The sequence below is a fragment of the Triturus cristatus genome, chromosome 3_1 (assembly GCF_964204655.1).
Source record: "Triturus cristatus chromosome 3_1, aTriCri1.1, whole genome shotgun sequence".
In the NCBI taxonomy this organism is placed as follows: Eukaryota; Metazoa; Chordata; class Amphibia; order Caudata; family Salamandridae; genus Triturus; species Triturus cristatus.
This window is the reverse complement of record NC_140583.1, coordinates 93,735,661-93,807,749: the sequence shown is the minus strand read 5'-3', so window position 1 is coordinate 93,807,749 and position 72,089 is coordinate 93,735,661.

Sequence of the window (72,089 nt, the reverse complement as noted above, 5' to 3'; positions counted from 1 at the left end):
GACGGTGTCTGGGACTCAAGGCCAAGCTGATGGACGATGGAACTGGACAGCGCTCGATGGAAAATTACTGAAAGACGACCCGGCTGAAGAGGAGGTGCAAGAGGGCGTGTTCTGGGATTTGGGGTTCTGTATTAGGGAAAGCGCCCCGAGGGTGGAGGCAGAACAGAGCAGCCCAGAGCAGAGAAGAGCTAGGCGAGGAGCTAGAGGGGGCAATTTTAGATCAAGCTCTCTAAGTGAAGACTTCTTAGGAAGTTTCACTCTGACACCTTTTTCTCGATCTGAGGGTCTCAGGGATTGCTAAGTAGGGGTGTCATCCAGCACAGAGTAGGGACAGAGATGGTATGGTCCAGTGTCCCTAATATCGACATTGGCTTGGTAGTTTTCTACCTCATGCTTTTAGAAATTGTGCTTTTAGTTATTTTTAGTCGTATGCGGATTCTTCGTACAGTAGCCTTTGTGTTAGTGCCTATGTACTTGTTGTGCCTCGTATTGAGGAGTTTGTATCTTCAAATTTTTATGCTGATAATAAAAGCCAGAGAGCCAAGAGATTAAGTCTCGAGTCCTTGATTATGATTAATTGCGGACAGCATTTTCCGATAATTGTGTTTATTCCCTCCACGCTATTGGGCAAGTAAAAAGTTCCATCCGACCAGAGTGGGTTCTTGTAGATAATTGACGGATACTAAAATGGGCCGGAGCAGTTGGTAGCAGAGACGGATGGTTTCTTCCGATAGCGAGGGACGATTAGATTAGATAAGGATAAGTGATCCTTGAGGCCCATAGAGGATAAGTGATGGTGAATCATTATATGGTGAGCGGGAGACAACGGCGGCAGATGAGCATCGACGGCGAGTAGCAGTGCGGCAGGAAGCAGCAGTTCCAGGAGTGAGTATGAACAAAACGAGATGTTGTAGATTGCGGTGTTGAGTTGTTGTATGATGTCTTGCGGAGTTGGTGTGTATGTTGAGTGATTGTGAGATCAGGCTGTGAGCGCGCGCGGCCCGGGAGTTGTGGTGTAGAAGACACCTGAGATAAGATTTTGTTGACCACCCAAAGGAGATCGTGAGGTACCATCGATCACCTGGACCGAGATAGGGGGAGCGAACGTGTGTGTGTATGGCAACTTAATGCTGGTCGTGGGTTGTTGTGTGTGGATCGGAGTGTTAGTAACCTATCAGGGCGATCTGTCTGGCCGGACGGGGGCAGACAGTCGCCTATCGAGGTCAACAAGGTCGAGAGACTGTGGACGAACAGTCAGAGGCTGTGGACGGACAGCCAGAGAAGTAACTTAATCGGTTATTTCAGTGTATGAATGGGACGAGAGTAGGCGTGAAACGTGTCTGGAGAAGGGAACTGCTGCGAACGAAGGAAGGTGACGTCAGAGAGTGTCGCGCTGTGATAGGCCGGTTTGTGTGAGTCGCACTGTTATTAGAGGATTTAAGAGCAAGAAGTAAACAGAGCGCGAGATCCAACTTGCTCGTCATGAAGTGTCTTAAGGTTTTACGAGAATTGTGTAGAGGCGACAAGCATGTGGTCACTCGGAAGGGAGAAGAAGCCCCTCCCGAGGATACCCCAGCACATTACATGGCAAAGAATGTGGGATTACATACCATAGTTTGGATCGAGAATTGGCATAAGATTACACAAGGCGAAGGGGAATTAGCTTTCCCGAGGTATGGCTCCTTTAGGTTAGCGGTGCTGTATCAGTTGAAGTCTGTGATGGCGTCCTTAAGACCTTTGCCAAGGCCAACACAGTTCGAAGCATTACATGCGTGGATTAGAGCAGCGCATGATAAAGAAAAGGGAAGGAGTCAGGAAAGGATGAGAAAATCGATCAGGGCATTCCAGGATGCCAAGTGGGATGCAGCGGAGAAAAGATGGAGAGTGCAGGCAATAGAGGAAGAGAAACTGTATCCCTTATTAATAGACTCAACGGGGATAAGGCATGTGAAGGCACAGGATGAAGAAAGTGACTCTGATGACGGAGTATTGGAAAGATTGTTGGATGAGAGGCCACCTCCTTACAATCCAGAAGAAGCAGATGATAGGTGGGGTGAGAGAGGGGAAACTAGAAGGGTAACCATTCAACCCGAGACTCGAGTAGAAGGGTTGGTCTCGTTTGGAACAGAGATTCCACGGAGTCAGTCTGAGGCTAGTGGGAGGATTGAGAGAGAGATGAGGTTACCGGATGCATTGAGGGTACCGGTCACCATTGGACCGATTGTGTCGATTTATAGTCCGGAATCGGAGGAAAGGGAGAGGTCCGAACGGGTAGCTGAAAGAATGAGGAGAGAAAGCGAGGAAAGTGGGTTGGAGGGCGCAATGGCCCGACCTCCAAGCCCTGTACAATGGAGTACACCATTGGTAGCGATGTCAGATACATCTAGGGGCGAAGAGGAACAGAGACCAGTGAGGCCGAGAAATCTGATGGAGTCGAGATCAGATTTAAGGTCGTGGGTACCATCAGAGAGGCATCAGAACCTAAATGCGGTCCAATCGGAGAGAGATCGGGCTAATTTTATGAGTCATTCTGCTCTTATAGATGCACCAGAAGAGAGTAGAGAGAAGGAACCGGAATGTGAATATGATGAGAGACGTGGAGCAAGTTGTCAGGTGTTGAGAGGAGCCTTGAAAGCAGGGATGATAGACATAGTGAGGCTCAAGGCGGAGGTAGATGAAATAATATATGGAAGTCTACCTCTTGAGAGAATAGTAACATACAACCCGGATGAGTTGTTCTTTGTAGCGAAAGATGTGACTCGTAAAGTACGAATTGCACATGAGAAATTGAGGGGATTGGCGAAGGAATATGATGTGGATTTATCCAAGACTAGGGCGTTGCAAGGAAGTCATAGGATGCATTATACCGAGCGGGAGCTGGAGGAGAAAAGGGTTGTTGGATTAAGGTCACATGCCAGAGAACTGATCTTAGCCATGCGAGTATGGCTGATGCTTGATAAATGGGAGGAGAGATGGTCTAATAAAAAGACCTCTAAGGGAGCGGAAGGAGGAACTCCGGGTGAAGGGTTGCTACTGGCAAAGACCTTCCCTTTGAGGGAAGTGGCGAATGGAGGATATGTGCATGTACCATGGAGCAGGTGTGATTTGGCATCATTTACGAATGATTTTCCCAGGCTCAGGGAGAAGCCTGCAGAGTGGTACAAGCAAGTTGAGCGCTTTGTTAAGATTTCGAAGGTATTATGGATCGATCTGAATACCTTATTTGATATTGTGGTTCCGGGAGATTTGTGGAACGCATGTAAGGTTGCCGTTGATTGGCCGGACTATGAGCCTGATATGAACTCGGTTACGAATGGTCCGTCGCCAGTGGTGATGAGGCTGTATGATAAAGTAATTACTTGGTTGAAGTCGAAGGTTTCACCCCAAGACATTGATTGGGTGAAAATAGACAGGACAGTGCAGGAACCAAAGGAGACAGTACATGAGTTTTATGAGAGACTCGGCTTTTAAGCAGTATAGTGGCCTAGATGAGCTGGAAACGAAAGATATGGGACAGTTTATTTCTAAGTTCGTGCTGGGTTTGAAGCCAGAGGTTAGTCTCATGATACAGCAGCATTTGATCTGTTGGCAGAATAAGCCCGTGGATGAAATCTTGCGGTACGCCAGGTACTGCACGGATGAGATTGAGTCGAAGCATAAGAAGATGAAAGATAATTTGTTGCTTATACAGATGCAAGCTGCTCAGGGACCGCCGAATGGGGGTCCAGTGGTAAGGAGACAGGGAAATTATCAGGTAGGAAATCAGAACGTGCAGGGTCAGGGAAGGCCAAGGCCCATAGACCCTAGGACAGGCATGGATGTAGCGATACTGAAAAAGACGACTGCTTGTCACCAGTGTCACCAGGTGGGACACTGGAGACGCGAGTGTCCCTTGAACCCCTGGAACCAGCAACAAATGGAGGGAGGAATAGCTCAGGTCCCTGGGGCGGAACAGGTACAGACGGTGACTACACCGAGAATGATGCAAGGGGGGACAGGCATCCCGCAGGTGCAGGCTCCCCAGCCACCCAGGATACAGAACATACAGCAGGGAGCTCGAACTTATTTGCAGATGCCCATGTTTGAAATAAGTGAGGAAAAGGATACAGATTTGCTGGCCCGGTTGAGTTTAAGCCAAGATGATGACTGCATACTTAGGGCCATCTTAGAGGTAGATCAGAGAGGACCCTTTGTGGAAGCAGAGCTTGACGGACACCCTACTACCTTTTTGGTCGATACGGGGGCTACTAGGTCGACTATAAGATCAGCAGTAGTTCCGGGTGTAGCCCTTTCTGGGGAAAGTATACAGGTTGTTGGGGTGGCAAATAAGAGGCTAGTTAGCCCTTTGACAGAACCGATTCCAGTCAGGATAGGAAATTTTAGGGATCGGCACCAGTTCGTGGTGTGCGATTCTAGTCCTGTTTGTTTATTGGGGAGAGACTTGTTGTGCAAGCTCAATTGCACCATTTACTGTACCCCGAAAGGAGTAAAGGTACAGACAAGGGATGATGACGCAACCTTTAAGGTTGCAAATCAGCGGGTGTGCGTGGAAATGTACCCAGCTTTGACCGTGGAGGAGCTTCCACTTGATTTGAGGGACTCAGTGTCCATCGATGTGTGGGACCTAAGTGGAGAGGAGATTGGCTTAGTCAGGGGAGTGGATCCAGTGAAGATACAGGTCAAGCCAAACGCGGAATTCCCGAGAACCCCTCAGTATAAATTATCCCCTGAAACGATTGCAGGGATTAAACCTGTGATTGAGTCCATGATTAAGCAGGGAATACTGGTGGAAATCATGGGTAGTCCATGCAATTCGCCCATTATGGGACTGCAGAAACCAAGTGGGAAGTTCAGGATAGTGCACGATTTGCGAAAAATAAACAATATAGTTGTTCCATGTTGTCCAGTGGTACCGAATCCGTCTGTGATCCTGTTTCAGATCCCATGTGAAGCTGAATGGTTCACAGTGATTGACTTGTGTCAAGCATTTTTTTCGATTCCCCTACATGAAGAGAGCAGATTTCTTTTTGCATTTAGACTAAAGAACCGTGTATTAACGTGGTGTCGTATCCCACAGGGGTATACAGAGAGCCCATCGATCTTCAATCAACTTTTGAAGAAAAACCTCGAAAGTCTTGTGTTGCCACAAAACTCTGTTTTAGTGCAATACATTGATGATCTGCTTGTTGCGTCGGAAACCGAAGACGCTTGCAGAACTGATACAATTGCGTTGTTGAATTTCCTAGGAGAAAACGGTCACAAGGTGTCCCCAAACAAGCTGCAATACTGCTTACCTGAGGTACAGTATTTGGGGCACAGAATTGAGAAGGGTAAAAGAAAGGTGTCTCCAGATCGCATTGATGCGATTCTGAGAATGCCAGTTCCCTCGACGCGAGGGAAGTCAGAATGTTTTTGGGAATGGTGGTTTATTGCCGCCAGTGGATCCCAAACTTTTCCTTTGAAGCAAAGCCTTTACAGCGGCTGACGTGAAAGGACGTAAGTGATCCGGTACCATGGGACGACGACTGTTTGAAATCATTTCTGAGGCTGAGAGAAGCCTTATGTAGCGCTCCTGCGTTGGGAATGCCGGATTACAACAAGGCATTTGCGTTATTCTGCTGCAAAAGAGAAGGTTTTGCATTAGCAGTGTTAACCCAGAATCATGGAGGTGTCCGTAGACCAGTTGCCTATTTCTCAGCTACCCTAGATCCGGTAGCTTCTGCGTTGCCCGGATGTCTCAGATCCGTTGCGGCAACAGGTGTCAGCCTCGAGAGATGTGAGAGCATTGTGATGGGTCATCCTCTTACTGTGCATGTGCCACATTCTGTTGAACTGTTGATGACTAGGACTAAAACACAGCACCTCACGAATAATGGGCTGACTCGTTATGAGCAAGTTATCCTTGCAGCCGATAATGCGATATTGAAGAGGTGTGCTGTTTTAAATCCTGCTACATTGTTACCTGTCCCAAATGTAGATGATAATGAAGATTGTGAGGACCATGATTGTCTCGATGTGACTGAACTATGCACCAAACCGAGACCAGACATTGTCGATGAACCGCTCCCAGTTTCGGATGAGATTTTCTTTGTGGACGGTTCATGTTTAAGAGACAGTGTCGGTCGATTGAGAGCAGCGTTTGCTGTATGTACCATCACAGGGGTGGTTGAAGCCGCTTGTTTAGAAGGAGTACACTCCGCGCAGGTGGCTGAGCTTATTGCTTTGACTCGTGCCTGTGTGGCAGCTGATATGATCCGTGTAACGATTTACACGGACAGCCAATATGGGTTTGGTGTGGTTCATGACTTCGGACAGCTGTGGTCCCAGAGAGGGTTTATGACGTCTTCAGGTTCACCCATTAGAAATGGTGACTATGTGCGAAAATTGCTTGAAGCATTGCAAGGTCCTGATGAAATTGCCGTTGTTAAATGTGCTGCACACACGAAGGGAAATGATTTTGTTTCATTGGGTAACAATTATGCTGACGAAGTAGCCCGGTTTTGTGCAGAGCAGGGATGTAATTACACGGAGAACCACATTGTGGAAACTGAGGAGGAAACGGTGTATGATCAGATGTTAGCAATGGCAGACTCATGGGAGGAACTGAAGCAGCTTCAGGAAGGGGTCTCGGATCAGGAGCGAGACAGTTGGATACGATCTGGATGTGAGAAAGGAGATGTGGATATATGGGTTTCGAGTGATGGACGAGCGGTATTGCCGGAATGTTTGTTGAGTCCCATGGCGAGGTTGATACATGGTGCTGTACATCTTGGTAGAGACGCAATGATGAGAGTGTTTCGTCAGACTTGGTACAACCCGAAGTTTCGGGCAGTGGCCGAAACCGTGTGCCAGAGGTGTGTCACTTGTCAACAGATGAATGTAGGAAAGAGGACAGCTGTGACATTGAGTCACAAAGGGAGGTCAGGTGGACCTTTCAATAGGATGCAGCTGGATTTCGTTGAAATGCCGAAGTGTAATGGGTTGAGGTACATATTAGTGATAGTATGTGTCTTTTCCAGGTGGGTGGAGGCGTACCCTACACGCAGATGTGACACACTCACGGTAGCAAAACTATTATTGAGAGAACTCATTCCGAGGTACGGTTTCCCGACCTCTTTTGAATCAGATAGAGGAACTCATTTCCACAGTGAGGTCATGAAGTTGCTTTGTACCGCCCTAAATATAGATCAGAGGTTATATTGTAGCTATAGACCAGAAGCTTCAGGGATAGTGGAGCAGGTGAATGGAACTCTGAAGGCTCGGATGGCGAAAGTGTGTTCGTCGACGTCCCTGAAATGGCCTGACGCATTACCTTTGGTCCTCATGAGCCTCCGAAGTGTGCCTGATAGAAGGACTGGATTGTCACCCCATGAGATCCTCATGGGGAGGGCGATGCGGTTGCCTGCAATACCTGCCACTGCTCTGATAAATATCACTGATGATATGATCCTGGACTATTGTAAAGGCCTTGCTGACGTGGTCCGTTCTGTGTCTCAGCAGGTGCAGACAGCAACGGTTCCAGCTGCGAGTGACCTGTGCCACGACTTATGCCCAGGAGACTGGGTCCTGGTCCGCAAGCACGTGAGGAAGAGTTGCCTGGATGCTAGGTGGCGAGGACCGTTTCAAGTGATCCTCATCACGAACACAGCAGTAAAGTGTGGAGGTTTACCGAACTGGGTGCATGCTTCCCATACCCGTAGAGTTCCAGCACCCTTGGAAGATACAGCCCCTCTCCAGAACGAAAACCCAGCTGAGGTGGCAGAGCCATCTGAGAGGGTAAGTCAAGCTGTGAGGGTTGCTGAAGCAGCTGGTGGTGCACTGACTCAAGCTGAAGGAGAACGTGAGAGAAGCACCGAACCAGAAACAGGGGAAGAAATAAGAGGTGCAGTGGGCAGTACAGAATCGAGTTCTGCCGAGGAAGAGGAGGCCAGTGCACAGGGTATTGAGGGGAAGACCGGAGGGGCCACAGAAGCAGAAAGGGTTTGGCCCGCAAGACAGAAACGGGTAAACCTCAGGTTGGCGCCGAGCACAGATCTTGCACCAGTTTCGGAGGAACCAGAAGCAGAATCGAGTGACGAGGAGCATCCTCAAGGTATCTTGAGAAGGTCAAAGAGAACTAGAGTGCCAAGTCGGAAGTACGCTTCACCAGAGTGAGCATATCCAGTGACTGATGCCAGGCTTAACGAGCACGGGAAGATTGAGGTCAATGACATTGGTCAGCAGTGCTCCGTTTCCGAGAGTGGAAGTGTTGCTGAGAATTCCGGGATTGGAGATCGATGGAATCCTGACCATCAACATCCCGAATCCACCATTTCTAAGCCTCATTCGTGGTATGATTTTGGACACTTTGGATTTCCCGACGTTCACAGTTGTGCCAGCTCCACAAGAACTGACCATTCTTAAGCTCGAGATATTGCAGGGGGTCCTAGAACTGTTGGGACCAGCAGTTATTCTGGACTGATTCAAGAGTGTTGTAAAGCAGGGAAAAAGAAGATAACCTAGGCCCGAGTGGAAGAAGAATAAAATTAGGGACCTTCCGTTGTAGAATGAAGAAAAGTCAGGGAGGGTTTCCAAAGTTCGCAAAAGAGACATTAATGAGAAAGAGACTTACCATTCCAGAGACTGTATTGAACATTGAGTATATTCCGAAGATGGCAGATCCTGCAAACACACATCGTAGGGCTAGATTGATAATAGGCACATTGGTAGGAGTTGTGATAGCCACTATATTTGCAGTAGTGATAAGTTCGTACATGGTGGCCCACTGGCAGGAGGGGGAGGTTCAGGGAGCACCTACACCTATTACCCCAGGACAGAGAGGTGTCAGTATCAGAGATCAGAGAACATCAAAGTTAAGGGAGGATCATAGACTCCATATGGATTTGTCGAAGGGTGATTTTAAACTCAATGCTTATGCGAAGTTGTTGTACGAGTATGTTGATGTGATGGATGTGAAGGATTGCTATGTGTGTATGCAGTTGCCTGCTTCAGTAGATGAAGGTATCAAGTATCATCATCTCCCATTGACATATGGGATTTCCTGTAGTTTATTGCTCAGTTTATTTTACGACAGGAGGCAGTTCGAGTATTTCTTTTCAAATTTTGATACGGTACTTCCTGAAGTTCCAGCAATCAAGCATTTGAATAAGTATGACTATTATAAGAAAGAGGACAGACTCCTGAAGTATTTTAGACCTACTGTGAAGTTGGATACTGCGCATGCTCACAGGCATAACCTGACATGTGCATTGTCTGAGACGGAGAAGAAATTCATTGATCAGGTAGAGGACAGATATAGAAAGTTGACCCAGACACGAGACACCGGAGATAGTCCAGTAGATTGGACTGAGGAGGAGAAATCTCACAAGTCCAAGGGAAGCTATGGACCAATCGCATTAGATGAAGTGCAGAAAGGGAATTTGTGTATTGGACGTCCTCAATCAGCTACTGAGAGGGTTGCAGTAGGACATAGCACCTGTTCTCAGACCTTCACTATGGAGGCTTCTGTTAAGGACTTTATGCAAGGTCCAGTAGAAGTGATTCCGACAGTGTATTATGTATGTGGGAAGAATGCTTATGTCAGATTGCCTGCAAATTGGTATGGCATATGTTATTTGGCCATCATATTCACGAAGATTTATCACACAGAGGACTTGGAGTTGTTAGAGACGAGACAACATTCTAGGAGACGTAGGACTGTAAAGGCAGGTGCAGTGATTGGTGATCTATATGGAGCAATGATACCTAGTATGGGTGTGGTGTTGAATGACGTGAAGATCAGAAGGTTGGCGACTGTAGTTGATGAGCTGTCTATGAATACGGCGAGGTCTTTGTTGTTGGTGACGGGAGAGATGTTGTCGATACGGAATATGGTTATGCAGAATCGCCTTGCGTTAGACGTATTATTAGCTAAGGAGGGCGGGGTCTGTAAATTATTGAAGGTTCAAGAATGCTGCACATATATTCCAGACAATACGAGGGAGTTGGGGAAGTACATAAACAACATCACAACTATTCACAAGGAAATTATGGATTTGACGGAGGAGAATGTGTGGGAAAAGATTGGACAAGGATTTGGAAGAGTGGGAACCTGGTTTGCGAATTTGGGAAGGGGATTTCTTGGATCGGTGTTGAAGCCAATTATCATTGCTGTAGTTTGTGTGATTTGTTTGTGGGGATGCGTGAAAGCTTGGAAGTGGTATCAAGGAGGCAAGGTTGAAAGAGCTCTTAGAGCAAATGAGAAAAGGATGGCGAAATTTCAGGATCAACAATATGAGAGTCTTAAGAGAATGGAGGGAGTTCGACATGGCAGAGCCATGACCAGTACGGTTTAAATCAGTTCTAAAGAAGGGAGATTGTAATGGTGTGATGACAGATGTCATCAAAGGGGGGAACTGATATAGCGCTTAAAAGTTTGAAAATTGTAGGGGTGCGTTATATTCACTGTTAGTCAGCACCCGCATATAATCAAATGTACTCAGGTATTTTGTGTGCGAAATGTACTAAGAGATGTATAAGCTGTATCGATTTAATGTAGAAGTATTAGCAATGTACCATGATATTATGAATGTGTTTAGAGAAATGCATAGAGTTTAGTTTATATGAACGTAATGTGAAGTTAATGTGTAGCCTAGAATACGTGCATGTAGACTGTTTAAACATACATGAAAGGGAAGACGTAAATGTCAATAGCCTGATTTAGGCATGCTTGTGTAACCGAAGTAGTGGTCAGAATTCACATATATCGTTGAGGCGAAAGGCCTGTTATTTTCTTATGTTAGCCGAGGGCAATAGGCCAAAAGGATTTATTCCAGTAGAGGTTTTAGGCTGTAGTAAATTGCAAAGTTAAAAGATGTGAAGAATGTCTGCATTGCATGATCTCACTCCAGGTGCAAGGACAGTTGCTCGTTAGTAGAGAAGTTCTTTGTTCACGAATTGACTTATGTAGTTAAAGCCAGACATGGGAGTGCATTGGAATGTGCCAATCGTAAGTCCTAGTGCGGACGGTGTCTGGGACTCAAGGCCAAGCTGATGGACGATGGAACTGGACAGCGCTCGATGGAAAATTACTGAAAGACGACCCGGCTGAAGAGGAGGTGCAAGAGGGCGTGTTCTGGGATTTGGGGTTCTGTATTAGGGAAAGTGCCCCGAGGGTGGAGGCAGAACAGAGCAGCCCAGAGCAGAGAAGAGCTAGGCGAGGAGCTAGAGGGGGCAATTTTAGATCAAGCTCTCTAAGTGAAGACTTCTTAGGAAGTTTCACTCTGACACCTTTTTCTCGATCTGAGGGTCTCAAGGGATTGCTAAGTAGGGATGTCATCCAGTACAGAGTAGGGACAGAGATGGTATGGTCCAGTGTGCCTAATATCGACATTGGCTTGGTAGTTTTCTACCTCATTCTTTTAGAAATTGTGCTTTTAGTTATTTTTAGTCGTATGCGGATTCTTCGTAGAGTAGCCTTTGTGTTAGTGCCTATGTACTTGTTGTGCCTCGTATTGAGGAGTTTGTATCTTCAAATTTTTATGCTGATAATAAAAGCCAGAGAGCCAAGAGATTAAGTCTCGAGTCCTTGATTATGACAAATTGCGGACAGCATTTTCCGATAATTGTGTTTATTCCCTCCACGCTATTGGGCAAGTAAAAAGTTCCATCCGACCAGAGTGGGTTCTTGTAGATAATTGACGGATACTAAAATGGGCCGGAGCATATGTAATGTAATGTAGGGCCATTTATGGAGCACAACTCTTCCCAAACAATGTTTTGGCATTAGAGGAACGAAGGAAAATGGAAATCTAAGGGCAGACAAAGGGAGAGAAGAGCCAGGTTTTTGAGGACTTTCCTAAAAGCAGAAGATGATTGAGGATTCAGACCTGCTCAGAGAGGGCGTCTCTAGTTTTCACAGAGGAAGTGCACCCCCGCTCTATAAAACTGTGAGACTGCGAGTAGCTGTGCTCCAGAAGATAGTAGGATGTGTGAGAGACTAGTACTGTTAAAGGTTTTCCTTAAGTAAAAACAGCCTTTCTGAAGGTAATGCGCAGAGACTAAACAAGCATTTACAATCAATGTTCTCGGCATTGGTAAAGTTAGAGCTATTGGCATTGCTCATGACATTATTTTTGTTTTTAAAACATTTAAAGAAACGGCATTGTTATTTACAATGTCAATAGCTTAATCACTCTCAAATGCGAGACCTATTGCATTTGCACCCACACACAGGACCACCTACACACACACTGATTAAGCTATTGACATTGTAAATAACAATGCCGTTTCTTTACATGTTTGAAAAATAAAAACATAAACAAAAATGTCATGAGCAATGCCAAAAGCTCTAACTTTAACAATGCCGAGACCGTTGCATTGTAAATGATTGTTTTAAGAACCCACTGTGCCTTGAGGGCAAGCCCCTCCTCCTCTCCTCCAGCGGTATTCTGCGCCTAAGAGTCCTTCCCCAGTAAAAGCCAAGAAACGGCTTCTCCATAATGAGGGACTCTGGATCTTCTTCAGGATCGGAAAACGATTGTACGGTATTATGTGATTTGAGTACAGATTTTAGAGTATTAGGGTTGAATAATAATTACAAAAACAAGCTAGTATGTTCAATCACTTTAGGTAGTATGCTCATAGAAATTGTGACTGATATTCAGGGTCATCATTTACCATTATTAATAGATCAGTTTGGGTTGGCATATATCAGGAAACCCTAAGAAAGCTAGGGGCAGCATGGCAGACGTCTCTTAGTGGCGCTCCATCGCATGTCCCCGTAATTCGTAATAATTATCCTGCATTGCCGAGTGCTTGCAGCCTGAAACAACAAGCGAAGTACCAGCAGCAACCCCAGAGGACCGAAGTTGCTGCGGGACCTGGAGAGCAAATTACCCGAGTCACCTCGAGGTGCAGGCATTCAACGCTGACTCTACAGCCTCGAACGGCCGAATGTAAAGCTATCGGCTGGGCCTGCCGATTCCGGACCCGGACTGCGGAGCTTGTCGGATCCGCACTGAAGAGCACTAGGGGACAGTGCGGGGACGTGCTGGTCCCGAGTCATGTAATAACCCGGGCGGATTGGCCATTGCACTCGGAGGCTGTGGTGGAAGTACGCGGTTCGTCGCAAAATGGCAGACGAGCCATGGCTGTGATTGTCGACATAGGACGGCTTGACACGGCCGTAATCTTTGGTTATTTGCCTATGTGGGATCTCCGCAGGAGCACAAAGCGGGATATTGTGTAAAACAAGCCCAGGGCACCGGAAGACACCACCGCCTTTCTCCGAGGCAGAGCAGAAATGCCTCGGAGAAACGCAGCGTCGTTTTCGGATTCGGGGGCGTGTTTTGCTGTTATCTCCTCCTTGAGACTTCTTGCAAAAAACACGCCCCCCGATCCGAAAAGGACGGGGCCTAATCGGAGTGACTGACCTCTTCTCCAGTGGCTGGCCAGCATTCAAGAGGCCAGCCAATGGAGAACAGGGGAGAAGAGGGGCGGGTTCAAGCCCCTCTTCTCCAAGTCATTAAATCTCGCGAGCGAGACTGCGCAAGCGCAGCCTTCGCTAGCCGAGACCTAAAAATAGGAACAGGAAGCCGATGTATCCAGGCCAATGCAGAAGTGGCCGAAGGTCTAATAGGCCGTTGCAGAGGTATTCAAACTGCAGAGTTTTGTATCACCTGAAACCAATGAAGAATATAGACATAGAATCCCAGCAAAAAGAGAATTACAGTGGTAGATGACGTATAATGCACATGTTCAAAAAGAAAAGAAAGAACCTTGCACAGAGGTTTCATGAGTCAAACACAGGTGGAAGACACACTCTTGACCTGAGCCACAGGAGAGGGCTTATGATCGATACAAAAACCTAAGTTCCAGAGGAAGATGCAGTATTAGGTTTTTTGTCTAGATCTGGTTGTGGTGGAAGCAAAGGCTCACAACTGGGATTCAAGGAGAGGTGGAGCAGGAGACAAAATCTCATGTCTTGTCTGCGTTAAGTGACTTTTGGCCCATCCAGTCTGCCCCGGTGGTCCGGCACTTCTAAAATGTTGCCTTGACATCAGAGTCTAGGATTTGGGTTTCGTCTGTGTAGCTCTTAAAAGTTCTAGCAGATGTGTGAATCATTAGTGCCAAAGTCTGAACAAAGATATTAAAGAGACTGTGTGTAAGGGAAGAGGCCAGAGGAATCCCAGTGGCAATAGCTTTGAACTTACATGAACAAGGGGCAAGGTGCACCAACTGATCGGGAAATGGTATTAACAATACAGATTAAACCATGTGTGCCATTACAAGGCAAGTGGAACAATGCTTGCCTTAACCGCGCATGTGCCCTAATCACGTCTATGCATGGCCGAGGCAGTCAGCACTCTCTAGTTGCAGAGCAGATGGGTGGTGTGAGGAACAGGAGGATCGGGACAAAAAGGGCTGAGTAGGGCTGGGGACGGGTTTTAAGGTGCAGGGTGGTGTAGGTTTTAGAGCTGGGGGCTGGTTTTAGGGCTCAGGACGGGGTGCTGGGTTTGTGGTAGTTTTTAGGGTTTTAGGGCTGGGGCCGGGTTTTGGTGCTTGGGGTTGGGGGAAGGGGCGGGTTGCAGGGCTAGGGGCTAGTTTTATGCTTCAGTGTGTGAATCTGGGGTCGGGTCGTTTTTTGCACTGGGGGATGGGTTTTACGGCTCAAGGTGGGGACTCGGGGTAGATTTTAGGACTGAAGCGGGATGGATTGCAGGGCTGGGGGTCAGGCTTTAGGGCTTCGGGAGGGCTGGATATGATCTTTATCACACGTTTGCGTTTACCAATCATGCTTTTACCTCACAATTCGTTGTAAAGGCATGCGTGTTAAAGGCATGCGCGGTTAAGAGGTGGCCGTTGTTGAGACCTCATTGTCTAGTCATGCATTGTTAAGGCATCCATTGTTCTGTCATGCAACCTGACTGATCTGTTGCAGATCCAACAAAGTCTCAGTTATGGACCTCAATTTCAGTATACACTGTCCAACGCTGCAGAAAGGTCCAATGGGACCGATACGTCGCCCATGTGGTACTGCGCCCAGCCTACTGTTTAGCAATTCATTTGTTTATCTAGAACAACATTCGTAAAACTCCACCAGTCGTATTACAGCGTTCTCCAAAAATAACTGCTGGAAACCTGCAAGTCAAAAGAGCATAGAGATGGAGAGAGTTCCACTTGCATCATCCGCCCTAAGGCGTCATCTAGGAAGACACTGGTAGGTGGAATGTTGACACCAAAATATTAACAGTGTGATCACATTTTAGCATTGCAAACAGTAATAAGAAATAGACACATTCAGCAATTGATTCTGTAGGGGTGTTCTTATCAAGCTTTTATTTGGTATTTATTATGATACATTCATTTTATTGACCTCTGTGGCAGGTAAGCAGGGACAGCAAAAGTGTGTTTCACCCCTCGTGGCTAGAAGGCCGGGAGCTTTTTCAAGGCGGGAATGTGTGTATGTAACACTGAATGAAAGATATTTAGTGGATAGGCAATAACAAAATCAGCATATTTTCTCAGGACGTTTGTGATTTGTTGGAGGATGGCACTCTGATGCACCACAGCACCTCTGAGAAGATGGATGGATGAATGGATGGATGATCGACACTTACACCAGTCTTTATATAAATCAGTCGATCTTTAGTCACAAACACAAATGATTTCTTTGCACTTTCAACTTCCTGTTATGTTGACTTGATCACATGCATAAATACAGTACAGACACACATGCACACACACACCAACACACACTAAGGAACAGGAAGGGAACAATGATTAGCATTTGTATACTGCAAGTGAAAGTACTTTTGCCTGCCAGGAACTCCGCACGTCCGACAGATAACCTTAAAGCAAAAGTTGAAACGAACGAGAGATAGTAAAAAAATACACATGCATGACTGCATTTTATTAATGCAAGGATATTAGAAGGAAATGGGGCGATCTCTACTCCTATCTAGGGCAATAAGAATGAGAATTCATGTATGGCATTTTTAATGGCTGCTACAATCTTTTAATTGAGCTCTGCATTTGTTAACTATGAGATACAAGTACTAAAGAAGCAATGGGTGGAGACAAATGATTATACCAGACTGAGACACTCTCGGTATATAAATTAGCATATGAAAAAATGCAAATGAATACATATGAAATATGTGAAAACTATCCTTTGAATGGACACCTGATGGACGCTACAGAGGTTGTGAAGTCCTTCTTTTACATCTCAGAAATTACTACTGAGACAGTCAAAGAATGGCTCTAAGTTTGCCTTGCAATCTGCGCTAAACCCGTAAATCGCAGTATCAGGCATTCTCATAAGACGCACCCTTTTCTGCTGCATACATGATGTTATATACATAATGTTAGAAATGGGGGTCTCCAGTTGGCAATGGCAGGCGCCAATGTCCAAATAGGAACCCTTCTTCCTAAGTCAGGGCAAGCTGGCTAACCCCTTTGACAACCCCTGCTCAACCCTGTGGTAATGTAGCACGAGCAGTTAGGCCTATCTCAGAGGCAGTGTGTGACGCATTTATGACCATGTACAATAAGGCAGCAACAACACCACAAAATGACACAACTCAGGTAGGTATAGAAAAATAATATCTTTATCTAACAGTTTAACTTGAAATTCTCAAAGCGTTTCAACAACTACAATTCACGTCAACACGTAGGGACTCCAAAAGGCAATGACGTATTCACCACAACGTGACACTGACTAAGTTCAAGGCCAGGGCATACGCGACCCGTTGCAGATAGGTGAAAGGGGACACAGCACGCAGCTTCTCGAAGAAGCGGAGACGATGACAGGCAGACTCTCAGCGACCACAAGTCCGGGCTGCAGAGGTCCATAGCTTGCACCCACAATGATTCAGGCACCCAGGAAAAGGTGGGCTCTCAACGGCAGCAGCACGCGGCTCCAGCGGCCCGGGCTGGTAGTGGCGATGACTCTCGTCGTGCAGCTCCGTGGTGGGCTCACAGCGGCAGCAGCTCTCTCTTAGCTGCGGCGGCCCACGAGACGATAGCAACAATCCTCAACAAGGGTGAACAAGGTGCGGGAGCACTGCGGCAGCAGCTCTCTCATAGCTGTGGCGGCCCACAGGACAAATCACAATCGTGCAAAAGTTGACAAGGGTGTGGGCACTCAGCGGCAGCAGCTATCTCTTACTTGCGGCAGCCCACAGGACAACTCATGATGGTGCAAAGTGGCAAATGGTGCGGGCACTCAGCGGCAGCAGCTCTGTCTTAGCTGTGGCAGCCCACAGGACGACTCACGATGGTGCAAAGTGGCAAAGGGTGCGGGCACTCAGCGGCAGCAGCTCTCTTTTAGCTGTGGCAGCCCACAGGACGACTCACGATTTTGCAAAGTGGCAAAGGGTGCGGGCACTCAGCGGCAGCAGCTCTCTCTTAGCTGTGGCAGCCCACAGGACTACTTGTGATTTTTCAAAGTGGCAAAAGGTGCGAGCACACAGCGACAACAGCACTCTCTTAGCTACGGCAGCCCACAGGACAAATCACGATGGTGCAAAAGTTGACAAGGGTGCGGGCATTCAGCGGCAGCAGCTCTCTCTTAGTTGCAGCGGCCCACAGGATAACTCACGATGGTGCAAAGTGGCAAAGGGTGCGGGTACTCAGCGGCAGCAGCTCTCTCTTAGCTGCGGCGGCCCACAGGACGACTCACGATGTTGCAAAGTGGCAAAGGGTGCGGGCACTCAGCGGCAGCAGCTCTCTCTTAGCTGTGGCAGCCCACAGGACGACTCACGATTTTGCAAAGTGGCAAAGGGTGCGGGCACTCAGCGGCAGCAGCTCTCTCTTAGCTGTGGCAGCCCACAGGACTACTTGTGATTTTTCAAAGTGGCAAAAGGTGCGGGCACACAGCGACAACAGCACTCTCTTAGCTACGGCAGCCCACAGAACGAACCACGATGATGCAAACATTGACAAGGGTGCGGGCACTCAGCTGCGGCAGCTCTCTCTCTTAGGTGCAGCGGCACACACGGATCCAGCGAAAGGTTCAAGGGTTCGGATTCAGGCGGGCTCTCAGAGGCAGCAACTCTCTCTTAGCTGCAGCGACCCACACGGACCCAGCAAAAGGTTCAAGGGGTCAGATGCAGGCGGGCTCTCAGTGGCGGCAGCTCTCTCTTTGCTGCAGCGGCCCAAACAGATCCAGCGAAAGGTTCAAGGGGTCAGATTCAGGCGGAACCTCAGCGGCGGCAGCTCTCTCTTAACTGCAGCTACCCGCACAGGGTCAGCGAAAGTTTCAAAGGTGCCCAGTTCTGATTCGCAAAGGGGAAGGATTTGTAGGCAATGGCAGTGGGTTGCAAAGTATCACCTGTCTAAAAATATATTATTCAGCAGGTTGTTCTTTGACCCACTAGCGATTTCTTATTTTGAAAATAGAAGTTCATTCCAAAATAAAACCAGTGGCGGAAGAGCGGTGCTCTACTGCATAAAAAAGGAAAAATAAAATGACAATAACATATAGTTACTGTCATTTTATATTCTTCCTATTGCATGCAGTCAGTGGCGGGGCGGTCGGGCTGGGCAGAGCAGGGGAGGGGAGGAGTGATTTGCACTCCCAAAGTGTGCATGAACTGTTTTGCTGGCACTCTTAGGTTCGAGTCTGAGCACAGATCCACAGCGCTGAGGACAATCACAACGCTGCATTGCAGCATTTTGATTGGCTCATGGGAGCCTGTGTGCCGGGTGCTTCCACTGCTAGCCTGACTACAGAAAGGAAGAGGACGCCGGGGAGGCGGCAGCGGGCCGGCAACTCTAAGGCCCGTCCGGTAGCAGCCACTACTGAATAAAACACTGATTGCAAATAGTTGGTTTTAGTTTGCAACTGCTTTTTGTGACCAGGGGGCATATGTATCAAGCCCTTTTCCTGTTCGCAAACGGGCCGATTCTCAGAATCGGCCCGTTTGCGAACGGGAAAAGGCATTTCGGGATGTATCATCCCAAAAGGGCATCGCAAATTAGAGAATCGCAAATTTGCGATTCACTATTTTGCGATTGCATTTAAGGAATTGCAAATTGCGCTTCCTTAAATGCGATGTAACAAGCACCCAAGTTATGCGATTTCTCCTTAAGAAATCGCAAATTACCACCAACTTCAAGTTGGTGGTAATTTGCGATTTCTTTGAAAGATGCACTTTTTGACATTTTTCAAAGTGCCATGTGGCGCACATGTGCGCCACATGCGCTCACATGCTCATTTCAGGGGTGCATCAGGGTGTCCTTATGACACCCTTGCACCATTGAAATTATTCTCAATTTGCGATTCTCTAATTGCGAATCGCTAATTGAGAATGTCTTCCCATTCATTCCTATGGGCCTCCTGGCCCATAGGAATGAATGGGAAGGTATTAAGGAATGCCAAGGAATCGCTAACAATTAGCGAATTTTTACTTACATCTCGTTTGCGATTCCCAAATAGCGATTCTCAAAAAATCGCTATTTGAGAATCGCAAATAGAGAATTTGATACATATGCCCCCAGGGGGCATATGTATCAAATTCTCTATTTGCGATTCTCAAATAGCGATTTTTTGAGAATCGCTATTTGGGAATCGCAAACGAGATGTAAGTAAAAATTCGCAAAAAAAATACCAAAAAGTGCATCTTTCAAAGAAATCGCAAATTACCACCAACTTGAAGTTGGTGGTAATTTGCGATTTTTTAAGGAGAAATCGCATAACTTGGGTGCTTGTTACATCGCATTTAAGGAATCGCACTTTGCAATTCCTTAAATGCAATCGCAAAATAGAGAATCGCAAATTTGCGATTCTCTAATTTGCGATGCCCTTTTGGGATGATACATCCCAATAGGCCTTTTCCCGTTCGCAAACGGGCCGATTCTGAGAATCGGCCCGTTTGCGAACGGGAAAAGGGCTTGATACATATGCCCCCAGGACGTTAGTAAATCTGGCCCATGGTAATTAATAAAAAATTTGACTTCCTCCTGTTTAGCTTTTTTAGCTCTCAGCAAGCTGTCATAGTATATATATATATATATATATATATATATATATATATATATATATATATATATATATATATATATATGTCTGCGATTTTGTGGAATGAAACTTATTTCTTATTAACATTATATTGGTTTACAACATTACATGGCATACATGTGATACCCTTTTATGTGAATGGTTACATTTATGTTTGCAGCAAATATCCTACTGTTTTGGAATTTTCAAAAACATACATTTTGCAATATTTATGCATTCACACATATAAAAAGTGTAGTTTTCTGATTGGGAAAATATAATATATGAGTGTATTTGAAATTGATATTATTTTCTCCAGTCGCAATATACTGTGGAATGTCATTTCTCGTAGACAGCACACATTTTTGGTGCTGAGTGCTCCCTCTGTTTTCCCACCTGGAAAGCTGTTCTATGCTGTCCCTAACAAAATTAATAGTACAGCAATTATTAATGGATGGGGGGGCAAGTAATTTGTGAATAATCACAGCATTGCCATATTTATTTTTTCGCCACCTTTTACAGATATCCCAGTCCTGCTCTGGCCACAGCCAATCATAGTAAGGAGATTTACTCACATCATCCATCATCTTCTGTAAAATGTAAAAATGGTGTTAATATCCCTGGCAGATGTGTAGGAAGAAGGGTATTTGTCTGCAGCAGAATCAAATTTCGACAGGCGCAATTCTAATGGCAATTACGGAAATCAGCATCTATGGTTTTACAGCCCTTCGTTGTTGAAGATAAATGACTTTTTTGAATTTGCAAATGTTTCTATAGGTATGTCTGACAAGCTGCAGTAGGTACGGGTGTGCAGGTTACTCCCGAAAAACCTTCATGAATTCTGATACATGACCCTGGGGAGGGACTTCTGTATGCATACATGTACATAGCGTTTATCTCTGCATGTAGGAACACCTAACGATACGTGTAATTAAACATTTGTGTTATGTTTCATAGGAAAAATGCTTTCTCTATGGAGAATCCACTTCTCATAGACCCCAACCCGTTTTGGGGACTTTCCCATTTGCACCTTGGAAAAAGATTTACTCTTGTCTTTGACACAAATACATTTATATGGATTTCCAGTTTGGGATAATATCTTGCAGTATGAAAAATCAGTTTATGTGTGAGATATGCAGTCTCGTAAAAAGATCCGTTGGCACAGAATATCTGTTGATGTTTTAGGAACATTAAGGCTTTTATAGTTGTCCATCTAAATAACATGAATTAAATTCAGTTCTTATCAAACCAGTGGCTAATGTACAAGCCCTATCACCTCCACCGCATCGCTTGTGACATTCCAGTGGCTCAAGGGGTTCAGCCATATCTACAAGACCATGTAAAGACACCGAGGGCAGATTTACAAGAAAGTGACGCATCTGTAGAGATGGCTCACTTTCCCTGCGCCAGCCTGAGACACCCTTGCGCCACCATGGATGCGCCGTATTTATAATATGGCGCACCATGGTGCAAGGATTGACAGATGAGTCAGAAATTCTGACGCATCTGTTGGTGCAAAAGTCACACATTGCAGGAGTCGTGTCGCAAGCACGACACCACTCCAGCAATGCATGTTGAGGCCTATTCTGACTATACTCCTTGCGCCTGCCTCAAGCAGGCGTAAGGTTATGACGCAGTGGTGTCCTAGAAGTGACACAGTGAAATCTTGTAAATTTCACTGTGTCCCTTCTATGAGGCTTTTTTGCGTTGTAAAGCCCACCGTGAATACATTATACCTGACGCAGGTATAATGTGAACCAGGGCTTTACAGCGTGACGCATCTCCGTACATGCGTCACGTTGTAAATGGGCAGCATTATCACGCCGCGACTGCGTCACAAAAAGTGACGCAACGGCGGCACAAAAATGACGCAAGGGGCTTGTCAATCTGCCACGCTGTGTGGCTTTTCATGGCCGTGTAGATATGGAATAAGGCAAAGCACCGTAAGTCGCTGCCTTCCCTCACTCTGCGTCAACAAGGCGTTCCATGGGTGTTGCTGTGGGTGTTCCCACACAACACCCATGGACTTTGACACTGCCTCAGATATACAACATCTCGTAAACCTGGGGCAGCGCCTAAACCTTGTGCCTCCATAGAGTAAATGTAAATATTGTAGACTTGTAAAGCACACAGCTGCCCCAGCAACGGGGCATCCCGGCGCTATAGACCGCTGGGGAACCCGTCCTGGCTATCCCTCTGAGATGGTCCCTTTCTGGGTATCTCCAAGGTGAAACCAGACATCCCCGGCAGGCCGTTGTAGAGATGAGGCAAGCTTAATGCCCAGAGTTGCCGAGTGTGTCCCTGGTTAGAGTAGGTACCGAGGCGAGAATTATCGAGTCCGTTTTGACCCTGGTCCACGACCCTGCCGCCTTGGGAATTGAACCCTGGTCCCTGGCCGATTCTCTGCTTACGGGTCTGCCGCCTCTAACCAGTGAGCCACACCTCTCTACAGAGCAGGCGTAACAAGGAGAAATGTTTACATTTTACCTCGTTTGTTTCTCTTTCCACGTGTGCTGCATTCTGCAACACACACGGAACGAGATAAACGCCTCTCGTGATTGTTTATGTGCAGGAAGATGCCCCTCCGATGAGAGTTTTCCCTCATCCTCATTTGTCATTTTGTTTCATTTCTCATTTTCAGTTCCATTGTTTACGTTGCCCTTTTCCATATGTGCTATTTAGAAGCCAGAATATTTTAAAATGTGTCCAATGTAAAATGATCTTTTTGTCTCAATATTTAAGCACTCTGTATTTGATATTTCACTTGTAGCTGGTAATGAGTCTATAGAATATTAAAGTATTTTACAGGTTTTAACAGCGGATCCATCATGGCATAGAAAATAGAAAAAAATAATTGTATTGTGGTGAGCAATCCGTGGGAAGTTCTGATTTAAGGTCATGTATTTGTTTTTAAAGTACATTTTTATAAATATATAAAAAAAATAGCAATACTCAATTTTTAATAAATGCACTGGTACCAACATAAAAATCTTAAATACAGGCTAGAATCCAGTCTCCTCTCATAATCTAGCTACAAATCAGGGCAGATCTGCTAGTTCATGATCCAGTAATTTTACTGAAGCGGTGCGCTTTTTCTTGTTCTTCTGGCAAACCCAGTAACGCTGCTCCTGATATACCGTGTAATTACCGTTAATAAGCGTACAGTTCATGATGCATTGCAGCATCTTGGCCAGGAGTGTTCCCAGTTTCCTTGTAAAGTCCAAATCAATTTGTGTTCATAAAAATAAAGTCAGTGGCATAGAATGAATAGCTTCACTTCATCGTTTTTAGCTTTTGATGATATACATCTCCAGATCTTAGTGAGGAATTACCTTATCTTTGCAATGTATCAGAATGGTGCAGAATTTGCCTAGAATAATTAGAGCTTTTAACTAATATATTCTGTAAGTTTTTTTTTTTCTTTGCAAAGTACAACGTTTTAGTATGTGATTCGTTAAGGGTAGCCTATGAATCTTGTGGGTTTATGAGAGGCTTGAGCCGCAAAAGCGTCCCTTTTTTGATGCTCCGGTGTCGCAAGTCTCTCAATCATATCTATGAGGCGACACAAAGTCACTCTGCAAGGCTTGGCATCGCGTCATAGACAAAGCAGCGCAAGTTGCTGCATTGCCTTACTCTGCGTCAAGGAGGCGTTCGTTACATGGGCGTTGCTGTGGGTGTTCCCACCCAACACTCATGAATTTTGATGCTGCCCCAGATTTACTAAATCACATAAACCTTGGGCAGCACACAAAAAATATGTCACCCCAGAGCATGCGTAATGAGGCAAAATATTTTTATTTCACCTCATTTTTTAATCTTTCTATGTGCATTCTGCAGCACACATAGAAAGAGTAGATCACATCTTGAGTTGTTTTTGTGCAGGACCCCTTCCTGAATCAAAAAGCAATCCTGCCTGAAAAGCGAGACTACGCTGGTGCTAGGATGCAAATTGGGCATTCCTGCTTTTTCACATTGGTCTAGGGCAGCGCAGAAAAAAGACTTATAAGACTGATGAGATAGTGCAATAATTAAGCAGGCATGGTATGGCACTGTTAGGAAGCAATGTTTTTCCAAATAATAATGTCATAAATCGAAACAAAGGAAATGTGAAGGAAATGTGGCCAAAAGAGATGAAGGCACTTTGGCATAAAAACAGTGGGTAATTGAAACAACTGACAAATGTCACCCAATGTTTACACACATTTCCTACTACGCTGTATCAATACTTAAATGAAGCATCTAATTCATTCTGATGTGTGATGTTCTGTTGTCTTTGGTAAGCGTGTTTGTGCTCCTGCTTTCAAGTCACACTTTGTGAATGCCAAGAGAGTTGTTATCCAATTTTACTTCCCACAGTAGTCTTTCTTAATAACAACTAAATGATCCATCTCCTGTGTTTAAGGTAAGGTAAAGGTATTACTCTCATGTCAGCGTTTGGAAGCGTATTTTCCCTCAGAAAACAGATCAATGGAGTGTAAGTATATTGGTGTTATGGGCCCCACCAATTAATGTATTTGAGTGAATTGGAATGCCGAGGTAGTTGGTCTGTGCCGAAGGGGGAATTTGATGTACCGCGCTGTGACACACCCATCCTGGGTTCCGTCCTCCGGCCCACAGTTGGCAAAGCACACGGGACAGGGTCTTGCAGGCCAGGGACGCCTCCCTTTTATTGCCAAGTGCAGCAGCTCTGACCTGGCTCCCAGGCCCCGCTGGGCCCTAAGGCTGGCACTCCTACACTAGACTCCGTCCTGTGGCCAGCTGCACTACCAAGGGCCCAGGACAGAGGTCCATCAGGCTTCTCCCCTGCTTGCCCACATTCCGAAGTTGTAACCCGGGCCCCAGCAGGTCCTGGGGTGGGGGCTCCCCATCCTGGGCCGACTGTGTGGCAAAGTGCCTAGGATGGGTCCCACAGGCCCAGGAAGGACTCCCTCATGTCCCCAGGTACAGAGTCTCTAACCAGACCCCGATCAGTCCCTCCTGTCCTAGGCTCCATCCTTCATCCTCCCACACAGCCCATTGGCCCAGGACAAGGGTAAATCAGGCCCTGGGCGCCTGCCTCATGCAGTTTTGTCAAAGAACTCTAGTTGGCCCTTTGGGCCTCAGGGTGGGTGCTCCCAAACTGGGCTCCATCCTCCAGCCTCCTACACCAACAAGGGCCCAGGATAGAGGTCCATTGGTCCTAGGGTGGCTTCTCCTGCTTGGCCGAGCTTTGACGGGGTCCCAGAGGGTCCTGGTGTCGGACCCTATCCTGGGCTCCTACCTCGGGCCCACCCTGTGGCATAGTGCCCAAGACAATGTCTTGTGGGTCCAAGAATACCTTCCATGCCTTGCCAGGTCCTCTTGCTCCATCCAGGCCCTGCGGCATGCACTCCCGCCATGGGCTCTGTCCTCTGGCCTGCCCCACCGACAACGACCTGCAACAGGGTTGCATCAGGCCTGGGAAGGCTTCCCCTGCTTGGCTGGGTTCTGAAACCCTGACAGGGGCCCCTGTGGGTCCTGGGGTGAGGATCCCCAGTCCAAGGGTCCATCCTCTGGCCTGTCATGTGGCACAGTGCCAAGGATGGTGTCTTGCGGGCCTGGAAATGCCCCCTCTGTGCAGCCAGATCCAGGAGCTTTGACTGGGGCCCAGAAGCCATCGCGGCGGGTGCTCTTGCCCTGGCTTCAACTGCCGACTTGTAGCAGCACCAAGGACCCGAGACTGCATTCCATCAGGCCCGGGGAGGCCTCCCCCACTTTGCCATTGTGTTTAGGTGCCTGCGGGCCCCAGGTCAGAGCCCTCCTTGGTCCTGGGGTGAGGACCCCCAGTCCAAGTGTCCATCCTCTGTCCTGTCGTGTGGCAAAACACCAAGGACGGTGTCTTGCGGGCCTGGGAAGACTGCCTCTGTGCAGCCAGATCCAAGAGCGTTGACTGGGGCCCAGCAGCCACCGTGGCAGGTGCTCTTGCCTTGGCTCCAACTGCCGGCCTGTAGCACCACCAAGGACCCAGGACTGTGTTCCATCGGGTCCGGGGAGGCCTCTCCCACTCTGCCGTTGTGTTAAGTTGCCTGCAGGCCCCAGGTCAGAGCTCCCTTTAAGCCCTCCCTTGCAGCTCTATGCCTGAGGGCCAGCTGTGGTTCTGAGCACCCGAGCCGCAGAGTCCCCTTCCCTGTCAAGGACAAGTGAAGCCCTTTCATTAAAGCACAGTGCAACCCGATCGCCGTCCATTGAGCCCGGTGATTTGTACACACTGAGCCCATCGGGCATCTGGCTGCGCACCATGTTTTCCAAAGGGGCGTCCACGTGACCGTGCTGTCCCGGAAGTCCAGATGAGGGCTCAATTGCTTCCTCGAGCCCAGGCAAAGATCCAGGAGGTGTCCTCTGTCACTCGATGCGCATGATTGCAAGAAAGGGAGGTAGCCTTCCTCCCGACTATTAGGGATAGGGCAATCTGGATTCCCTTGCGGTCCTGTGCTTCCCAGCTGGGTGTGGCCAAAAATAGGCAGGGATGCAAAGCCTGCCCAGGGAGGGTCTGGCTAGCTGTAGGAAGGTAGGATCCTTCTGGCTGGTTACCCCCACTTTTGCTTGGTGCTAAGCTGTTTTTGACTAGTCTGATTGGGACCCTGCTAATCAGGACCCCAGCCTCTGCTTTCTCCATTAAATTGTTATGTTCAGTACTTGGGTACATCCCAGATTGGACACTGGGGTACCCTTATCAGTACCTAGTATATGGTACTAAGGTACCCAGGGCATAGGTACCCCAGAGGACCCCCATGACTGGAGCATGTATTATGCCACCCAAGGGAGACCATTCACACTGTAACTACAGAAGGAGAGCACAGGGTATGGGGCACTAATGACCGCAACTATCCATTGGTTGGGTTGTAATCAATTTACTTCTCTGGGTGCCAGGGACCTGAGGCTCAAAACCCTTAAGCCTCCTACGGGAAACCCCACAACATAACAAGACAAAATGGTCCAGCACTCCACGCAATAACAAAAAACAAGTCAAAGTTAACAAAATTTTAGATCCATTCAGCAGGTCTTGTATCACTTTTCTTTATTCAAAAATCTTCTTTTAAAAGGAAACGTTTGTAGCCAACGCGTTTCGTCCCTAAGGACTTCTTCAGGGCTACAAATAAGTATATATGAAAATGTATTATATTTACAATAATATTTACAAATATATATACAATTTAAAAACAATTTTTATAATACAGCTTTTCTATTTACAATTTATTATTTATCAACATTCCAATGTGACACATTGATTTCGACCCACCTAATACAAGATATCAGATATCAATTTGCGACCTGCTCAAAAAACATTTGTAAATAACATGTGATTTAACAATCTACATGAAAATTATCATACTTTCTCACAATTTATATAACATTAAAAACATGAGCTTTTATAGTTTCATTATTAACCAAATCAAGTGTGACACATTTATCAGTCCATGATATTTTATATTTCTTGTTGACACTATGTCAGTCAGAAACATATGGCAAAACCATTAAATCCATTTTAAATTTCGATATTGGTAAGAACGTATAGGGTACATCTTTATCATCACGGGAATATTTCTTCAATGCTATAGCAAATAGTGAGATTGAATAAGAAAAACAAATCATCTTCAGAGAGGATATACTACCCAAACACAACTGCAAAATTGACACTTATCCAGTGTATTGTCAGCATATTCTGACCTACATCCATTTTGATTTCAATGTTAATAAGAATGGATAGGGTACATGTTTATCATCACAGAATGTCTCATCAACGCTATACCCAACAATAAGACTGTAACATGAAAAACAAGTATCTTTCAGAGTGAATGTGCTACCCCAAACATAACTGCACAATTGACGCTTACCCAATATATTGTCAAAGGATCCGTTTCTATTTTCATCAGTGTGGTACTGGGAATAAGTCACTCCCACCCAAGGCAGCCTCCTATATAGCCAAAGCTGAAAAAGAGGGTGCATTTAATTAGCATTAAAGTCCTGATATCGGTGATGGTTTAATTACATTTATTTTACCAAGATAAGCGTACCTCAATTGCCCCAAAAGGATTATTTTAATCCAAATTTCGAAATCCCGTTTTACCTAGGATCCAATATCGGTCATCTATTTCTGGCGGAAATACGGCGGTTAGCCTGTCACAATCTATAAGTAGATTCGAACAATAAACAACTTTTAGTTTTTTGCTAAGCGATTAATACCTAGACTTTATAAAGAGTTCTAAAGGTAATAAAAGTTATGTTACTCGTTAATGTGTCATATTTAAATGGGGACATTAAAACCCTAACAACTAACAGAAATGTCCGAACAGAAAACCATCCACCTTAATATATAGTGGTGCAATATATATACCTTTTCACAGCTTTATCAAATATAATAAACTGAGATATATTACCTACCCACTTATATCAGAGAGGAGCCCTGATACAATATGCCAAGCTTATATATATGGCATTTGACATGTCCCATTACACCAAAAACTGCTTCTCCCCAACTAATCCCCTATCCAGATTGTAAGGTCAGAAAAAATAATACGTTTTAAAAAGACTCCCAACTGGGTTAAGTAGTCTACTTCCCTTCGACTTACTTTTCAACAGCATCAGTTTGCGCCCATCGTGTTGCGTCCGTCCTGCAGTTCCTTCCCGGTATTGAACTGTCAAAAATCTGGCATTTAAATAGCCCGCGTAAGTACACATCTGATGTCAATTTCGGGCAAAAGAAGGTTTGTATGTCGTAAACTTGGCCGCCATCTTGAAGGGGACCGGAAGTTCAGGTTAGTTGCCGTGAAATAACGAAGGGATACTCAATTGTGCTCCCAATTGGGGATCGATTCAACCACAATATGAGCTGATAGATCTTATGGCTGACAAAGTAAGTAAAGGGATTAAAAGACTAAGAATATTACGAAATGAAAAACACTTATATATTAATAGCGACCCAGTATGTATCAGGAATTGGCCGTCTTAGACTTCCGGAATATGTCACCACCCATATGAGTGCACACCTGTGTCAGTGGTTAGGCAGAACACAATAAAATTATTGTGACCATAAATGCCACCATGAAGGGAACCGGAAGTCCGGATCAGTGGCAACAGAGTAACGAATGAGTACCAAATCAAGCTTACAATAAGTGGTCCATTTCGATTCATTATCAATTGATTACAATAATTTAATATGCGAGATTAAGTCACAATAAAAAGTACTACAGAAATAAGTATTTTAAATATTTAAAGCAACCTAATACGTTTCTCGAATTTGCGATCGCCATCTTAAAGTTCTCGGATACGTTGTGCCCACATTTAAAAAGGATTCGCTGGTCTGTACTTTAAGGTGTATAATTGCAGTAAGCACCTGACAAAATAAATCAAATTTCATATTACATGACTCGAGCTTCCTTCCTATGTTATGGATATTCCCGACATACCAAGTGAACCTTTTAATCACACCATTTTTTGAGTGTTGATAGGCCAAAAAGAAATACATGCCTCATTTGTACTTGTGAGAAATGTATGGCTTCATATTCAAAATGATCCCTCCACATATACATATACAATGTAAACATCAGATGTCCACACTATCAAATTTGTTAAGGGTAACACATTATTCAGGCACATTCTATTTACATTGAGTTTTACAGCAATATAATGTGTTAATACTAGTGGACATTTCACAAGAAGTGATACATTTCATTATTAATGTTCGGGCCCAAGGTGATTGTTCTGAGGCGACATATCCAACTGGCTTCTGTCTGCCTCGACATTTTAACCCTGTCACCATCTCTTTCTGGAACCTTCACATGATCAATCGCATGGAACCAGATTTTTGGTTTATCTGGATGCATTTAATGAATATGAGTTGAAACCGGATATCTGTCATCCTTATTTTTCACAGCCCTTACTGCTCTTGTATCCGAGTTTTAAGACTTCGGATGCTACTACCTACGTAGATTTTGTTGCAGACACACCCGATAACATATACGGTAAACGTCGTGTTATAATTCATAAAGGTGTTTACTTTAAATTCTCTTTCTGTATTGTACTTGAACTCAGATTTTGTATGTAATCCAAATTGGCAGACAGTGAATGATCCACATACAAAAAACCAAACTGGTTTATTCGGTAGCCACGAGGTCAGACCCTTTTTCTGATCTTTTACGTAGCTGGGACAAAGCATATTTTTCAATGTTTTACCTCTCTTGTACACCACCTTAGGCTTATTAGAGATTGTACCAACCGGTAACTGTGCTGATGTCAATAAATGCCAATTTCTTCGTAAGATGTTATAAATGTGGTGACTATAGGCATTTGATTGGGTTATGAAGACCACGTTCTCATTTTCCATCTTCTTTACATTCTTAGGTTTATGTGTTAACGTACTTTGTCTGGTCACTTTCCTAAATCTCGTCTCTGAATTTTGTAGGCATTTGTTTGAATAGCCTCTGTGCTGAAAGTTCTTTTTTATGGTCTCTAAATTATCATGAAAAGTGTGTTCCTGGCTGCAGTTTCATCTAGCACGAACCATCTCGCCATAAGGTATGGCATTTATGGTTGTACTAGGGTGTGCGCTTTCAGCGTGAAGTACACTGTTGCACGAAGTCTGCTTCTTGAAAATATCACTATGGATCTTATTATCAGAAATATAAAGTCTAAGGTCAAAAAAGTAAATACTTTCTCTTGAGTATCATGGCTAGTTTCAAGTTGAACCTATTCATGTTACGATAGACTTGATAGGCCAACAGTTCTTCCTCTCCTCCATTCCAAATAAGTATGACATCATTTATGTATCTTGCATAGAAGATAATGTTGTTACTCCATCTCATTGAACCAGGTCCCCAGGCATGCTCCATCTCATACAAACCCATGAAAAGGTTTGCATAAGAGGGAGCAAACCTGGATCCCATGGCTGCTCCCTGTTTCTGCAAGAACCAAGTCCCGTTATGTAGAAAAACATTCATTGTAAGTATCATGCGTGCCATTTCCAAAATCATCATAGTGTGTTCCAAATGTTTTGCATTTCGCTTATATAGGAAATGCTTCAGGGCTTCCAAACCCAGTTCTGTGTCAATGCACATATAGAAACTTTCCATGCCCATTGTAACGAACATAAGCTCCCTGCAGTCCCATTCAAAATCTTCAAGCTTGCAAAGCACATCCCTACTGTCTTTGAGATATGCGGGCAGTTTTCGTACCAGAGGCTGTAAAAGCTATCAACATACTCTGATAGGCGTTCAGTTGGACTCCCATTATCGGAAATGATCGGCCTTCCTGGTGGGAATGCTCCCCCTTTATGTATTTTGGGGAGTATATATATGCAGGGGAGTCTGCTGTCATAGGCCTGCAAATAATGGTATTTGTGATCTGAAATAAGACCTCACTCATGCTAGTCCTGTAGTCGGGCATTGATAATTCTCTCAATGTTAGTAATAGGTGGTTCTTTTAATCCCTCATAACAGATGTTGTCTTTTAGTTGTCTGTCTATCTCCCCTAAATAGTCTTTAAGATACATAAGGACTATGTTTCCCCCTTATCTGCTTCGCCTATTACTAGCTGGGGATCCTCTTGTAGGGTTTTTAGAAGGGACATATCTTCCTCAGAGAGATTATACTGATGTTTACAGTAAGAATTTTATCCGTGTTTATCCTCTAACTGACACAGTTGTTGTGTAACCCTGTAACTACAGACCTGCCATTGTAGCCAGTTTAAGCTGGTGCTTGCACCACTTATGAAAGATATAGGTTTCCTATATCTAGGGTCACTGCACTTAAAACCTATAAGACACCCCTATTGTAAGGCCTTTGCAATTCTGAAGGCAGGGTGCTTGGTTCTAAATATGAGGGTGCCCCTGCATGAGCATTCTCCCGGGTTGTAAGTAAAGCAGCCATATACTATATAGAGGGGCACCGAGTAATTACACGATGACCATTTCAAATTTGGCTGCAACGAATCTTATCAAGTTTGGTATCAAACATGTTGGAATCATACCCCCATACCATAAACGGTGTGGGAGGTATGATTCCAAGCTGGAAGAGCCCTCCATTAGGCTTTCAGTGCACACAATACCAGTCTTCTGGACCCGGACAGCACAACATGGCTGCTGCCGACCAGAGACATGATTCTGCCCTCCTGCTGCTGAGCCAAGCTTGAGCAGGGAAAGGCAGAGCAATAGGTATCCACCTCCAAGACAGGATCTAGTGTATTGGGGCCGAGAGGGTGCACTTGTCAGTGCCACTGAGTCTGCATGATGGGCACATTTGGTATCCCCATGCATAGTCCAGTTCAAACCAGCTCTGGGTGCCATTGCCTCCCACTCTGGTGAGAAACTGGACAAAGGACATGAGAGAAACCTCCCCCTGTCCAAACCCTCCCCTGAATCATCCAAAACCTTTCCTTAGGGTACTTAAGGGCTTACCTGAGGGTGGATTCCTAGATTCAGTTCAGATACAACTTCTACTTCTACCAACTGGGCACTCTAGACTTCGCTGGACTTCGTTTGGGCTCGACTTTGTCCCCCTTTCGGTCTGCTACATCGTCTGTGCATCATACAGAAACCTCCAAGGGCCTGTGGGCATCCAAGACACCTAAAGGAATCTCCCTCAAAGTGAAGGAGTCACTTCCTTGCATTCGCAGGCACCACAACTAAGCTGACCTTTCTGCTGATCCTAAGTTCCTACGGACTTGAAAATGTTCTGCAACACAGGTGGCAGTTCTCCACATCTCTCAAGGCATGTCCTGCACTCACACTAAGTTTGAGGCCAGTATCCCTCGTGGGAGCTGTAGGAACCGAACCCCTGTGCACCACGTCAACTTGCTGTTGCAAAGGCTTGTTGACTTCCTTCCACCAAGATTTTCGAGCTTCAAGTAGCCCCAACCTCAAACATCTCCAATGTCCAAAGTATTTGATCACATCGCATCATTTACACCGTGGCCTGCATCTTTTGGGGAGCTGCTCAAGGTCCTCTTGCAACTCCAGTGCCCTCCATTTCTGACAATTGGATGGTTTGGAGAGGTCCTCGGATTGGCCCTGCTGTGGTCAGCTACAGCACTGGTGGAGCTCTGAGAAGATGATCATACTTGACTATCTAGAGGAAGTTAAAGTCGTAACAAGGCTTTCACAGGTGAACCTGTGGAAGGTACACTTACTGGCTACATCCTCTCTTGGGGAGAGGATGTAGCCTTACGGCCAGAGCGGTCGACCTCGAAGCTGGGAAACCAGGTTCGGGTCTCTGCAACAACGCTAAAACATCCTGTGATTCCAGGCAAATCACTTAGTTTCCCAGTACCTAACAAAAATGAATGTGTCTTTCTGGCGCTCATGTAAAGCACTCTGATACCCAATTTCTGGGGTCTAGTTCTCGCTATATAAAACTCAAAATTCAAATTCAAATAATCTTTATTCGGTTATTAAAAAATAGCCATAAAAGATACATATTATACAATTGGGCCTTCAGCTAATACAAAGTATTTCATACATTAATAAATAGTTCAAACTCATAATAATACAAACATTTTAAAAACTAATCATCGATGTCTACAATTAAGTAAAAAACCTAGACAATAGTGCTCCATGTATTTCTGGTTTTCAGTTCTTTCATTTCTTCTACTTGTAATTAAGGAGCCTAATTAATCCTCTAACCTTGTCTTTCTCAGTTTAACTGCCAGACGCAAAAAATGCACCATGCTGAATAATGTAAAAGGGTCAGATGCAAGCTTAAGGAATAAAAGGGCCACTTTAGCCTGTCCTATATTAGCACGTTTAAGGATTGTTTTTAGAAACAGTGAACGTGGGTAAGCAAAGAAGGGACAAATTAAAACAAAATGGAGGGTGTCTTGCGGAGATCTGAGATCGCAACCGCAACATCCCGTTAAACTCACGTCATGTACAAAACCAGCTGGAACAGACAAGATATGATGCAACAAATCCAATCTAAATCTGGACATAAGGAATCTATCATGTCTATTATACATGTTAGCAAGGTAGTATTCCATGCCCGGGTTGACTTTAATAAGCTGGTATGACCTTACTGTGCTTTTAGTCCCTTCTGTTGCCTCTCTTGGCCCAATACTGCCTGCAATCTTTCTTTATGATGTCCTTGTCTCTTCTGGCCAACGTGCTTGGTTCGTTAAAAAAACAATTCCATGGCCCAGACTAGTTAGTACATCCCTTCCATATTTTAGCCATGATATTCGAGACCATTTGTATCCTTTCAAGCAGTCCTCTAAGATCAATCTACTCAAACTTGCCTCGGGGTTGGTCCAAATTTTTATCCAACAAAGGATTGGGTTAGAGGCAGCTTTATCGGAGAGATAATCTATACCCAACTCCTCGTGTGCAATAAACGAGGAGATGCATGTTGGCACTTGCAAAAGCCTTTTTAAGAATTTGTCCTCTTCCCGTTGAATGCTCCCCATATCTGAGAAACCCCAGACCTCACTCCCATATAGTGTCTTAGAGCAACATACCGAACTATATAGTTGAGCGATTTCATGCGGAGACCAGCGACCCAATCTCGTCGCGTAATTCATGAGGGACCCCGCAGCACTAGGATGTTGGCTACATTTGAGGTTTACTAAGGGCTTAAAATTGAGATCTTGGTCAAAAACAGTCCCCAAATAATTAAAAGTTTTTACTTTTTCCAGCATGTGGGATCCTATAGAAAAACTATAGTTCTTGGTTGGCTTTTTGCCCACTTCCATGATATATGATTTGGATAAGTTGGGCACTAGGTCCAAGTCCGCCATGAACCCAACAAATCCATTAATAAGTGCCTGCAGGCTCCTTCCTGTACGAGCCAGGAGGACTGCATCATCTGCATAGAGGAGGACTGGTATACTTCTCTTCCCTATGCTGAGGCAGTCTGCCTCCAGTGCTCCCAACGCCTTATCTAGCCCATTTATATAGAGAGTGAACAGGAATGGCGCTAGGATGCAGCCTTGCCGCACCCCTCCACGGCATGGAAAATCGTCTGTGAGGTCACCGTCGTCGGTGAATCTCACCTGTGCCGTGGTGTCGAGGTGAAGTGTCTGCAAGAGTTGTATCAGTCCCAATTCAACGCCCATCTCTGCCAGCATCTCCCACAGCTTTCTTCTGTTGACACAGTCGAAAGCCGCTGAGAGGTCGATAAATGCTAGATACACAGTACCTTCCCTGGCCAGAGTATGAGGGGGTCATTGCGTTTGGTGATCCATCCGCGACTATATCCATTGTGTGTGATAATGCCGATTTGCCCAAAATTGTGCCTAAAGCCATGCCCTCTCTGGAGTGCTCTGTATGCCATCCTTTTATCGAGGGACAGGTGTCCCATTTACCTCCTTCCCACTTTAGATAGGGGCACGGGTGGGTATTAAAATCCCCCATCAGGATTAGCTGTGTGCTTAAATCCCCTGTGTCACTTAACTTAGTTAATCTATCGTCTAGCTCCGCCAAATTTGACATCGATTGTCCTACATTATAAAAATTTATAAAAATTACCTTAAGGCCCTTTGCAATGTATCTTATGCCCTGGAGACAGTCGGAGTCCCACCCCAGGTCTTGCCAACTACCTGGCAGCGTTAGTGCCGCGTACATAATGAGGCCACCTTTTGCTCGACCCATAGGTGATTTACGGGCGGGTACAAAAAACAACTTATATCCCTCCAGAAACAGCCCACTACAATCTATTTCCCACGTTTCCTGTAGGCAAATAATTTTATACTCTTTGATAAAAACTTGCCATTCAGGGTTGATGACTTTGGTTGCAAGTCCCGCGGTGTTCCAGGATAACAGCTTCAACTCTGAGCCTGTCTGGTCCCGGCCGCTGCTTCCTCCCCCAGTCCTCCTTCGTAGAGGATTTATCTCTGGGCAAATTACCTTTAGGGGTATGTCTTCCACCACCCTCACTTGCCCTTTAAGTGTGCCAGTTTTTGGGTGCTGAGCATTTTCTCCTATTTTACATACAGTTACCTGGTTCCCTTGGGTATCACTTGATCTCTCACCTTCCCTCCTCACTAGACTCCCCAGTCAATCCTGTTCATCCAGGGCGGAGTAATTATAGAGGGTTGCAAATCTATTTGGGGCCAAGCAAATATTATCAGTTCTGTTTTTCTTGACTATTCTTGGCCATTGCAAAGTCTGCCCGGGGTCTAGGGTACTGTCCCTGTAAAAGTAATAAAGGGGAAGCATCCTTATGCATGACCCTCTTTCACTCTCCCCATGACGATTGTCTAGGAGTTCTTTAACTGACCCCGGGTGCCTAAAATTTACAATAATGCAATCTCCTGCAAATTTTTTCTCTCCTCCCCCAATCCAGGCTACCCATCTGGCAATAAGTTTTTGCTCGTGCTGGAATCTCTTTACTGGTATGTTGTTGTTAATCCAGTGCGCAGCCTTATTGATCAAAGTACTGTCCGATTCCTCAGTGTCCTTATTAACACCTGGTACCCCTACCAGCACTACCGAATAGGGACAGGAGGCCGGGGGTAAGTCTAGTGTCTGAAGTCCTGGGGTGCCCTGGATACTATCCGTACGGTCTGTCCTAAAGGATCTCTTGAGCTCCATTTGCGCCGTGAAGGGGTCTCTGGCCATATGTCGGGTGACAGGGTAGTCCAGATACTCCCTACTCGGGTCCTTATCACTAGGTTTGTCTTTTTTCGGGGGAATGTCTCTACGCTCGCTTTGTTCTAACTCTGTGTTATTTATTGCCGAGTTACTACAGTCAATCACTATGCGGCCCTCCTCTCTCACCTGGGATGGATCTTTAATGAGTTGTGCCCTGTTTGTGGTCACAAGGCTACTTATAAGCCCCTCCAGATTAGATATTTTCGCCATTGTTGGCCCTAACAGTTGATGGAGAAGTTGTTCCATTTTATTTTCTAATGCTGCTATAATTTCTTTAGTCCCATTCAACCCTTTTTCATGGCAACAATTAGGACAAGCTATATTCTCAGGGTTCTTACTAGTGCCTTTAGTGGGCTTGGTCGTCCCCTTCCGACTAGGTTTGCTGACTCGGGTGGGACACTGTGAACCACCCATCACTGAAGGCCCCGCTGTAGCTTGTTGTCTTTTAGAGCGTGTTACAACCTCTCCACCCGAACTCTGCGTGGAACTAGATTCTCCTGTTACTAGCTGATTACTAGGCCCCTCCCTTATGACTTCCCCCTGTGCAGCTCTTTGTTGCGTAATAGTCCGGATGCTCTCCATGCCAGAAGACCTCAAAACGGCACCTTGGTTACCGTTAGATGATCCTGTCAGGCTTACACTCATGGTATCCCCCTACGGGCTAGGATCACTATTTAGCGGTGTATCTATGGCGTCTGCCTGAATATGGCAGGCCGGTGAGGGTTCAATTGGGCCTTCCCGTCTGCCGTGTGTAAGGCAGTCGGCTATATTACCCAAAGGAGATCGTTTCTTTACCAATTGGGAGTCCAGGGAAAGTCTATGCTCAGCCAGTTGTATCTTATGTACTAGGAGCGATTCGGCTCTTGTAATGAAGGCATCAAGGGTCCCTTTGACCCCTCCTTCCGCCCTCGGCTTGGCAGTCTTATTTTTCACCATGTTTAAGTAACGCACCAACAGTTATTCCAAATCCCTCTGTATGTGGTCTTAATAGCTTTTGGTCTAGCACTAGTGTGTCACATTAACAATAAAACAGTGGCAGCGTATGTACTCACTGGCTGGCGTTGTCAGATCAAATAACTGAGGAATGTTCAAGTGTCTGGGTCACTGGAGCATTGGACATAACAATAGGTCTCCTCGTTGACAGCGTCCGGTGTAGTACCTCAGATAATCACCTTGCAGCAAGCCAGTGACGGACAGTGTGTCAATGCCTATCCGATGGGCAACAGCAGGATGGAAGATGTACGGGACGTGGCCAGGCCTGGCCTCCCTTGGCCCCTGACGGCCACAGACGGCCCGCCCTTTGCCCGGGCTTAGCCCGGCACATGCCCGCACGCGTCCCGCGTAGCGGGCCTTGCGCTGATTATATGCGCCTCCTGGCGCCGTTGGTACTTGTGTGCTGTGCCCCGCCGCAAGTGCTGCCGGGATTCGTAGTCCCGTTGTGCAGCGACGCGGTAGCTGGCTGGCAATGACTCTTGGCGGTGGCGGCACAACCTTCTGCTCGGTGCAGTCTCCTGGCGATGGCAGCTTTAAGGTGAGCTCGGTTCCCCCCGCTCCGCCGGCCTTGCGCTGATTATATGCGCCTCCTGGCGCCGTTGGTACTTGCGTGCTGTGCGCCGCCGCAAGTGCTGCCGGGATTCGTAGTCCCGTTGTGCGGCGACGCGGTAGCTGGCTGGCAATGACTCTTGGCGGTGGCGGCACAACCTTCTGCTCGGTGCAGTCTCCTGGCGATGGCAGCGTTAAGGTGAGCTCGGTTCCCCCCGCTCCGCCGGCCTTGCGCTGATTATATGCGCCTCCTGGCGCCGTTGGTACTTGCGTGCTGTGCGCCGCCGCAAGTGGTGCAGGGATTCGTAGTCCCGTTGTGCGGCGACGCGGTAGCTGGCTGGCAATGACTCTTGGCGGTGGCGGCACAACCTTCTGCTCGGTGCAGTCTCCTGGCGATGGCAGCGTTAAGGTGAGCTCGGTTCCGGTTATAAAACTAAAAAAAAAAAAAAACTGACAGCGCCTGCCCGAAACTCTTGGCCGCTTCCCAGAGAGTAAACGCCCGTAGGTACAGGGCCCTCACATAAGCCTTGTGATACATCACCTCTCCTTCAAATGCATCATATGTGACTAGCAATTGTCACAAGTCACGTAAGCCTTAGAAAAAGTCACCTTTCCTTCAATTAAGTCACGCTTGACCAGCACTTATGTGATACTTCCCATTACAACGATCTGTGCATAGTAGTTTAAGCAGTGACCTTTTTTTATAACCTCCATCTCACAGGCTATTATTTTGACCTACTGCTAACGTTTGGCATTCCATACAGTTGATGGGTCTCGTGGCCTGGTCACAATAACACACTGACAACTGATATTTCTGGAATTAAAATTGTATTTAGTGGCTTAGTGGTGTGTTGCTTGGTGGACAAATGTCAGATATGGGGTCATGTGAAAAATTGTTGGACAATATGTTTTTGTCACCGTATTGCTGCAGAAAGTTCGTGGAAGTTCCTGCCATCAGTTTCTGCATCATCCTCATCATCCTCAATTTGGTCCCGGGGTTGTTCTTCACCATTACACGATACATTGGTGCTCACATATATGTTGTGTAGTATGGCACACACTAGGATCATCTTACAAACCAAAAGTGGTGAGTATAACAACCAGCCCCCAGATAGGTCCTAACACCTAAACCTGCCCTTGAGCAAGCCAAAGCTTAGCTCTAGTATGTTGCGTGTTCGGCTGTGCGCATGATAGTAGGCCTTTTCAGAGTCTCTCTGGGGGTATCCATATGAGTCATCAACTATGACTTTAGGCCATATCTTTGATCAGCTGTAAGTGATGAGAAGGACAATGTCAATACAATGGCCCGTCCTTTACATTACATTACATATTGTGTGTGTTCTGTGTGCTGACTTTGTCTTACATATTACTTCTGTCATACAAACAAGGGTTGATGATACCATGAACATGCCGAAGAACAGTGTTACACCAATTCTGCCAACGTGACGCTCTGACAATTTCAAAACATAGGTATGCACCGTATTTACAGGACTACAGTGTACCTCTTTGTTTTCCATGGTATTGGTGCTAAAAAGCAACCTAGCACCAGCACATGCATCCTGCCACCATGTACAAGGCTTCCTAACAGACCATTGTAGTGGCCTGTGGCGCCAGTACACAACCCCCATGTTAGCACTTCCCATCACACAGTGATGCTACACTGCATGTTCTGGCATTATTCTTACCTCTGTTTCCTTGCACCTTTCTAGGCCAGTCATGGTGGCGCTGCCTTGTGTGACTTGGAGGTTATGTGTAAACATGTGTTGTGGTGCATGTATGATGCATGGCCCTCAATCTCATGGCCCAATTTGCGTTGCTGTACAAAGAGTTGGCTTGGATGTCAAGTGATTCTATTTTATAAATAGCCCCCAATGGTACACAATAGCCTGGACATTTATTGAGTGAGTGTGTTTCCTTTTGCGGTAGAGATAGGCAGTTACAGCGGGAGGAACCAGTTGCACATGTGTGCAGTCCATAGCCAAAGGACATGCGGGAAGCCTGCAATGGCCTAAAAGCCGTGTTTGATCTCCAGCTGCAGCTGCTGGGTGTTTAGGAAGTGGAGATACTGTGGTGTAAGGTGAAATATGGCATTCAGGACAGATGGTAGGAAGGCAGCGCATGATGACTGAGATATGCCTGCGACTCATCCTGCTGTGGTCTGGAATGAGCCTAAGGCCAACACGTGTAATACATCCTGGAGTTTAGCCCAAAGTGGAGTGTTGTTGACCCTGGCAATTGGCACTTGAAACTGTGGTGAAATCTGTTGCAACAATTGCACAATGGACTCCCTGAGGCCAGTGTGGTTGGTCCTCCGACGGTCAATGTGCTCCCTTCTCCTGTGCTGCTTTTGCGGTGGTGAAGGTGGGGGAGGTTGTGGTGGGTGGACTGGTGGGGGTTGTGGTATTCTCCATTCAACTCCAAGCTGCAAGATGAGGAGTTCCATGTGGTCAGTTTGGGTTTGTTGGTGGACTGTTCTGTCAGCCTTCTCTGTTACTGCAACAGCAGATGCGTCATTTCCTACGCCTATGTGATGCGCAGGGATTCTGATATATTTGGAAAAGTGTGCCACATATTCCAAGTCTTAGTCATTTTACAAAATCCTTATAAATATCCCTGCGTCGGATTTGTTGCAAGACTTATGCATGAATGCCTACCTTCCATACATTAATACTTACTTGGTGCAGCAGGTTCTGGCGCATTTCTATTATGACACATTTTTGTCATACATTATGCTTCTCCCTGGATGCGTCACTTTGTAAATATGCAAAAATAACAGTTGATAGACAGAATGAAGAACAATGTCATACATTCACCCCAGTACAGAGATCTGGCCCTAAATCCATCGTTTTTTTGCTCACCATGCCGTTCCAGTTTGAACCCAGCCATATGCAAATCAGTCTTGACCCTGTGCCTCATGGGAACATTTCAGCCCGAACTGCCAAGCCATGTCCTCCCTGGATTCAAGCTCTCCTGGCTGAAGAGGGGTGAAACCCTGAAACCGGTCCTAGGATGCTTGTTTCCGGTCCAGGGAGGACCTGGCTTGGCAGTTCGGGCTGGACTGTTCTCATGAGGCACAGGGTCAAGACTAATTTGCATATGGCCAGTTCTAAACTGGGGTGGCATGGTGAGCAAAAGAAAGATGGATTTAACCCAGATCTCTTGACTGGGGAGAGCATGTTTTGATTTGTTCTGCATTCCGTCCATCAATTTTGTGTCTTTTGATTTCTCGCCCTGAGTGCCCCGGGTATGCCTAGACGTAGGTCCCGGGCTCACTGTGCCACTGGACTCAAGCTATCCTGGCTGAAGAGGGGTGCAACCCCGAAACCGGTCCTAGGATACTTGTTTTCGGTCCAGTGAAGACCTGAATTTGGCAGTTCGTGCTGGACTGCTCTCATGAGGCACAGGGTCAAGACTGATTTGCATATGGCCAGGTCTAAACTGGGGTGGCATGGTGAGCAAAAGAAAGATGGATTTAACCCAGATCTCTTGACTGGGGAGAGAATGTTTTGATTTGTTCTGCATTCTGTCAATCAATTTTGTGTCTTTTGATTTTTCGCCCTAAGTGCCCCGGGTATGCCTAGACGTAGGTCCCGGGCTCACTGTGCCACTGGATTCAAGCTATCCTGGCTGAAGAGGTGTGAAACCCCGAAACTGGTCCTAGGATGCTTGTTTTCAGTCCAGTGAGGACCTGGCTTGGCAGTTCGGGCTGGACTGTTCTCATGAGGCACAGGGTCAAGACTGATTTGCATATGGCCAGGTCTAAACAGGGGTGGCATGGTGAGCAAAAGAAAGATGGATTTAACCCAGATCTCTTGACTGGGGAGAGAATGTTTTGATTTGTTCTGCATTCCGTCCATCAATTTTGTGTCTTTTGATTTCTCGCCCTGAGTGCCCCGGGTATGCCTAGACGTAGGTCCCGGGCTCACTGTGCCACTGGATTCAAGCTATCCTGGCTGAAGAGGGGTGAAACCCCGAAACCGGTCCTAGGATGCTTGTTTTCGGTCCAGTGAGGACCTGGCTTGGCAGTTCAGGCTGGACTGTTCTCATGAGGCACAGGTTCAAGACTCATTTGCATATGGCCAGGTCCAAACTGGGGTGGCATGGTGAGCAAAAGAAAGATGGATTTAACCCAGTTCTCTTGACTGGGGAGAGAATGTTTTGATTTGTTCTGCATTCCGTCCATCAATTTCGTGTCTTTTGATTTTTTGCCCTAAGTGCCCGGGTATGCCTAGACGTAGGTCCTGGGCTCACTGTGCCACTGGACTCAAGCTATCCTGGCTGAAGAGGGGTGAAACCCCAAAACTGGTCCTAGGATGCTTGTTTTCGGTCCAGTGAGGACCTGGCTTGGCAGTTCGGGCTGGACTGTTCTCATGCGGCACAGGGTCAAGACTGATTTGCATATGGCCAGGTCTAAACTGGGGTGGCATGGTGAGCAAAAGAAAGATGGATTTAACCCAGATCTCTTGACTGGGGAGAGAATGTTTTGATTTGTTCTGCATTCCGTCCATCAATTTTGTGTCTTTTGATTTCTCGCCCTAAGTGCCCCAGGTATGCCTAGATGTAGGTCCCGGGCTCACTGTGCCACTGGAATCAAGCTATCCTGGCTGAAGAGGGGTGAAACCCCGAAACCGGTCCTAGGATGCTTGTTTCCGGTCCAGGGAGGACCTGGCTTGGCAGTTCGGGCTGGACTGGTCCCATGAGTCACAGGGTCAAGACTGATTTGCATATGGCCAGGTCTAAACTGGGGTGGCATGGTGAGCAAAAGAATGATGGATTTAACCCAGATCTCTTGACTGGGGAGAGAATGTTTTGGTTTGTTCTGCATTCCGTCCATCAATTTTGTGTCTTTTGATTTCTCACAACTTGTAAATATGGCGCAAAAAAGCCGCTGGTGTGCCACAAAAAGTGACATACCAGCTTCTCAAGGGGCTTGTACAAATACCCCCCAATTTCTAACAATATGGATTCATATCTATAAAATCTGTGTGTTGTTTATTGTACTCTAGATATGGTTTTGCATCTGTAACATCGATTTCTTGTTAATTCTACTCTAGATATGGTTTCACACCTATAAAATCTGCCTTATTCATTGTTCATTAGATATGCTTTCACATCTGTAACACTGGTGTCTTGTTAATTGTACTCTAGATATGGTTTCACATCTATCAAATCTGTGTTTTGTTTATTGTACTCTAGATATGGTTTCACATCTATAAACTCTGTCTTATTCATTGTACTTTAGATATGGTTTCACATCTGTAGCACTGGTGTCTTGTTAATTGTACTCTAGATATGGTTTCACATCTATAAAATCTGTCTTATTCATTGTACTTTAGATATGGTTTCACATCTGTAACATTGGTGTCTTGTTAATTGTACTCTAGATATGGTTTCACATCTATCAAATCTGTGTGTTGTTTATTGTACTCTAGATATTGTCTCACATCTATAAAATCTGTCGTATTCATTGTACATTAGATATGGTTTAACTTTTATGAAATGTTTATCTTGTTTATTGTACACTCGATATGGTTTCACATCTGTCACACTGGTGTGTTGTTAATTGTACTCTAGATATGGTTTCACATCTATAAAATCTGTCTTATTCATTGTACTTTAGATATGGTTTCACATCTGCAACATTGGTGTCTTGTTAATTGTACTCTAGATATGGTTTCACATCTATAAAATCTGTGTGTTGTTTATTGTACTCTAGATATTGTTTCACATCTATAAAATCTGTCGTATTCATTGTACATTAGATATGGTTTAACTTTTATGAAATGTTTATCTTGTTTATTGTACACTCGATGTGGTTTCACATCTGTCACACTGGTGTGTTGTTAATTGTACTATAGATATAGTTTCACATCTATACAATCTGTGTCTTGTTAATTGTGCTCTAGAGTTGGCTTCGCTTCTATAAAGTCAGTTTCTTGCTGACTGTACACTGGATGTATACATTGCCGTAGCTTTAATATCTGCATCTTGTTGGTTGTGCTTTATATCACTTCCCTAATATCAGTGTGCTGTTGATTGTAGAACAGATAATACACCAAAGCTGTTATAAATGTGTCTTGACGGCGGTAATCTAGCTACTGATTCATGTCTATAAAATCAGTGTCCTCTTAACTGCACTCTAGATACAGCATCACAGCTGTCAAACCAGCATCCTGATGATTGTCTCTATATATTTTATCATAGCTGTAATTCCTGTGTCTTGCAAAATGGATTCTAGATGCTCCAAGTGCGGCAATCATCTCAGCCCCCTGCCTATGCTTAAATCCCCTTCTGGACCTGTGCTGCCGCTTCTAAACCTGAAGACACACGTGTACCTTTGTACTTGCTGGGTCGTAGAATTGTATGGGCCAATGCTCCTTGACTTCCATGGTAGTCTTACGTTGACATGTGCATAGAATGTAGTGAGGGGGAGGATTCTGCAATGGTGGGAGAGAGGAGTTGGGCTAGCAGATGGAGTAGGGTCGGATTAAACATCTGCTTTACCTGTGTGTAATGTCACTCAGGATTGTAAATGTGGCGACCTGTGCACCCACAGGACGAGGGCTGTCGGCCGCCCCACATTCTTCCAGCGTTACTAGTCTATTTTCCTTCAACGTAATGTGTTTGTCATCTATGACACCACTTCCTACAAATACACCTACATTCTAAATGAACTGGTTGGCTTCGCCTCTCTTGCTGCTCCATAGCATCCACCAGGCACACGTGGGCTACGGGTGAAGGGCTCGAATTTGTGTTGCACCTGCATTGTAAACATTTGTGAATGCCCTTGAAGGTCCTTTGTTTTGGTAAGTCTCATTACTTGACTTGTCTGTCCCAATCGTGTCCACTTTTCCACTACTCATTAAAATTTGTGTGCATTAATGTGTGCATGCATGGCACACATTAGGCCCATATATTACATGGTTATAGGTGCTGGGGCCCAATTTTCTTGTTTACAGTTTATCTCCAAGAACCCACTCTGGCCGATTGAACCTTTTTACCTGCCCAATAGCGTGGAGGGAGCAAACACAATTATCAGAGAATACCTTCCGCAATTTGACATAATTAAGGACTCAAGACCCTATCTCTACTGTTCTCGGGATTTTATTATTAACATAAACATCTGCAGATAAAGGCACCTCAATACAAGGCACAACAGGTAAATGGCCACTAACACAAATGCTACTCTACGAAGAATCCGCATACGACTAAATATAAACAAAAGTGCAACTTTATAAAAGCATGAGGTAGATAACTACCAAGCCAATGTCGATATTAGGAATCATTAAACCCAAACATCTCTGTCCCTACTCTATGCTAGATGGCATCCCTACTTAGCGTTCCCTTGAGACCCAAGGAATCATGAAAAGGTGTCAGAAGTGAAACTCCCTAAGAAGTCTTCACTTAGTGAGAGTTCGATCTAGAGCACTCCTTCTAGCTCCTCGCCCACCTCTTCTCTCTGCCCTGGGCTACTCTGTTCTGCTCAAACCCTCGGGGTGCTGTCCCTAATACGAAACCCCAAAGCATAGAACACGCCCTCTGGCACACCTCCTCGATCAGGTCTTCTTTCAGTACTTTTCCGTCCCGTGCTGTCCATCTTCCATCGTCCATCAGCTTAGCCTTGAGTCCCAGACACCGTCGGCACGAGGAGTTGCGATTGGCACATTCCAATGCACTCCCATGTCTGGCTTACTCCATAATTCAACTCTTAGACAAAGACCTTTTCTACTAAGGAACCAACTTGTCCTTGCACCTGCGGTGAGATCATGGGATGGAGAAATACTTCGCATCTTTTAACTTTACAATTTACTGCAGCCTAAAACCTTTAACGGAATAAATCACTTGCGGCCTACCGCATTCAGCTAACATAAGAAATTCCAGGCCTTTCTTCTCAACGATATATGTGAATTCGGGCCTCTACTAGGTTAAACACACTATTAGATCACAGTCTAACATCAGTACCTTTACTTTCACCTACATGAATAAACGACATACATGTATTAATTCAATCAGGTTACACGTTTAGCCTAATACATTGCATTGAACAAAACTAGTCATCAGGTATTTCACCAAATATATTCACAAGGTAGTTTCACATTTCTAACACTTCTATGTTACGCTATAACTGATACATTTGCTTAATACATTGTGCACGATACATCTAAATATGCATTGATTACGTGCGGGTGCCGACTAACAGTGAATATAATGCACCCCTACAATTTTCAAACCTTTAGGCGCTACATCATAGGTGTACTTTGCGTATCTATATACTTCATGTCACACACAGTTTCTGCACGCGTACATAATTTCTTTGTGTGGGATACAACTCCTTTCCCCTTGTGAAGGGCTTCGGGGAGCAGCCTCAAAGCGCTTTGCCCTTCATTGCACGGATTCAGCAAGTGTGGAAGCCATGATTGGAACACCCGTGCGGCCGTCAGTAATCTAGCCAAGGGCCCTGTGGTGTGCAAGGTGTCTGGCTGTCTCAGTTAGAGCCACCAGGGCCACCGAGGAAGCCCTGTCTGTAGAGCCATCTCCATCGGACGCCCCCCTCCTCTACCCCTCCCCTTCCACCCCTGGCAGTCAGTGTGATTTCGGATTGTGTCTTTAATGTTAATTACGTTCTGCCAGGCGTCTGCATCTCAGATAAAGTGGCGCTTTAAGTGCATCATTCACTTATCAACCAATTAGTCTGTGAACAAATTAAGGCCCTGCCTTTGCTCCTGCAGAATAGACGTTATAATTGCAGTTTTGTGCAGTGAAAGCACACACTCTTAAACACGGAAATTTCATTACAGCCTTTAATGAACACAGCTTTTGACGGAGGACCGATGTGGAAAGTTAAAGAATTATGACTGATAAACTTGTCTGCAGAGAACGCTACAGAATGTTTTCAGGAAATTTATATTCAAAAATTGCCTGATTTCGAATCTCTGCTGTAGTTCATTTATAAAACATTTGTACTACGCCTCCAGTCATTTGCAGCAATTTGTATTGTAATCAACAGACTGCCTGTAACATATTTCACCCCACTGCAAGTTCTTAAATTTCAATCTGTTGGCAATGATGGCGACGGTGCTGCCTCTCTGAACATTGCTGGAAGAGCTGGAATACTGGAACCTGGCTTTGGAATAATCAGGATTTGCTGGCCCTGCCACGTCGCCAAAGTAGGTTTAGCCAAGATCTTTATGCTGCTGTTGTAAGACTGAAAGCCTTCTGTCATAAATAATATTTAAGGAGCTGGAGGAGGCTATTTGCAAGCCTGTTATTTGCAGAAATAATCCAGCCACATAAAACTACTGCGCATGCGCAAATCCCAGCCAAAGTTTAGTTCACAAGACTGTATGAGATCAGAATATCCCTCAGAGAGGAAGTCGATTTGACGAGTGGTAAGAGAAGTGTATCCTGCATCTTAGCTCACACTACATGTGAACACATCACCCAATGAAAACGATGAGAAAAAAATAAATATAATCCCACCTGGGTAAAAAAACAAAGGGGCAGATTTATGACGACTGGCGCATCCCTGCATATCAGCAGGGATGCACCAGTTATTATGCGCCACAGCTGCGCCACCATGGATGCGCCGCATTTATAATGCGGCGCACCATGGGGCAAAAACGGCACAGATGCGTGACGCATCTGTGCCGAAAAGTGGCGCATTGCTGGAGTTGCGTCGCAAGCGCGACGCAGCTCCATCAATGATCTGGGGGGCCCTATCTATACAATGCTGTGTCAATCCTTACGCCTGCTTCAAGCAGGCGCAGGGTTTTGACGCAGCATGGGCCTAAAAGTGACTGAGTGAAATCTTGTAGATTTCACTCAGCCACTTTTAGGAGGCGTTCCTGCGCTGGAACGCCCCCACCTGCCCTGGAACGCCTACATGTGGCGCAGGGCTTTACAACGTGACGCATCTGGGAGATGCGTCACGTTTGTAAATACCCCGCACCATGGCGCAGGATTTGCGCCGCTGCTGCGTCACAAAAGTGACGCAACGGCGGCATAAATGAGGCGCAAGGGCAACATAAATCTGCCCCAAAGGGTTTAGTGAAACAAGAAGGATTATGACTCAGGTCTAAAATAAATGTTTATGTTAAGCCTTGATTGTAGTGTTTGATGTTAGACTAGTAAAGGTCTTATTAGTGGTAACATTTTCAATCAATCAATCAGGGGTTTGTTTAGCACAGTCACTAACCTGTGAGGATCTCAAGGCGCTGGGGAGTGGGGCTGCTGATCATTCTCGGCACTGGGGTTCAGTCGAAGAGCCAGGTCTTGAGATCCTTCCTGAATTGGGTCAGCAACGGGGATTGCCTGAGGTGGAAGGGCAGGGTGTTCCGGGTCTAGGTGGCAAGGTAGGAGAAGGATCTTTCTCCGGTTCTAGTCTGGGCGATCCGTGGGACGGTGGCCAGGGCCAGTTTCGGGCGGGTTCAAGAACAGTTCGAGGTCAGTCATGGACACAGCCATGATGCTTCCAGTAAATTGGACAGATGACCAACATTATCGCCTTTCATTATTGAGTCTGTAGTGAAAACAAATATGAGATGATATTTACGTCACTGTATTCTAGTACCATACCCATGATGAGTTCCATGTGGTGCAAATGTCTGTGAAGTCATAGCTAGGCTGGTATGCCAGCCAGGTGAGCACTCACAGTGAAGAAGCTTAGGGAAGAAGAAAGAGCACATGGCGGTAGCAGCCATTATCAAAGGCCAAAAGTACGTAAGTAAGTAAAATCTTATAGAGTGCATGAATGCCAAACGGCAACTTGGTGCTAGCTTCCTCAGAAGAAGCCATCAAATAGAGTCCTATTGTGTGAGGGAGAAAAAGCCTGTTAATATTTTCCTAAATTGTATCAGATTAGATTGAGATCTTAAATGGAAGGGCATAGAATTCCACAATTTGCAGGCGGAGTAGGAAAAGCTTCTACCTCCTCATCGCGGTTTATGGAATCTAGGGAAGGCTACCAGCTTAGCTGAGCTCGACCGAAGATCACTGCTGGGCACACGGCAGCAAAAGATTTGTGAAAGTATTGAGGGCCGGTCTTGTGAAGTGTCCTTCGAACCAGGCAGAGGGCCTTACGTTTGATCCTCTGGCAAACTGGTAACCAGTGAATGCCTAAGATGCTTTGAGAGACAGAGATAATTTTTGGAATATTCAAAAGCAACCGTGCTGCTGCATTTTGCAGGGGTTGAAGCTTATGGAGAAGACGCTTCTGTATGCCCATGTACAGAAAATTACAGTAGTCCATTCTGGAAATTACTAAGACCACAATTACCATTTTCTGCAGATTTGGGATATGCAGAGAAAAACCTTTTCAAAATCCTGAGCAGATAGAAACAGGAAGATGTAACATAATTAATTTGATTGGAAATGCAAAGCTTTACAGTATTTGTGGCCTCTGATCACTACAAAGGTTATTCATGAATGGTTCTATTAAACTATTGAAAAATATGACTGAGAGGCTGTTGTTGTAGGGTATGTCTAAGGAAGCTGAGATTATGCTAAGCTTTACGAGGTTTGAGCAGCCTTTTGACACCACATGCTATTACAACCCAACCCCTGCTCATCTTGCAGACAAGCTCACCATCTCAGGTGGTTCTCTGCACACCTGCAGCCAGGACACCAACAGAGAGCAGACTAAAACGTTTTAAAAAAGAAAACAAAAAGAGAGCAGACAATTTCAATCTATGCCCCTAGGATCTGGCATGACATCCTCTTATCTTTTAGGACTGCCCCCAAACCACTCAAATTTAGGAAAGAGTTGCAGACTCACGTTTTTACAGAACACTATATCAGAATGTTTCAAGTGTCCACAACTCATTACTTAATACTTGCCAAACTTAAGCTTTCCTTTCACCATTTACAGCACTCTTCTACCTTTTCACTAGATTTGCACTATAGAAATACAGTATACATATACACTGCTAGAAATGGGAGTCTCGAGTTGGCAAATGTAGGTACCTTCGTCCAAAGTAGGGACCCTTCTTTCTAGTCAGGGTAAGGGGGATACACTTCTAAAATAACTCCTGCTCACCCCTTTGTAGCTTGGCACGAGCAGACAGGCTTATCTCAGAGGCAGTGTGTAAAGCATGTGTGCACGCATACAGTAATACTGTGAAAACACTACAAATGGACACCAAACCAGTTTAGAAATATAAGTAATCTTTATCTAAACCAAACAAGACCAAAATGACAAAAATCCAACAATTAATAATAAGAATGTACTTCTTAGAAGGTAAAAACAGTTCTGTCCTTAGCAAAGTATATATGCGACACTTTCAACACAAAGTACCTTGGATGCGTCAAAATTATGAACAAAAACAGCCGCTGGGAAGGTGGTGCATCGGTTCCTTATGCGCAGGGAAGGTGGTGCATTGGATCCTTACTCCAGGGGTGATGATGCGTTCGTTCCTTACTGCCACGCAGGGGAGGAGATGCGTCGGTTCCTTACTGAAGGGGAGGTGATGTGTCGGTCTCTTACTGTGTGGGGAGGTGATGTGTCGGTTTCTTACTGCGGCCCCGGTGTCCCGGTAGATTTAATGCACCAGTGCGATGCGTGGGATTTGGGGATGCGTCGATTCTCGATGCGGCAGCAGCAACAGTGCTGCGTTGGTCTCTCCAGCTGCAGCTCCAGGATGCATTGGCTCTTGCAGCAGCACAGGAGGGCCTGCGTCGGAATCGGTGTGGTGATCTTGAACTTCGTAGATCAGTGCACTCAATGCGTTGTGCAGTGATTTCTCCAGCCGCAGGCAGGCGCTGTGTCGGTTTCTTTAGCGGCACGATGACGATGCGTGGAAAGTCTTCCCGCATGCCTGCAATGCATCAGAAACAGGTGCGGATGCATGGCGATTCTCGTAGTTGTGTGTCTTTTCCAGCTCCCAACAGCAGGAACAACCTCCAGAGGCCCAACTCAGCAACAGGCACCTCTTGGCAGGTCAGCACTCCCGGCAAGGAAGTTCAGGGGAGCTGGTGGTGAAGTATTAGTGTCACTGAGGCTTAAGAAAAGGAGGCAAGCTCTTCTTCAAGTCCTTGGAGATCCTCCTCAAGCAGGGGACACAGCATTCAGCAAAGTCCTTGTCCTTTCCTTGGCAGAAATAGCCACTGAAATCCAACCCAATACAGCAAACAGCAAAGGGGCAGTGCTCTCCTTCAGTTTCTTCAGCTCTTCTCCTTGGCAAAGGTTCCTTTTGAATTCCAGAAATTATCTAAAGTTCTGTGGTCTGGCTCCAATATTTATACAGTATTTCTCTCTGTTCTCTTGTCGCAGAGAGGCTCTGTGCTCAGTTAAAACCAGTTCTGTCCTCCCTGGTCCAGCTTCCTGGCAGGAGGTTGAGACAGAATTGTGTAAGGTCGGCCAGGCCCATTCAGGTGCAAGGAAATCTCCTCCTCTACTCTAAATGCAGCCCAGGTCTATTCAGCCCAGCCCTGAGTCATCCAGGTAGGACACACCTCAAACCCCCCACCCCAGTGGGTGTCTACAGTGAATGCACATCTGCAGCACCTGTTACTCCAGAGCCAGACAGTCAATACACAACCCTGCAGAGGCACACAGGATGGCTAAGCAAGAAAATACCCACTTTCTAAAAGTGGTATTTTCAAATACAGAATGTAAAAATCATCCTTACTAAAAGATGCATCTTTATTTTTTAAGTTCAGGCATACTAAACTTTACCTTCCTATCATGTCCCAATGGAAAGTCATATTTATAAGATGTACTTTGGGCTTACCTTAGGGGTGACTCACATGTCAGAACAAGGAAGGTTAGGGCCTGTTCAGTGGGTGCACTTGCCAGGAAGACATGGCAGTAGTAAACTGCGCATAGACACTGCAGTGGCAGGTCTGAGAATCCTTTGAAAAGGCTGTTGGCATGAGCGGCACAATCAGTGCTGCAGGACCACTAGTAGCCTTTGACTAACAGGATCTTGGCACTGAACCGCAGTGGTAAAGTGCCCAGAGTTCTAAAGCTAAAAAACCAGGGTCAAAAACTGGAGGCCTGAAGGCAAAATGTCTGTGGATGAACCCGTCTAAAAAAGCAACGTCTAACATACACATATCAAGTAGACCCACCAGAAAAGCTCAACTCAGCGATTACAGTGTCGGGGAGAGGATCAGCTCCCATCTGGCTGCTCGAAGTACAGATGATGCCATTAAAATGATAAAATCCCACAATGCAGTTTCATAGTGTTAACAATGGTAGTCTTCCTAGGCAGGGGAAACTAGACACAGGCATCAACATTTGCAGAAGGTCTTCCTTTGAAGGCTCACAACTCTTTCTGCTGCAGCAGACTAAACAACAGGAGAGCACAAGAGAATCTCATTTAGTGACAACAAAGATTCTGGCAAAAACTAGTGTCATTTTCTTGGGTTTGTTGAAATGGGGGAACTGCAGCTACTGGTGCGATTTGTTGAACATCTATTGAAACTGTTTACCCTCTGCTCCCCAGTATAAAAAACTCTCATCCCATTTAATTAGTGTGGTAAGAGGTCTCCTTGCTTTCGACGCATGAATGCAGAGGTCTCAATTATTTGTTTCAACACACAATTCTTTCAATGCCATTCTCCTCAAAGACACATCAGTCTACCACTCTCTAATATTATCCTACAGCAACTGCTATTCGGGAGGGGTTCTATTTGCTTTCAAACTATGTCAAACATTCAAAAAGACAAGTAAATCTGTCTCACTGAAACGATTTATCAGAAACTTTCCTTTTGACCAGAATTAAATTTTCAAAGCACTGGTCTATCACCAAGGGGTATATTCATGAGCCCCTTGTGCCGCTGGAGCTTCACATTTTGTGACACTCTGGTGGCACAAACCTTGAATTCAGATCCATAAGCCCACCCAAAGCCACTTTGCTTGACTTTGAATGGCCTCGTAGACATGGAGTAAGGCAAGGCAGCACAAATCACTGTGTTGCCTTGCTCGGCGCTCGTTAGGCGTACCATGTGCTTTGCGGTGGATGTTCCAATGCAACACCCATGGATTTTGATGCTCCTCAGATTGACAAAACCATGTAAACCGGAGGATGCACCAAATACCTTAGGCCTCCCGAGGTGAGGTTTAACGAGAACAAATAATTTCTCCTAGTTTTTTCCCCTTTCCATGTGTGCTGTATTCTGCAGTGCACATCAAAAGAGTAAAACCACTCTCAGGATTGCAGGAATGTTTTTATACAGGAAGTTGCCCCTTCCTGCACAAAAACAACCCTGGTGTCAAAGCAGGCACCCTGGCATAATGGTGCAAGGGTGCCTGCATTGATGCTAGGCTGCTGAAACTGTGCCAGCGGCGGAGGAAAAGGCAGGAATTCAGCATATTGGAAAAATATTGTGCATTCCGTCCCTTTCACTTTGGCATAGAGCAGCACAGCAAAGAGGCGAATCCCCATAAATGAGGTCCCAAGGGGCATTTGTAGAAGGATACGTCTAAGTGCGGAGCTGTGCCAAATTTGGCAGCACCGCACTCCGACATCCCTAACGCAGGGATGCCCCACATTCACAACAATGCAGTGCACCCTGTGTTTTCCCTAGCATTGGCACTAAAATTAGACGCCTAGCACCAATGCGGGCACCCTTGCACCCTTAGTGCAAGAGCGCCTGCCTTGCAGGGAATGATTGTTTATTCGCAGGACTGTGTCCCTTCCTCCATATAAACAATCAATAATGGTGATTTGTTCCTTCTATAGGTGCTGCAGAATGCAACACACATGGGAGTAGCAAATCACCATTATTTAATGATTGTTTATGTGCGACACCTTCCTGAACATAAACAATCTTTCATGGCATTTTTACTCTTTCTATGTGTGCCGCATAATGCAGCACCCATAGAAAAAGCATAAACGAGGAGAAATAACATTATTTGTGTGTAGCCATTCTAACGCCTGCTCTTGCATGACAGTAGTTATTGACACTGCTTCAAATTTAAAGATCCTTGTTTAATAAGCAATGGGTTTTGCGGGGGAACGCCCACAGCAACACCATTTGCACTCCCCTTTCCCACAGATACCTGTGTGAAAGGGTACCATATTTAATAGCAGCGTTAAGCCACAAAAAGTGGCTTAGCGCCACTTTGTAAATATGAAGCAGGGCAATGCGCTACAGGAATGTCGTTACAAGTGATGCTCCTGTGGTGCAAGGCCCTTGTAAATATGCCCCCAAATGTCTTAAAGCATGTGAAGTAGTGTGCCACTGAACCTACCAATGGGACTGGTTCAAGGTCACTGTTTGACTTGGCCCTTTTTGCAGGGTCATCCCTGAACTTTTTGCCTTCCTCCTAGTCTTTTTTCTGACATGGTGTTGGTGGTTTTAGGACTCTGGGCACTTTAGCACTGCTGTCCAGTGTAAAGTGTGTGTGTTCTCTGTGGTAAACATGGTAAGATTGGTCTACACCTGTTTGCCGTATTTAATTTACCTGTCAGTCCCTTGTAAAGTGGTATCTCAGATACCCAGAGACAGTAAATTAAATGCTACTGGTGGGTTTGCAGCACTGATTATGCCACCCACCAAAGTAGCCTTTCAAACCTGTCTCATTCCTCTGCTATTGGAGGGCCTGTGCGCGCAGTGTTACTGCCGCTGTGATGTGACACCTAAAGTGTGTGCCATGTCTGTGACCCCCCTTTTACTACTTGTCAGTCACCTCTAAGGTAGGCCCTATCTAGCCCTATGGGCAGGGTGCTTTGTAGGTAAAAGGTAGGACATGTACCTTAAGTGTGTGACATGTCCTGGTAGTAACAAACAGCCATTTTGGTTTCTCACTGCTGTGAGGCTGCCCTCTCATAGGAATGCATTGAGGATTCCCTGATAAGTCTTTCAGTGGTAATTCCTGATATGAGAGGAGCAGCGTGGTCAAGTTAAGTATGTTTGGAACAGTGAAGCCAATACAAAGTTCTCATGCACCCTTACAAAGCCCTACAAAACACTGAACCCGAATACCTGAACAATCGTATACTCTTTTACCAACTCACGAGACACCTATGCTCTGCCTCACATTCCCTACATCTGCAAAAGCAAAACTGGAAGTCACTTATCCTCCTACATCGTACTCAAGATATGGAACAATCTCCCTCAACACATCTTTGCTTCGGCCTCACTTATTGAGTTCCACATGAAGCTGAAGACATTGCTCTGCATATAAGCACTTTAAGACCACACACCTACACACCTTGCCCAGGCACCTGGATACCTTCTTGTGTGATTAGTGTGCTATCCAAATCAACATAACATGTCAAGATTAATTATTTCACCAAGGGAAATGTTAGAAATTTGCTCAGAAGTTTATTTACTAATTTATCTAAAATTGTGTACAGTGGTGATTAAAGAGGTTTGAAATCTGTAGTAGAACAGAATCTTCAAAGAGAGTTTTTAGTACCTGGAAGACATTCAGAGTGGTGACTGGGTGGGTGCCTGGTCGTTCTTTCCAATACACATTCAACAGCTCCTGAGTCACACACAAAGTTCTCGCCTCAATTTGTAAGACCATTTTTAATTGAGGCATTAGTAGGATCTGCAGCAGTTAGACTAATTTTAACTTCCGCCTACTTCTCATCCATACCATTCCAGAATCACGACACACAGCAGTGTTTTCATATTTTCAGATAATATATATGATGCACCTGTTGACACTATCTGTATTTTCCAGTCTATATAATGAAATGAAACTGGATATTTCTTCTGAGTTGAGACTAATACGGGACGTTCCTTACGGTGAGGTCAGAGCAGCAGGCTCCAGGGAGCTGGCAAGACAGAGTCCTGGAAGCTGGGAAACAGGATAGAGGTAGGCGAAGAGGCTAAGCAGAGGGGAGGAGTGTAGACGGTCTTTAAATAAGTCTGATTTAGAATGTTCATATATATCACATTCTAATTGTTTGTAACAAGGAACAGGCGCAGAAAATTAACTTGTAGAGGCTGCCTTCTAGAAGGTGCTTTAGAATGTTCACAAAGGTCACATTCTAATTGCTCATAGCAAGGAACAGGTGCAGGTGAATAATTGGTTGTGGCTGTCTTCTAGAAGGTGTTATAGAATGTTCACAAAGGTCGTGTTATAATTGCTTATAGCAAGGTACAGGTACAGACGATTAATTTGATGATGCTGTCTTTTATAAAGTGGTTAAGAATGTTCACTAAGGTTGCATTTGCTTATAGCAAGGAGAGGGCACAGGAGATTAATTTGATGAGGGCTGTCTTCCAGAAGGTTCACGTTGAGGTAATCTATACCGGTTGCTTGATGCTTATTCTGGTGGATTTTCTGGTTGTTCCGTAGCGCCTGAAACCCAACCTTGCATATGCATGGTAAAGCATTTGTAAAAGCTATTAAGCCTTTTCAAACAAACCGGGGAACACTAGATGCAGTTGGCTATTACCAAAAGCATGTAATATGGTCAAACATCAGCGTACAAGACATTTGTTCATTCATTACTGTTGTGAGGAATGATATGAGTCATGCCAGTATATTGTGATAGTTAAGAGGGGTGAGATGTGGCAGGAATCCTATCTAATTGAGTCCTTGTAGCCAGCTCACGCTCCAATGCGGTTGACCTCAATTTGTGACTTTGGCCCGGTCCAGCACGACCAGATATCCAAAGTTGGCCATTGACAGCTATGGCGCCATCTTCACTAAAAAGCTTTAACATCGAATATGTTCAGTTCTACTGATTGGATTTTTGGTCTTATTTGAAATTCACTCTTTTTATCTAAACCTGTTCTGGGATCCTTTTGTGGAGTATTTTTACTGTGTTACAGTTTGAAGTGTTGGACAAGTACATCTACTCTGAGTTAAGCCTGACTGCTCTGTGCCAAGCTACCCGAGGGTTGAGCAAAGGTTAATTTTGGGTTTGCTTTTGACTTCAACCTAAGAAGAGTTTTGGTTGCTGCTTGAGAAGCATCTAACTCCCCACCCCTCAGGCAATAACCCAATTTCTTACAAGTCAATTGACATCTACATTGCTGCATGAGTTGAATGTATGGCCCCGATATCAACACTAGACCCCTGTTGTTCAGATCTAAATTTACCTTTAAAAATGAAAAGACAAAAGAAAATACAAGAGGTGTTTGGCAAAAGAGGAACAAGTTGGTTTAAGTTATCGCAGCAGCTGGGAGAGTATCGACAGAGTAGCGTCCTAAGAATGTCTTTCATTGTATAGAAGTTTTGGCCGACCATTTATACCGTTCGTGAGGTACAATAATCCAATCTGACATTCTTAGCCTAGTCATAAACAACAAATGCAACCAACAGGTAAGGGAGACACAGGTGTCTCTCAACCTCGGGACAAGCAAGAATGGGCCACTATGTATGTGTCCAGATGTCCAGCGCGATCGCTACGTGTTCTGTGTATGCTAAGTGTAACCCCCATCTGTGACATGTAAATTGGTAGGTTCGGGTCGCAGGGCCTGTCTGACCACGTATCTCAGACTTGAGGTTGATGGGTAGGTCACCTAGTTGAATCCAACAGCAATTATATGATTTCGCAAAAATGTGTACAATTAGCATGGCGGTCATTGATATAATTATTACAGACATCCTCAGTATTATGTGTACAGTCTTAGTGGGGAGAGGAGTTGGCCTAACGGCTAGGGCGGTCGAGCTCGAATCTGGGAAACTGGGTTCGAGTCTCGGCAATGACGCCAAACATCCTGTGATTCTGGGCAAATCACTAAATCTCCCCGTGCCTAACAAAAATGAATGTGTCCTGATGTAATGCAACTGGTGCTATGTAAAGTGCTCTGATACCCGATTCGGGTCAAGTTCGGGCTATATACAACTCTGTAAAAAATAAACACTATTGCCTTTACTGATATTGACATGGTAATCCATGCATAGATTATGGCATAAATTGACATGCTCCTAACTGGTATCGACAAAATTATGCATACATTGATTATTGCATAGATTGGTATTGTTTCTACTGGTATCGAAATTGTTATGCAAATACATTTTATGGCATGCATCAACATTACATTTATTGGTATGGCTTTAGTCTGGCCTGCATATTTCCTCGGGTATAATGACATCGAATTAATGGATCACCCTCACCCTTAATCCTTAGACCCTGGCTCCTCCATCTCACTCTTGCCAGTCTCAATACTCAACAAACAACAAAGAATGCTCGAATGAATTTCAGCTACAAGCGATAGCTCAATACTACATATTAGTCACTCAGTTTCCACCCTCTCTCCAATTCTAGACAGAGACCAGCCACATTAAAATAATTGTTTCCACTTTCTTAAAGAATACTCTTTCCTGAAGTGCCAGGGCACGTCCCTCCAGATCTGAACACAGCCAACCCCAGACTTGTTTTGAATCATGCGTCTCATCAGTGAGGTACATTTGAGCTCTGATGTACTGTAAGCACGTGACGTGTGTCTGGGCATATGTACCTCATTGAAAGAATGCTTGAATTACAGAGGTGCCAGTGAGTTTTTCCCAGCTGCCCTGCAAGTAGTGGGCCGCTGCCACGTTTAGGCTTGAGTAATTGCGTCTTCTGCTTTTGCTGCATGCAAAGCCAGTCCAGACATTCTGGACATTGGGCATTTGAGCCCCTGTGAGAGGCCAGTTGGCCTGGGGCCAGGTTCAGTGCGTTGTGCCCCCGATTGGGGCACACTGTTTTTTATGCCAATTGATTTCCTAAGGTGTTTACGCTTGTGATGCCTAACGTGATGCTATGGTGCTTATGCATAATGTATTTATGCCCCTGAGGTTTATGCAGGATATGTTTTATATCTAATGCTAAGGTCATTCTTTTACCAGTAGTTACTGGTTGTGCTCTACATTTACTATTTGTGCTACATCTACTATTTCTACTAAGTCATGATTCTGACAGTGGTCCATGTGGCCCTGTCATGTGTATATAATCCCCTGTAAGTATTGCTCAGTTCCAGTTGGCACAGTGTATATTGTGTGATTACTATTCTAATGTGTTTCTTATACTACAAAGGCTATTTTTATATATAACCTTGTGTGGAGTTCCTTTGTGGTGCGCCTAGGGTGTTGCTGCTGTGTGTGTGTGTTGCGCAAACGCTTTACACATTGCCTCCGGGATAAGCCTGACTGCTCATGCCAAGCTACCAAGGGGGTGAGCAGGGGTTATCTTGTCGTGTAACTCCCTTGCCCTGACTAGAGTGGTGGTCTCTGCCTGGCTTTGGCGCCAGCCTTAGCCAACCAGAGATCCCATTTCTAACAGTCAGCTATTGGAAATCACTCGAAACGCATTCCAGCCATCACCAGTGACTGTGATGAATTCAGGCATTTCCATCACTTTGCTGTTTGTTGCCATATATAACCAAAAACACAAAACAAATACCACTTTTTGCTCCACAGAAGATCTGCTTAATGGCTTCCGTTAAACTCATCCCATTTCAGGAGTGTAATAAAACAGTTCTAAGGATTCAGTGGAACCCACTTAGCATATAATTGAATGCACTGTCTGCCCTTGCCACGAGCACAACCAGCGGGGAAACAAGACGAGTGGAAAATTTTTCGAGGCACTCACATTGGTTAGCGCCACTTTAAGCACTGAATATATGTAGGGGAGGGGGCAGATTTACAAGAAAGTGATGCATCTGTAGAGATGCGTCACTTTCCCTGCACCACCCTGAGAAACCCTTGCGCCACCATGGATGCGCCGTATTTATTGACAGATGTGTCAGAAATTCTGACCCATCTCTTGGGGCAAAAGTCACACATTGCTGGAGTCGTGTCACAAGCACGACACAACTCCAGAAATGCATTTTGGGTCTATTCCTACTACACTGCGTTACTCCTTACGCCTGCTTCAAGCAGGCGTAAGGTTTTGATGCAGTGGTGTCCTAGAAGTGACGCCGAGAAATTTTGTAGATTTAACTGCGTCACTTTTACAAGGCTTTCTTGTGTGGGATGCCCACCCTGCATACATTAAACCTGACACAGGTATAATGTGACGCAGGGCTTTTCAACGTGACGCATCTCCCTAGATTCGTCACATTGTAAATTGTCTGCCTTTTTTACCCCTCTGCTGCGTCACAAAAGTGACGCAACAGTGGCGCAAAAGTGTTGTGAGGGGCTTGTAAATCTGCTCCGATATTTTTATACCATATACTTAGCCAACATGTACAAAAATGTGGAGGGGGGTCAAAGGCAGATGTACAGTCAAGATGCAGTGTTCTTTAAAAAACTGTTCTTAAATTGGACCAAGAATTAATAAACCTTCGGCAAACATCTACAAAACGGCAGCCCATTAGTTCTTAGGTCCACAATAGGCTGCCCCATTTGTATTTATTGTTGTGCCAACTATAGGCAACAAATACACAAACCATCATTTTTGTCAACCGAATGTACCATCGTCACTTTCATTTTCTGTCAAACAGAGCCAGCCTATAACACAAGCTCCTACTACCAACCGTAAGAACCCCATAGAAAAATGTTTTTTTGTGTGTCAGTCATACGTAGTGTGTTTCATTTTCTTCCCGAACCAATCAGGTGGGCCAGATTAATCACCCTGTGGGCTAACCTTATTTCGTACCAACCTCTTCATTCACTGGCAACTATAGGGTGCCCATATGCAGCTAGTACTTGACTCCAGTGCAATCTTCTGGCAGTACATTTCAAACGGTATCAAATGGTATAGCGGCTTCCAACCCATTTAACTGGCAGTTCATTTATCCCCTTTAGAACAAAGAAGCGTTTCTTTTTCTGTACCACAGAATGACGGCCTTGCACAACCAAGTGCAGTGTAGCATTGGCATGCAATGACGTCATTTGCAACCAGACTGCTTTCCCCTTATGCCCTCTCTGTCGAAAACATAGCCTTATAAAAGGCTTTGGTGGTCTGTACTCCTTTCTACGTGGTCTGGTGGCTCAGTGGACTAATGCACCCACTGCAGAGGTCTGTGTTCAACCTCATGGTCACAGGTTCAAATCTCGGCAGGTCCATGCAGCCTTTCATCCATCTGAGGTCGATGAAATGAGCATCACAGTGTTCAGCGCCAAAATACCCTATTAGGGGTGAATGTGTGCTTTACAAATTCACATGTTATGTTATACACTTCATTTCCCTGGTAGACTACTGCCTAAAATGTGTAGAGATCTCTGGTTGCTCCCCTAAAAGCACTTAGGGCCTCATTTATTTGTTTTTTTGCCGTAGGGCTGCCTGCAGGTCATGCTGCTGCACTGCCATCCGAAAAAAGAAAAGGGCAGTAATGTGCCATATCTATTAGAAATGGCGCATTCCTGTTCTTTTCCCCTCGCTGGGACACAATGGGCTGCCGTGCGCCAACGCTATGGTGCAAGGGTGCCTGCATTGCAGGGATGATTACTTTTCTGTAGGAACAGAAACCTTCCTGCGCAAAAACAATCACAAGAGGCTTTTTCCTCTTTCTATGTGTCCTGCAGAATGCAGCACACATAAAAACAGGAAAAACGATTAGAAATAAATATATTTCTCCCCGTTGAGCCTCCCTTACGCCTTCCTTTGAGGAGGCGAACATTTTTGGTGTTGCCTCAGTCTTACAATTTCCAGGGCAGTGTCAAAAAGCCATTGATGTTGCTGGGGATGCCCCCAGCAATACCCATGGAACCCCCCTTTCACACAGTTTTCTGCGTGAAAGGGTCGCATATTTGTGAGGTCATGAAAAGCCACGTAACATGGCTTTATGTGGCCTTATAAATACGCCAGTGGCACACTGCACCACCGGAACTTCAAAAAAGCATATCCATGGTAATGTTCTTCTTTTTCAAAAACAAACTCCCAAAGATGATGATTTTGGGACTGAAAAATAATAAAAATAAAGGTCCTGACACTGACCAGGAAGAAATTACATAAAAATGGCCATCCTTAGAGCCAGATTCAGAAAGGTAAACGTGCCCTTTAGGGTAAGTATACAATTTGTTTTTTTAATCCCACTAAGGGGCCAAAAGTCAGAATCTCTTTGACCGTGGTGGAACCCTTCTGATCGACTCAGTCAGTTTTCAAACCGACCGACCAATTACAATGTTCTCAGTCGGAAGGTAATCCGCACTGTATTTTCAAATCGGTTCCGACTGGCTCTTGCAGAATCTGTGTCAGTCGGAACCGCATTGTACACCTCTCTGGAGAGCGTATCCGACCTTTGGATTACAATGTCAGTTTCCAACAGCATTTCCAAGTCGGCCTGACCAACACGGAAAGGCTGTCGTAAAGTGACTATAGGGGCCCAGGGGTCCCCCTTGACCTTGCGGACTCGGGCTGGGGGCTAAGGGGAAACCTAGGGGACCCCCTGTAAAACCATGCACTGTGTGGCAGGCACCATGGGCAGCATTGCCTTCAGGCTCTCCCTGTGAGCCGACGCATGCGGCCATTGCAAAACCGCCTCAGTCCCACAGCGGGCCCATTGGTCATCCGGTAATACGGTGGTTAGGATGCTGCCGGCTTGTGGGTGTTTTTTCGACCGCTGACACTGCAGGCTGGTGATGGGACGCATAAGATTAGAATAGGGCCCTTATTGTGTTTTCCTACTCTCATATGACATTTATCAATATAGTGCTAGATTTGTCAACAATTAATGACATATGATGCGCTGTAAAACACCTGAGGTCAATTGCATTGGCCTCAAGTCATTAGCCCTTCAACATACTTTTAGAATATAGATTAGTTTTACATCTTAACACCTCCCAGTGTGTTTCAAAAGATTATATCAAATAGTGCAGTTTAAGCACATTTCTATAGTTATTGTTCTGATCAATGAAATTAAAGATTGAAAATAACACGTGAGTGCATTTCTCCTAATCAAGAAGCATGGCGCTGAACAATAACTGAAGGAGAGGTGGAGTCTGCACTGATGTGGAAAGGGCAAGTTTTAGTTTTTGTTTCGAAAGACAGAAGACTGGAGTCCCGGGTACTCAGGAACCAGAGAGTTCCAGTGCTTTAATACCAGAAAAGACAAGAACCAGCATCAAATAAATACCTGCTTAATGTTAGGAGGATGAAGGCAGTTGCCTACTGCAAGGCATAGGATTCTGGAAGAAATATGAAGGTGATATAATGGTGAAGAAGCAGGGGACCAATTATATGGAGAGCGCCCAAATCTAGGCACAACACTTTGAAGTTCCATCGTTTTGCATTCAGAAGGCAACAGTAGAGCAGTGAGAAGAGATGGTGACACAAAAGGGCATTACTCAGATGAGGCATGCAGAAGGGTTTGGGTAATGATTTGAAGGTAATAAACCTAAGACAGACTTTCCATTTTCTAGTTGTGAGAAGATAATTGAAATGATGGCAGTCCAATGACTGCGAGAGGGGAAAAAGGGATGATTTTGCATAGCATGAGGATGTTGTTAAAGCAAGTCGAAAATATTCCTCATCTCTTGAAAGAAATAGAAAAAGTAGTTGAAAAATAATCCAGGATTTTTGCTGAGTCAACACGGAGTGGGCGTAGGGTCCAGCTCTATCACCATCAAAGTTAAGACCATATCCTATGGATTTTCCTTAGGATAAGACCCTCTGTGTTGTCACTATTTCTTTGTTTTTAGAGAATTTTTTATAGTGCGAACTAGACCCGAGACATCGGGTATCAGAGCGCTTTACATGAGCACCAGTCTCGTTATAGAAGGTCACATTCATTTTTTTTGTTAGGCACGGGAGATTAAGTGATTTGCCCAGAATCACAGGATGTTGAGTGTCATTTCCGAGACTCAAACCGGGTTCCTTCAGCTTCGAGGTCGACCGTTCTAGCCGTAGGGCCACATCCTCTCCCCTATTGTGTTTTAATTAGTCTTCATCCATGAGGCAACTGCTAGGAAGCAAGATCATTGTTTTTCTAGGCAGACCCCAAATCACTGCTGAAGAAAATGATCCTTAGGAAATCATCTGCGTAGGACATCACAGAGAAACCAAAGGGTTATTTGACTAAAACTAACATAATAACATAAAAAGTAAACAATGTAGGGATCATCCAGAAACCCTAAGGGATGCTGCAAGTGAGAGATTTCAAACATGACTAAATAAGGGTAAATGGATTGTTAATGACCTCTCAGATAGAAACAAGGTAAACCAGACCACAGCAGTACCTTCAATGCACATTGTTCCAAATGATTGACATTTTAATAAATATTGTTTGTAAAAGTTTGCAAAACAGTAAAGTTATTACAGTGCATAAGAATATAACCCTAAATGACACAATAGATGTATACCTCAATAAAGAATGCAAAAAGAGTTCATCTGTTAACCTGTTTTTAGTTGGTGATCACAACTACACAACACCATAGGATACTGATTTGGACACCAGGTAAACTGGGTATCTTACTAGTGGCAAGTCTACTGATCCTAAAGTTGTTTCTGGTGTCCCGGTGAGAGGTGTGTGTCCATCCCTGATTCTCTTCTGCCTCTTATGCAGTGTATATTTAATTGTTAATCACACACCAGTACAGTGCTTTATGCAGTTGGGAGGAGCTGTCATTAAGGAAGGTCTATAATTAGAAAGCCTTTCAGTTTCCACTGTTCGTGGCTCCCCTATCTGGTCCATGTTAGTGTATAACTGAGTTTCTCACTGTTGTTCATTCTGCTTCCATCCTGTGGCGTCCGCCATAGGTAAGAGCAGAGGGGCGGCGATGCTGTGTGCACAAGGTAAGTGTTTTTTTTATTTTTTCACTTAATTTTACCCATCCCGTCATCTGTCGATTACCCCCCCACACACACACTGCATCACCCACCCCACCTGTGCCGGCCACCACAGCTTCCATCCATTTCTTTGTTTCCCCCAAATAGTTTTTTTGTCAAGTGCTATTGTTGATCTTCATGACATGGTTAGGCAACATGTCACTACTAGAATTTCTGTCATTTGTGGAAGCATGCGTACAGTTCTAGCCTGTCTATAGACCTCTAAGAGCTAAGGAGTCAGCAGTCTTTTGTATATTGTGTAAAATTAGTTTTGCAGGGCATCTGACCCTGGGTTCTGGCCCCTAGTTATCACTTCTATAGCTAGTTTCAGTCAAGGCCAGTCTTTGATCATCTGATAAAATGGCGACAGCCAGATGTCCATAGGAAAATGTAGTAAATGCGCCCTATATCTCAAATAGTAGTGCATCCTAGGAGGTGTAGTAATTAATGAAATTGTCATTGATGTTGGTCTGTGCGTAGTGCACACTCCGGGTTATCTCCTCACAGCATCAGCACTGGAATTTGGGGCACCGTCAAAATCAGAAAGCTTGCTAATAGCCTGCCTGATCTATCACCCTCTCAGAGTTTCTTGGCTGTGAATTCCTTATAAGCAAATCAGTTAAATCTTTGTTTGACCATCTTGTACTTTTCCCTACATGCTAGTAATCTATCATTGCTCTTAATGTCAACCCCAGAATCCCTCAAAAGAGTACACAGGACAGTCTCTGTCTTGCAAGCTACCCTCTCTAGCAGCACTTGAGCCCCAATTACTATCCTGATACACCCTGAACCAATCGCTTAAGTATTTATGATTCATTCAGCATGCTCCCTGATGTACCTCCATTTTCCCTACAATAGTCCACATTGGCATCCCTCACAGCTCCCCAAAAAGCTGTATCTCACAGTGCTGCCACCTAGAGTTTCCATGGAGAGACATGTTAATGATTGTATTAACTTCTGTGTTTGCGACCCCTGCTCCGGCTGCCAGTAACCTAGCAGGACAGGGGTCCGAGGGCGAACCAGACTTTAGACCCTTGAGAATTTTGAGGGATTCCAATGGGTCGACTGGCCTGAATACAGGTAAAGAACGAGGAGGGTCAGCAGATTGACACTCCAAAGATGCCTCAATTCTGATGTCACAGGGAGTGAATGCCGCCTGAATAGCCCGGATCTTATCCCTAAAGCAGCAAGAGAGAGTGTTACACCAGGTAGGTGAAGATGACGACACACTAGCTTGGGCCAGAGGAGACGTGAATCTCTGAACGATAGCAAAAATGTCTTTAGAGTTGTTACTGGCTGATTCAACACGGGCTGAGTAGAATTGCCCTTTAGCCAGTGTAATAGATGCATAGTATATGTTCTGCTTATCTCTGAGCTTCTGCTTGTCAGCCGGGCAGTAACTACTTCTGCGCCAGGCCCGCTCAAGGGTCTTACAATCATGCTTCAAGGCTTTAAGGGCTGAGTTGAGTCAGCATTTGGACGTGGATTCCCTAGCCAAACTAGTGGGACGCTGTGGGACCACCATGGCCACTGCATTCGAAACCCAACTAGTGAACCCAGCCAGGAGTTCCTCAAGCTCCCCTACCAAACTAGGCCTTGAAGCTTCCAAGGCCAGATTGAGTTCAAGTGGGTCAACTTTTCCAAAAGCTGATATGTGGCATGAAAGCGCTAAAGTCTCAGCCTTAGACACTTCCCACAAAAAGTAGGTTATGAAATGGTCCACCAGGTGACAGGGCAAGGATGCCTTAATGAAATAGGGAAGTTGGTAAAGATGGGGTCAAGTATATGTCCAGCTTGATGAGTGGTTAGGCCGACATGCTGGTCAAGCTGAGCCAAATGTAAAGTATCCATCAAGTCCCGCGCATCCTTACTATCCGCTTGATCCAAATGGATATTAAGATCACCAAAGGACCATATAGTGGACAAATCTGACTGCCCTGGTGATTACCGCATCTCCCCAAGCCTGGAGAAAAGGACCCACTGGGCCTGTAGATCAAAGAGCCTCCTAGGGTAAAATGGGCAGAGAGGCGAATACTAAAGTCAAGAGCCTCGCACCTACCCCATGAAGTGGCATCCCCCTACGAAGATCCCACTTGTTTTTATAAATAATAGCAACAGCACCCCCACTCCCCTCCGGGCAGTCAGCTCTAGAGATCTTGTAGCGCACTGGTGTGGCAAAAGTTGCAATCGGGTCTGAAGAGGGATCCAGCCAGGTTTCAGTCAAGAACAGCAGATCGATTGAGTTGTCCTCTAGTAGGTCAAAAACATCTGCATGATGTTTCCTAAGAGAACGAGCATTATTCATAACTGCCCAAATAGGAGGGACCACAGACAACTGGCCAGGGTGATTAATATTATGACTTATATCGCGCAGCGAATCATCCCAGGAGGGATCTCTCGGCGCTTTTGGCGACACAGTGCTAGCGGTTAAAACAGGGAATACGGCTTCAGAAGAGCCAGGTCTTTAAGTGCTTCTTAAATTGTTCCAGACTGGGGCAGGGGTGCAGCTCATCCGGCAACCGATTCCAGTTGAGAGGGGCTAGATGCGAGAATGCGTATATTCCCGTTTTGGTTTTCCTGATTTTACATGTGGGAAGCAGATTCCGGTTGCTAGATCTTAGTGAGTGAGCAGGTGTATAAGCTATTATTTTCCTCCTTAAAATTAGCGGACCTGTCCCCTGCCGTGCTCTAAACACTATCACTAGCAGCTTACATATTACACTCTTCCTCACAGGCAGCCAGTGCAGCTGTTGCAAGTGAGGGCAGGAGGGGGTATGCCTTGGTTTATTAAGGACCAGTCGTGCCGCTGTGTTTTGCACTACTTGTAGTCTCGCTGCAAGGTCTTTCCTGAGTCCTACTAGAAGCACATTGCCATAGTCTAGTCTACTGACTAGTAGGGCCTGTACTGAGGTCTTTCTGTCCTTCACAGGGATCCATGGAAAGATTTTCCTCAACATCCGTATGATACCAAAGCAGGTTCCAGATACTGATTTCACATGCTCCTCCAGCGAGAGCTTGTTGTCGATCAGTATACCCAGGTTCCGTGCCTGGGTAAGGAGCCTTCCCCAATTCCACAGGCCACCATTCCGAGGACCATATCTCCTTGGCCTTCCCAAACAAGAGTATCTCTGTTTTATTGGAGTTTAACTGCAAAAAGTTCTCGCTCATCCAGGTGGCGATTTGCAACATACTTAGCTCTCGCCTCCGCTGGGTCTGTCTCAATGGGGACAACCACCTACGTGTCATCCGCATAGGAGATAGTCTCAAAGCCACAGGATCTAATAATGGTGGCTAGCGGGGCCACATAGATGTTGAATAAGGTGGGGCTTAAGATTGAGCCCTGCGGGACACCCTTGTCTACTGCTGTGGTCTGGGAGACGAATATGTCTAATTGGACACATTGAGTTCTGTTGTTAAGGAAGTTCTGCAGCCACGACCAGGCTTGTCCTCCGACACCAAACTCCCGCAACCTGTCCAGCAAGACACAGTGGGAGATGGTGTCGAAAGCCGCAGATAGATCACCATTACCATTGTCATCCAAAAGAGTAGGCTCCAAGCGCAGCTTAAGCCCGCAGGATTTACAGGCATGTTTTGGCACTTCAGCCACATCCCAGTTAATAAAATGGCAACAAGTAGTAGAATTAAGGTCCTGTAAAGCGGCCGCAGTATAACTCTGTCTGGTCTCAGGAGACTCACGGGCAGCATAGCTGGCTGCTTCCTGGGCGCTGACAGGCACAGACGTGCTAGCCCTAGGTGCCCCTTCGGCACGCCAGCGGCACGTCCGTGCAGCGTGCATTGAAATAGCCCCGTGTGCAAGAAGAACAGAAGAACTAGAAAGCCAACTCCCAAAGATAGCGGTTCTTCGTTGCACCACGGGTAACCAAGAAGTGTGCAATAGCAGCAAGCAGCTTCCGTTCAAATCGGCAGGGAACAAGGTAAGATATGTACAAACAAGATGATAAAATTTTAAAGTGCGGGTATGAGGACTGTGGTCTAAAAATCTGTGCAAACTCAGCAAAATAGAAGCATTTATAAAGGGCTTACAGCGGATTTTTCCATAAGCTGCACCAGCCTCGTTCCCATTTGTATCTGAAAAAATGGCAACCCTATAAACATCTATAAACATCTATCATATGTCCACTTTAAATTCACCTCTCCCCTACATTCTCTGAAAAAAGCCTGTTTTGATGTGTGTGTATTCCTTTTAGTTTACATTATACCCTGTTCATTCCTGGACGGGTAGGGCTGGCTTTGTTTCACACCTATGAACCCTTGGGGGCTCATTTATGAGCCCCTGAGTCACTTTTGCGCCACTAGTGGCGTAAAACATGCGCCATGATGCACCATATTTACAAAGTGACGCATCTACCTAGATGCGTCACTTTGTAAACCCCTGCACTACATTATACCTGCGTCAGGTATAATGTATGCAGGGTGGGCGTTCCCACGTAAGTAAGCATCGTAGAAGTGACGCAGTGAAATCTACGAGATTTCACTGCGCCACTTCTAGGGTGCAAATGCGTCAATATCTTGCGCCTGCCTCACAGCAGGCATAAGACTGACGCAGGCCCTTTCACATGGGGCTTGCCCCATGTGAAAGGACACATTGCTGGAGTTGCGTCACTTTTGTGCCACACTCCAGCAATGCGTCACTTTTGCGTCTACAGATACGTCAGAAATACTGACGTATCTGTGACTCCTTGCGACATGATGCGTCATACTGTAAATATGACGCATCATTGGAGTCGCAGGGAGGGCGCAGTGAAAATTGACGCATCACTGTTTTCACGCAGTGATGCGTCACTTTTCATAAATGAGGCCTTTGGACTTTGCCAGTCTCGGCGCTATGGTGATGCAGATACGCGATTAAGCAATGAAAGGTCCATGCGGGCGAGTCACGAGTGGAAACATGGCGGTTTACCTGACCCTAAATACAACAGTGGAACCAAGAGCATGGCTGAAGCAATGCCCCTCCACATTTTTGGGGACGCCCCCTTCCGTTCAGCTCCCAGGAGCAAAGTCGTTGCAGGCTGAAGCATGTGTTCAGAGGAAATGTTTCTGCTGTCTGCTAGTTTTAGTTTATTGCACTGCTGTATAATCTTACCCCTTGGAACAATGTGTAGTTAAAGTTACTTTCTACTTTTTTTAAATCCAAATGAGCTCATTTTCGTTTGTAGCGAAGTGTACTTTAATGATCCTTAAAAATCGAAAGCACATTTTCAAATTGCATTTAAATTGAATTGGGAAAAACCCGGGGCCATCCATTTAGCTCATTGTTTTTCTTTTAATATTTTGTGGGGGGAGCGAATGCTCGCTGAAGAAAATCTAATTTAGTGCCTAAGTGGAGAGAATAAAGACTCCTGCAGCTAGAGGAATCACACACAAAATAAATTATGCTAAAAAAATAACGATAATAATAAACACACTGCAGCCGTGCCCTTGAGCTCTGCGTGACAGAATCGTGAGTGGGTTATCGAAGCATTCACTGCCCAAGGCTTGTTTTCCTGCTGCACGCAGAGGAGCGAGTCTTTCTGCCAGAGTAAGATAGACTTACTCCAGAAACGGATGTGATCTGCATATACGTAAATAGCGCACACGAATCACAACAATAAATTAACAGAAGTGCAATGTAGAGCACTAAACGCAGACTGTGATCAGAAAGATGGGTTTATTCAAGGATGTGATTTAGACAGCACAAATGTGATTGATTAGCAGTTTGTGACTTCTGCATCCTTAGAGGGTAAGCACCAAGGGCCGGATTCACAAAGGTATGGTTACACGTTTAGTCTAAACTTATACCATAAGTCTAAATTTAAGACTTTGGGAATTCACAATGGGCATTAACAAGTACTATCTTTATGTCCACACTGGAGGCCCAATTCACAAACACATACTGAGACAAAAGTCAAACTTTACGACTTTTGGTATTCACAGATGTCATTTACGAGTCGTATCTTTACTTCCGCAGTCGGGCCGGAACTTGCGGCTTCGGGCGTACTCTCCGCATCCAGCACGTACACTCTGGCACTTGCCGTACTCTACGGCTCGAGCCGGATGAAGTGTAATCAATGGGCCAGACTTTTTACGAAAAGGAACATTAGGAGCGCATGATAAATGGTAGAGGAGGTCATAAAAATCAGTTTGGGCAGGGAAAAGGGTGTGGCCGGACACTACATCTTATCCTGAAAAAGGTTGCTCATTTACATCATGATACATGCAGTATGCGATTTGCGTTCCCCACAGTGTTGACTGTAGTGTCAACACTAAGGGGAGCGCAACACAACACAACACTATCGCACTGTTTGGAGTGAGAATATTACATCTCATTCCTGCTAAATCCAACTCTTTCCCCACTGTTTTACAGACTGTAGTAGGAATAGTGAATATTACCTCTCCAAAGTCCAGCGCTTTCCTTACTGTAGCGCAGTTAAGAATGGGAATACAACATTTTTCCGCCTCGAAATCCAACTCTTTCCCTACTGCTGCTTAGACTTGAGTGGCAATAGTAAATGTTACATCTCTGCAGCTCAATGCTTTCCCTACTGTTGCACTGACTAGAGTGGGAATACTGCATTTCACCAATCCTAAATTCAATACTTTCCTTACTGTTGCACAGACTGGTCTGAGAGTAGTAGATTTTACTCCTCCAAAGCCCAGCACTTTCCCTATTGTTGTTCTGTTTGGAGTTAGAATAGTCAATTTCACCCCTCCGAAATCTAACACTTTTGCTACTGTTGCACAGACTGGAGTGGAAATAGTAAGTTTCACCCCTCTAAAATCCAAAGAACTCCATACTGTTGCACAGCCTGGAGTGATAATAGTACATTTTACCCCTCCAACGTCCAACACTTTCTCTGCTCTTGAGCTGTTTAGAGTGAGAACTGTAAATTTGACCTCTCTGAAATCCCTCCTTTTGCCCTTTTGGAGTGGGAATATTACATTTCACTCCTCTGAAATCCTGTGAAATCCAGTGCTATCCCTACTGTTGTGTTTTTTAGAGGGGTAATAGTAAATATTACCACTCCAAAGTCCAATCATTTCCCTACTATTGCATTAACTAGAGTGGTACTATTATATTTTTAATGTTTGCAGACTTTTTACTAAATACATTATATACATGTATTTTACAGAAAAAAAACAAAGGTTACTGGGACGTTATAGTTAGACTCAGATTTCACAGATAAAAAACCTTAGAAATTAAGCAACTTAGACCCCCACAATAAACTGCTTATGACTTCATGACATAGCAGTAACAAGACTACAAAGAGGTATATCTGCACCAAACAAGGGTTTTCCTTTTAGCCATATGAAGTAAATTCTTATTTGTTTGGTGCAGATGTCCTCGTATTCAAGAACGTATCACAAAATTAGC